The 72089-nt window shown below is 36.1% G+C and overlaps 2 protein-coding genes across 3 annotated transcripts; one reads left to right on the forward strand and one right to left on the reverse strand.

Moving 5' to 3' along the window:
• The first annotated feature begins 1401 nt into the window (after positions 1-1401).
• Positions 1402-37334, forward strand: LOC129254446 (leucine-zipper-like transcriptional regulator 1). The gene is made up of 19 exons (XM_064115082.1): positions 1402-1714; positions 4438-4500; positions 5658-5717; positions 7603-7682; positions 14225-14333; positions 15207-15290; positions 15791-15845; positions 23770-23909; positions 25237-25383; positions 25669-25723; positions 26665-26868; positions 28614-28730; positions 29501-29728; positions 30556-30841; positions 31761-31945; positions 32852-32949; positions 34216-34402; positions 34751-36535; positions 37223-37334. The coding sequence occupies exons 1-18, from the start codon at positions 1593-1595 to the stop codon at positions 34928-34930; spliced, it is 2400 nt and encodes a 799-aa protein (XP_063971152.1). The 5' UTR covers positions 1402-1592; the 3' UTR covers positions 34931-36535; positions 37223-37334.
• Positions 37335-40318: 2984 nt separating this feature from the next.
• LOC129254447 (density-regulated protein-like) lies at positions 40319-58901 on the reverse strand. 2 transcript variants are annotated; one of them, XM_064115093.1, is made up of 7 exons: positions 58365-58507; positions 56859-57129; positions 47142-47244; positions 45827-45985; positions 44205-44321; positions 42214-42350; positions 40319-41856 (listed from the first exon to the last, which is right to left on the reverse strand). In XM_064115093.1, the coding sequence occupies exons 3-7, from the start codon at positions 47209-47211 to the stop codon at positions 41821-41823; spliced, it is 519 nt and encodes a 172-aa protein (XP_063971163.1). In that variant the 5' UTR covers positions 47212-47244; positions 56859-57129; positions 58365-58507; the 3' UTR covers positions 40319-41820. The 2 variants fall into 2 exon arrangements, with proteins under 2 accessions (XP_063971163.1, XP_054748888.1); XM_054892913.2 differs by lacking the exon at positions 56859-57129 and having other exon boundaries at positions 58396-58901.
• Between the last annotated feature and the right edge of the window lie 13188 nt (positions 58902-72089).

Here is a 72089-nt window from a genome sequence, read left to right on the forward strand (position 1 = left end):
ATATTTTTCCTTGCAATTCGAGTTATTATTGTGTTATGTAGTGACATATTCTTCTTTTTCATGACTACTGAAAGTGATTGCCCTATTTTAAGGTCTTAATATAAAACATTTCCTGTCCGTGCTAACGTTCGCATTAGTGGATTGGTGAGATTTCTGCTCTTCATGAACTCCTGAAATCAGTCCTTTAAATGAAATTTTTCTGATCTGAATATATAAAATTTTCAGCTCGCGCTTCACGCTCGCATCATTTAGTTAGTGAAATGCAGTTGCAGTATTTGATTAGTAAGATGCGTATTTTAATCATGATTACAATGACTACAAAAGGTGCTTCATGATCTGTGTTTAGATGTAATTCTAATAAAATCAGCAAAGGATGGCATGAGCATTAGATGACTATGGTGAGATATTTATACTCTTAATGGATTCTAAAATATAGTCTTTAAAATTTCCCTGTTTAGGGTCAATGTATATGAAAATTTTAGCTCGCGCTTCGCGCTCGCATTGTTTGTTTAGCGAGACAGTTATGTATCATGATTACAAAAAAAAAATTGCTTATAATGTCCCTTTTTAGCTCTGAATATCAAAAATTTTCAGCTCGCACTATTTAATCAGTGAGATACATATCCGTTTAATGGCACTGCATGTCCTTAAATATCTCTATTAGGTCAGTATACCTGACAACTGAGCGCGCTTCGCGCGCTCCCTAAGTGACTCGAAATTTTTGCTGGTGCCCCCCCCCAATGCCGTGACCCACGGTACGCCACTGGATGTAGCTAAAAAGGACTGAAAACATGACGCTCGCTCTTGCTCACTGCTTGCAGTGTGGATGAAAACAATTCGATGCATTCACACACTGGCACCAAGAGTGAGCAAACATTATGGCAAAAATGGATAAAAAGGAAAGGAAACGGCAATTAGGTATTTTCTGAATATTATGTCAAAATCTATCACAAGTTTAGATTATATTTTTCATGTTATGTCTTCTCAAAGTTCATTGCTCGTTAACGTGTGACAAGTAGATCCCGTAATTTATTGAAATTAAGATAAAGGTCATGAATTAACTTTTTGTTTTTATCCCTATTCAGGAAATTTAACGCGTTAATAATTTTTTTTAAAGAGCTTGTTTAATTATGATCACCAGGGATGATTCAAGTTGTTGTACCATTGTTCGAAATAAATTTACAATATTTTTTTAAAGATTCCAGCCATGGCAAGACATTTATCGAGATGTATGCTTATAATACATTAATACTAATTTATGATAGACATATCTAGATCTTATTCTAGTATGATACGGTAAGTACCGTAGGCCTATTGTTTTTGTTTTTTTTATCTGAGGCATGCAAGGAGGAGGCCGCGGGAGGCCGAGGGTCGGTCAAAAACTGTTCTCATCGTGGACGCCAGAGGGCTGAAAATAAAATGGCGACACCCATTGACCAAAAATTGAGCAGTGCTATATTCATGATATTGCAGGACTGGAATTAATTGATGCATTCAAAGCACATAATTTTACTCTCTGCGATCAAATTTACGTGATTGGTATCCTACAGCAATTGTTGACCAGGTTTTCATCAGGATTTATGTCATAAACTATGGCAGATGGTCGTAAATACGAGCCTCACTGCTGGCAAGACGTGACAATTGACTCTGGCCCATATGAAACCGTGCATCGCTGGAGACAGATGCCCGAGTGTGATGAGTTTGTTGGCGCAAGGTGAGACAGAAATTAGGGGAGGGGGCGGGGCGGGGTGGGGTGAACTGAAGCAAGACATAGTCCAGCTGGATGGGGCGAAACAGACGAAACAAAGTTATGATGGGGTGACCATAATTTGTGCATATTTTGAAAATTATAAAGTTGATTTTCAATCAAGAATTTCACATAAAATTCATTAAAATCATAAATATCAGGCAGAAGGGCAAGATCATAAACTAAAGTCAAATTTGCTTGACAGAATTATAAAGTGCCGGTAGGTCAAGGGTTTTGCTGGTATCGTGATCTCAAAATTCCATGACAATCGACTAGTGCACGCTAAAACTAAAAAAAATGTAACCTTAATTTGCGCACAATTGTTTTGCAAAGATTTAACGTTAGAAAAGAAATCAAGCAGACCAAGGTAAGGTTATTGTATCAGATGGAAGTTAAAATGCCATAAATTTGGTTGGTATCACATTTACTTCTTTGGAGACCTCTCCTTGCAAACTAGCGATTTCTTGGTGCATGTGAAGATGACTCGAGAAGTTCAGATTTTCTCGGAGTGGACGCACAAGGTAACAAAATTTGCCAATATTTTCACAAAATGAGACCCTACCTTCAAAATAATTACCATGCTAGGTAATTTTGGGTCGCTTTCTCTGTTGGTAATATTCAGTTATTCAAGATTTTGATTAGATATTGAGATATTCGACCCTGCACAAAATTAGGTAATGCACGAATTAAGGTCACACCAACATAATGATTTGACTGAGATTTTGAGCAGTAGAGGTGCTGTCCAGCACGGTAGCCGGACTAGCCAGGAGGCTCCTTTACTACATTGTACGTAGGGGCCTAGCCAATCTCCACAGAACCAGGGACGCAGACGGCATGCCATTGCAGTACACGCACCATCATTTTTCCCACGATTCAAGCTCCTCAAAATAACAACTTTAGGGTTTTGAGCCCAAACTTGTGTAAATGGGCTACAATATATCCTTTTAAACCCTTTTGGCCAATATTTTTATAAATTTAAAGTGTAATTTTGTGTTGAACTATAAAAATGTTTGCCAAAAGGGTTTAAAGGATATTGTAGCCCAATTGCAAAAGTTTGGGATCAAAACCCTAAAAGAAAAGTTGTGATTTTGAGGATCTTTATTCGTTGGAAAAATGACTTTGATTTAGCAGAACACATAATGACAAAGACACTTTAAATACTTAATATGGACATCAACCTCAAATTTTGCATACCATATGAAAGTTTATTAGTACTCACTTAAACATTTTTGTAATAAGGTGTGTGACAGTGTGAATCAAATTTGCAAAATTTATTATTTCATTGCAGAATGTAGACAGGAATAACCGTCGTTTCTGGGGATTTATTCAACAATTTCTGACATTTTACTGTAATCCCCATTTACCGACGGTAGGGTGTACGTGTGGGCTCGCATGTGTTCTCATTCCCTCCCTTTTGTCAATTCACAGTCCAAAGTTTGATGTAATTTTACACATCGAATTTACAATCTAAGGATGTATAAACAACAAACTTTTAATTGATGATATTCCAACATTTAAATACTTTAAACGATATAGATGAAAAAGGCATGAAAAATATACTTTACCGATGTTTAATTGGGTTGAACACGATAAAAATTTTCAAAATGGCAGCCAAACTATAAAATATTTACAAACGAACGTCAACAATCACGAATGTGATATCGATATTGCTTTCGATATTATACGATCTGCTCCATATGCGAACGAAACCGAAGATAAACGATACTAGTTATACTAGTACGAGTACTAGTTATAATCGCGATATATCGATTCGAGACATTAAGTTAATAACGACAATGACGTCATTCAAGATGGCAACTTGCAAGAAAAACCGTCAGGTCAGGTGAAAATGTCTTAGATGACAGATTTCTCAATCATCCAGAGGATTTTTTTCAATAACTCCGGCCCAAGGTATGCAATTACTTAAGTTATATATATTTCCCTGATAATGGAAACCATGAAACTTTCAATTTTGCTTAAAAAACAGTTTTAAATCGCGATCTATAAAACGCTAGTTCACTATACGTTGGCTGTAGGTACGGGGCCCCATCCCCTTCAGTCTATGTATGGTGAGTGGAGCCAACGTAGTTCAGCGGAACAACCAAAATACAGAGACTGAAGCTTTTGGTCTATGCAGAATGTAATCTGCAATGTTAAAGATAAATACATGAACCAGCAGTGGTAACGATCTCAAAATGAGTTCAAACAGTATCTAATAAAATTACCACCCAAGTGTTTGAATATGTATAAATAAAAAAATATGTACCAAATAGCTCAGAAAAAATATCTGGAATTGCTGAAAAATGAGCAAAATAAGCAAGGAATTCCATAATATGTATGGTATTTTTATGAAAAATATACACTTTCCCACATACATGTATGTACTTTTGTGTAAGTGATCATCAGAATTACCGGTTTTCAGCTAAGATTCAATGATTTCTTAGAGATAAGTTTATATCAATGTACCAGAACTAGATCTTTGATAATATCGTGGCATTTAACCTTGATTTTAAAGACTTTATCATATAGTAATTGTTTACTGCAACTTCTTTCTTTCCCCTTTAAGTTTATACCTTCATTGCTTATTGAATGTTATTGACCACTGTCTAGATGTGTATTATAGGTTTAAAAAGAAATCATGTTGGTGATTTATTACGTGTGAATATAATTCTCTTTCTTCACTGTTACAGGAGGAGCAAGCATACCGTTGTGGCATACAATGATGCTGTCTATGTGTTTGGTGGTGACAATGGGTGAGTATTCAAATATCTTGCTCTGGCTCTGGGCAGAATTTCATGAAAGGACTTTTTGGACGTTTTATTTGACAAAGTTGTTCTATCCAACAGATACCTTAGTATCAGACACCTGTGCTTCAAAATCAAGGAAAGCCGTCAGATCTTACAAATTTTACACCCGAATAGATAATTTGGAAACCCTTTAAAGATAAACAAAACAAACTGTGTCTTAACTTTTCTCATCCCTATTTTGATAGATTTCAATACTGGCTACCCCCTCTCATCATGTAACTCTGTAGAGTAAATTCCTACCAACTAATATGGTGTCAAATAGACAGAAAACAGCCCCAAAAACCCTTTTAAGTCTATTCAATTCCTGACTATTGAATTCCTAAATGTTTCTGCAAGCAGAAGCTTTTACCCTCATATATTTTTAAGAAATTAATTTCTATATTATTAAACTTGTTTTATAGCTTCTTCATTATTATGATAGCATTTTTTTTTCTCAAAATAATATGTTCTATTATTATTTTCTCTCTTCTTTCCTTCCTTGTTATAACTTACTGAATATTATCATTCTTCCCTTCCCTTTCATTCTTTGATTACTTAAATACATTTTCAATTGCTGTCATGAGTTACATATATTTGTTAGTTACATGTATATACTTTATATTGAAGCTCTGTTTTCATGTGTAGTACATGTATAGCAGAGCGCTGTCCTGCAGAATTCCTACGGAAGTTACCATAAACAGAAACAAACAGAAACAGAAATGTTAGTAGAAGTAGTGGTTTTCAATGAATAAAACTTCGTGGTCATTTTTAAAGAACAGCACTTTTGTCTTTTTATTGGGGGTAATTCACCCAAAAGAAGCATAGACATTAACATGGTACTAAGAGTAATGGGCCACCTATACATTTTGTATACACATTTACACTAGTAGACTGAAGTTTTAGAGAGTTTCTACATTCATTGAATATGAACCACCTTTATTTACATTTAGTGGTACACTGGTACTATAGTTATTATCTTTTGTAGTGGCATTTTAGTAGAACTTTCATAAAATAATTGATTAATGTGATCAACCTACATTTACATTTACATAGTGACCAGTTCAACAATGTATGTCTGGTCAAACATGTTTATGCTAGTGTTCATCTTTTGTTTCAATTTATAGGAGGAAAAACATGCTGAATGATGTACTGAGGTTTGATGTGAATGATAGTTCATGGGGAAGGTGAGTTTATATTCAGAATTTAAAAAAACAACACCTGCCTTCACTAAACAGTAGGCATGTTCACTCCATCTTCTGATGTAATAGACCTGACTGTTCAAATTTGACTTTCTGAATTTGGCTTAATTAAGCCAGGGTAACGATATCAATGTCATACATGTACATAGAGAGGTTATATATAGAGGTGCTGTACATGTACAAGAACTGTATTTTTTTAAAGGACAAGTCCACCCCCCAAAAAAGTTGATTTGAATAAAAAGAGAAAAATCTGACAAGCACAACACTGAAAATTTCATCAAAATTGGTTGTAAATAAGAAAGTTATGACATTTCAAAATTTCACTTGATTTCACTCAACAGTTATATGCACATCCTGGTCGGTATTTGAATGGTGAGACTGATGACATCGTCCACTCACTATTTCTTTTGTATTCTATTATATGAAATATTCTGATTTTCTCCCCCTTGTCATGTGAAATCAAGTTTTATTCTTGCATGAACATGTGAAATTAACATCGTTTAACATTATGTGGTTTAGTCAAGTTTAACATTATTGTCAATTCTGTAAAAATTGAAATATTGTATAATTCAAGCAATAAAAAAAGAAATAGTGAGAGATGGACATCATCGACTCTCTCATTTGCATATCACTGAGTTGTGCATATAATTGTTTTGAGAAAAATAAGCAAAACTTTAAAATGTCATAACTTTCTTATTTTACATCCGATTTTGATGAAATTTTCAGCGTTATGCTCGTTAGATTTTTATGCCCCCGCAGACAAAGTCCGGAGAGGGCATTAAGCGTTGCCCTGTCCGTCCCCCCACTTGGTTTCCGCGCAATAACTCAAAAAATATTTAATGGATTTTAAAATTTTTTGGTGTGTAGGTAGATGACAGCAAAATACAGGCTTAGTTCGAATTCGGAGTCCGCAGGTCAAAGGTCATAGCTCAAAGGTCACGGCTCATTAAATATGCAAGTTGGTTTCCGCATGATAACTTATGAAATATTCAGCAGATTAAAAAAAATTTGGGTATGTAGGTAGATTACACCAAAATACAGGCTAAGTTCGAATTCGGAGTCCGCAGGTCAAAGGTCACAGCTCATTATATATGCGAGTTGGTTTCCGCATGATAACTTATGAAATATTCAGCAGATTAAAAAAAATTTAGGTGTGTAGGTAGATGACACCAAAATACAGGCTAAGTTCGAATTCGGAGTCCGCAGGTCAAAAGTCACAGCTCATTATATATGCGAGTTGGTTCAAAGGTCTAAATTTGTTCATTATATACATGTATGCATATTGGTTTCTGCACGATATTAAGTTCAATAATATTGAATGAATTTCTGATCGCGTTAAGCGGGGGCATCTGTGTCCTTTGGACACGTCAAATTTCTAGTTCTTTATTGATTCAAGTCAACATTTTTCTGGGGTGGACTTGACCTATAAATATTATTCATTGTTATGCAATTAAGGCCATTGTATAAATTTCATTTAAGAGACACCAAGAGCTTTGCATTAAAAGAAATCAATCATTTGAAAAAAAAAATATTTTAAATGATTGGCTAGTTGTATATGTTTATCTTGTGTTTACAACTTTTCACCACTTCCAGCAATCTAGAAATCATGTCAAGCCTCTGTATATGATGTGTCAAATTTGTGTAAACTTTGAAAAAATGTAAACATCATGCCTACATGTCACAGTAATGTAAACTGGTGCCAATAGATTTCAAACAAATATTTGACAGAACTTGAGGCATGTATTGATTTGATTGATTTGGAGCTACTCTTCCAGATCCTGGTTACATTGTGATAGGAATGTTTAGAAAAAAGAGCCATGATATGATATTTCTTCCAGCAACAAACCAACAAATTTCTACCTTTTTGCAGGGCATTTACCACTGGAAGTCCGCCAGCGCCGAGGTATCACCATTCGGCAGTTGTTCACAATGGCAGTATGTTTATTTTTGGTCAGTACACTTTCGTATAATCTATTTTAAACTTTCGGTGAAAAAAAATGTGAATAGAATTTCTCTCAAATTCAAATGTGAACTAGATTCATTGCATGTAAATGGTAATTTTCATGTATTATTGCTAGAATTGTAGGAAAATCTCATACACATTTCCTCCGAAGAATGTCACCTTTTGTCCCGCCTGCATAGCAGAGCGAGATTATAGGCGCAGCGGTGGCGTCAACATTGAAATCTTAACCTAGAAGGTTAAGTTTTTGAAATATCATCATAACTGAAGTATATGGACCTAGTTCATGAAACTTGGACAAAAGGGTAATCAAATATTACTGAACATCCTGGTTGAGTTTCAGGTCACATGACCAAGGTTAAAGGCCATTTAGGGTCAATGAACATACATGTAGATTATGTTGAGGGAAGGTTATTTTTTTTTATGTCAAAACTTAAAATATATGGATCTAGTTCATAAAACTGGGACATAAGAGCAATCAAGTATTTCTAAAACTCCTCTCTGAGTTTCAGGTCACATGAACAAGGTCAAAGGTCATTTAGGGTCAATGAACTTTGGCCATGTTGGGGGTATTTGTTGCATTGCCATCATAACATTGAAAGTTTATTGATCAAGTTCATGAAATTTGGACATAAGGGTAATCAAGTATCACTGAACATCCCATGCATTTGTTTCCATGATCATACATTCACATTTTTCCAGTGAGGTCAGAAATTACCAGGTATTTTCCAGTGTGAAAGTAAATAAATTTTGCTACATCCCCAAAAGAGAATGTACTAGTATGCAGAAGTTAGTCTGTCTATAATGCTTTTCAATATTACAATAAATTTTGCAGGAATTTATCCAAGGGGCACAGGGACTATTTTCAGTGTGAAAACAAAGTATGAGACTGTTTGATATAAGGCAAGAAGAAAGTGTATCCCTTGTATAGGAATGCTAGAGTTTTGTTGCTGGCTCATGACTACAGGAACTTTGTTTTAATATATTTTCAGGTATGTGTGAATTATCAGGTAGTGTGAGGTCTGAATATGAAAATTATATCATCTACATGCATGTGTTTTTCTGATCGAGTGGGTATTAAACCACCTCATAAGACAGCCTCGTTACATCGCTAATGACAGGTAGCTCAGGAATTTAATTTTGATTTCCTAATTGGCCAAAATATAGTCCCTCCTTAAGGGATTACCCAAATTAAAATCAAATTTCCTCAATCAGAGAATGAATAAGGAAGAGCTGGAAATATCAGATGCGAGTGTTTCTCTAGGTCATCTTCCTTGAGAGAGAGAGAGAAAGAAAAGGTGTGACAACGAACAGAAGTTCTACTTTGCTTATGTACTTAGATTTAGATTTTTAGAAAGGAAATATATTAGCTTCAAGCTTGCAATGTAAATTTTTTTAGTAATTGATTGAACTACGGCAAAGGCAACATGTTTAAATCCCATGCATGTTTATATAATCCATGTAAATCTAAATATAGATTTGTGCCCTGGGGATTTCACCGCCTTATTTCCAATAAGAGCTCAGCTAGGAATACTAAAAAAAAAAACCAACAATTTTTTGGTGCACTTTGAATTGTAATATGACAGATTAGAAAATTGAGGGCAGTTGAACTAATATGCAAATTCAATGGATTTTGGACTACACACAATCAAACTTTTGTCACATTCAGAAATATATTGCGCACTTTAAATCTAAACTTTTCTGAAATATATTCCTTATCTGTTCATATTGTCACTCCCACATTCGTTTTTTACCAAAGTTTAAGTCTTTGTTATCTGTTAAACTGAAATTTTGTTATCCATTTTTGTGACCATTGACATATTGTGAGATTTACTGTGTAAATTATCACAAGATCACCTCTATTCCTATACAAAAATGGGTCAAGTTTGAAGTTGATCTGTCAAATAGTTCTTCATTTGTCAAAAGAAAGAGACTATCTCCCGGACATTTGATCTTTTGACCCCAAGTTTTCCCATATGTTTCTTGCATGTTTTTAAACTTTGCATGTAACAGTTTGTTTATAGTTATCACTTGAAGAAATACATGTATATACATGTAGGGCCTAATGAGTTGATGACCTCTGGGCCTTTGACCTTCATGACTTCAAAATCTTGTCAGATAATTGTCTCTCTTATCCATGGATGCATTCACAGTTGGAAGTTGATTAGTTCAATTCAATTCAATTCAGGTTTGTTGCAAGAAAATATGATTGGCAGTCACAGACTGAATTGTAGTTTTGTACATGATTTCAAAAGGGATAAAACGATAAATAGCACAGTTGTCACAAAAAATCAGGGAATTTTTCTTCGTTATAGTGAGATGAATAATAGGGATGGACAGACGGACAGAATGACCTATGAAAGGACAGTTTACCCTAAAAACATAATACCTGCGTCAGCCACCTACATGTATGGCGGGCAGCGACATACAGAATGACAATTGAAAAGTCATCTTTAAAATTTCCCTTCATGTGGATTAGTTTATTGATAGAAAACTCAAAGGGCAATTAGAAATACCTGCGAAGGCTGCTTTGAGATAGGAAGGGTTCAGTGCTGGTCATGCATGGCATGATAAAGCAGAAATACTGGAGGATTAGGAGGGGTGGCAAGTTAGTACAGCTTGGAGTAATTACTGGTAAGGAATGGTTTTTGTATCTTTTTAAGAAGGCAAATTGCCACTTGGGCTACACCCGATGGCCCGTATTCTGAAGTCGGGTTTAACTTAGACAGTGGTCTAACTCTGTGCTAAAATTATGGGAAGCCAAAAGTGTCAAAATTTTTATTAAGTTGTATGTTTCTTATGTTTACTGTGCTCTTTCATGATTTCTTCGATGGTGATAGACAATCATTTATTTATACTTCCTAGACAATTATTAATGATTTGAGAGCAAAATGAGCTGAAATATGATATCTCTACGTGATTTATGTAACAATTGGCTATCCATATAAACCACAACTTTAAACCTGAGTTTAAGTTAAACCTGACTTCAGAATACGGGCCACTTTGTCTACAGTCATGTACTTTCCACATGGTCTACTCTAATCCTGCTTAGACTACAACCAGTTGGTCTTCTAATCATTTGGTCTAATCACAATAGCCCTTTACTATTTTTATCCAATTCACATGTTGCTTAATTTTCACTTTGTCTGACACCAATTGTAATCTAATTATGAATCATTTATGTTTTTAAATGTTAAATTGACATAAAGTGCAAAAAAGTAAGTGGACGAAGTGGTAATGAGACCATTTGGGCATTGCATATTATATAGACTATCAAAGCAGGGAGTTGGGAGGAGAAGTGACAGGTAGCCCAAGTGATGGTTAGACCTAATGGCAATTGGACCAAACTGATAGTACGTACGCCAAGTGGGTTTAGCCATGATGGCGTTCAAGGATTTGAGAATTAGACCATCCGTTAGTAGACCAAGTGGATGCAAATTGTCAGGAAGCCAGCGAGGAAGAGCAGGTGCAACATGTGTAATAGGAGACCAGACTTTGACAGAATTTCAAGGGCACATCAGAGAAAAATTATCTTTTGTAAATTCATACTGGCTTGATTGACCTTATTTACACATTCTCCTTATTAGTATAAAATGAACTGCTAGTGAAGCTGGGGTAAAAGTTCTCTGAACGATATTTCAATCAACACACCAGTTGTATGAATGTACACGTACATTTCTGAAACAATATCTGGTTTTAATTTTTCAATAAACTGAAATATATTTTAAAGCTAAGAAAAATTGCACTGTTTTTAAATTGAGCTATGAGAACTTTGAAAGGGTGAAAAGTTTCAAGAGGGATGTTCAACATTATGAATACTTGATTACACACACTTTGGGGGGTCAAATTCTGTATATGATTCTTCTCCCAAATATATATGTGACTTATTTACCTGTAATACATCCTTAAGCATGCATGACTTAACTGATCAATAACATTTGTACACACAAGTTTGTGAGTGTGGGAACACTCCTTTTCAATTATTTTTTTTCTTAAAGTTCTTCATTTTTTCTTTGGCGTATATTGTTGTTTTCTTTTTAATAACTTATCAATGTTGAAAATCTGCCCAACTAGATTAGTGAAATGGGTAAAAGTTGGCAATCAACATCCAAATACTCTCACTTGGAAAGCAGTACAAGTGTGGCTTAAAGACTATTTCCTCTCATTCCTCCATTCCTTCCCTTTCAAAATAGAATTTGTATCATTTCACATCGTCAAAAGTGATTAAATAAGGTTAGTGACTTGAAATGGGATGCATTATTGATGAATTTGGTTTAGATTCAAAGAATGCCGTAGTCAAAGTGGAAACAGGATGTGAGAAGTATATATCCTACAGGAACCTAGCTACATATGCCCTGAATCTAGAGAGAGGATTCTTAGCCCTGGAAGGATGTTAAAAATCCTTAAGTCTATTTTGTCAGTTGATAGACAAAATTGTATTTTATACATTTTGATCAAACTTAGTCGAACAAATTTATGTCCTCTCTTTAACTGTGCAGAATTAGTAACACTGCCATCAGTAATTTCCTTGAAAATTAATCAATGTGGTCAGAATTATTGAAATCATATTTTTCTACCTTGCTCGGTATACTTGTAAAATGTAAATTGTGATAGTGCACAATATGGTAGAAGGTAATTAGGCCTAAAGGTAATTATGCTTTTCAGAGGGAAGCCATTATTTCATTTAATTTTATTTCTTGATATAAACAAATATATCTCTATTTATTAAGAAATCAAATTCTTGTGACCAAGAATTACATTAATTTCTTGAACTAGGATCAAATGGTCTATGGCTTCCCAGTTGCCATATGCACATTGGCATACATGTACACTGGCTGAAATGTCCTGGTGGGTGTTTCATAAAGCTGTTTGTAAGTTAAGAACGACTGGTGAATCTTTCTTATGGGCGGAGGGACCATTAGGTCACAGTGATTAAGTTTGCTCTCCTCTTCCCTGGCCACCAACTGATGCACTGGGCAAACTGCTATCAAATATTGCACGTACCTGTATAATTTTTATGTCATTTTATGTAATGTTTGATATTGCTTTGTAAATCTTAAATATGTTTGAAGTGCCGAATAAATTATAAAATAAATAAATAATCATCATTGAACATTTACTGGTGAATATCATTTACCACAAGAAAGGATTACCAGTTGTTCTTAAAGTCACTCTTAACTTCGGAACAGCTTTATGAAATGGCCCCAGGTGTGACAACCTCATGATTGCAATAGGCCTATCTAGAAGGAATAGACAAGGCTCAGATTTCTTTACATTTATTAGGTCAATATCAAGTCAACTTCAGCATGTAGCAGGGTCATCTACTAGTTCCGATGAAAGAGATGATTTGGGATTATATGTGGACCAGTCAGTGTAATCAAATAGCTTTCAATCAAGATTAAGAGAGTAATTGATAGTCTGGGTACTGCCAATCTCTAATTTCATTTTCTCTTTACGTTTTCTTGAAGTCACTGCCATGAATGGTATTTAGACGAGAAGGTCACGGGATAGGAGGACAGGAAAACAAATGTTGCTTTAAATGGTCATTCAATCAAAGATATTAGTCTCTGTGTAAACTAGTCTCCAGTATTTGATTGAAATATGATGTGAATGACATATTACATGACATATGTTTTAATTTAATCTGGAAATCAGAAATGTAATTCTGAGATTATGAAAACAGACATTATGCTACCATAATTAGATTTGTGCATGAAAAAAAAATTGTGAAATACATTGTCTTGTCTATGTAAAAGGTGAAGGTACTGTAATGTACCTATCTTTATGGATAAAAAATGAAAATGCTGAGTCATCCTTTTCCTAACGCACTTTTGATTACAGGAGAAGTTACTATTTGAGGAGTTTTTAAATTGCACTTTGACTTGTGGACTGCTGCATATTCTGCTTGTTGTTCACTGCATACAAAGTAATTGCAGTGAAGCAACTTAAGACACTGAGCATGTCCAAACTCGCTCTACAATATAAGTTGCCTGACATATCAACTGTTCATGACAATTACATGGATTTCTTCTAAATCTTGTCTTTTGCCAGGATAGTGGACAGGTAGTATACTGGAAATACATACATACCATACATAAATGTGCTTTTGCATACTGCTTGTATTGCGATGCTCCACCCCCACCAGCTTTGTATACAGTTAACACAAAGCAAAGTATAACGATGTACAAAGCATTCCACTGGTCAACTTGCAATTTGGGAAGTCCTTATAAATATTCTAAGGACATCTTGAATTCAAATTAAAACTGATTAAAGTATGTGTCAGATGAATGAAATTATTGTCACTTTTCTTTTTATTAATCATGCCTTGTGTACACACAATATACTAAACCTCAAAGAAACGATATGATCTTAATTTATTTGCTCTGAAATTTCCTTTGTTCAGAAACTCTTGTTGCTGTACATTTCTTAGGGTTTTTATTCATGGTTTTAATTTGGCTGATTTTTATCCATACCCATTTGATTCAATATTCCATAATTCTCTTCTGTTCTTTATGTCCATGATGTATTATAGGTGGCTATACTGGTGATATATATTCCAACTCTAATCTACGCAATAAGAACGACCTGTTTGAATATAAGCTCTCCAACGGACAATGGATCGAGAGAAAATTTGAGGGCAGGTAAAGTATTGGGTAGATTGCCACTTGTTCACACCCTCTTGTCTACTTTCCATTTGGTTTCATCCCATATGGTCCAATGCTAGGACCGTCTACAACCAGCTGGTCTACCAACCATTTTGTTTAATTGCCATTTAGCGCATTTTTCTGTTTTGTCTCATTTCCAGTTCAGATATATCACCTAAAATACAATTGGTCTTTCACCATTTGAAATAAGTGCAAAATGATAAGCAGAGAAAGTGGAAATTAGACCCTCTTGGCAGTAGACTAACAACAAATTAAACTAAGTGGGTATTGGACCAAGTAAACTTTGGCCCAAACTAATACCAAATTGATAATAGACATGAGTTTAGCCCACATGGTTCATTTAAATTATTTATACTGCTCACAGGAACTTTAGGCAGTTTACTGTTTCTACAAGAATGTTACAAGGCCATTGTCTATAATATTCTACATTGTATTTTAATACATGATCAGTGTGGTTTTAAAGGGGAGTTCACCAAGACAGTAAAATTATATTAATAGCTGAAAAGAAAAGAAAAAAAAAGTAACTTATTGGTAAAGATTTTGCAAAAATCTGTTCAGAAGAGTTATTGACTTTAAAATAAAAAGTTTTTTAATTATTTTTTTATGAAGTCACATGCAAACAGCTCCCTCATGTGTCATGCGATATAAATTCCATAGAATGCAATTTTCTCAGCAATAAGAAAAAATTGTGTATTCATTGTATCATCAGACTCATCATTTCATACCTGCCTCTATCATAAAGATATTTTCATTCATGATTAACCATTGGATATGGGAATATCTCTAATAAATGATTGATTATCCTTTTTTGAGGTGTTTATAAATTAGTTGTTGTTATTTGTGTCAAAGGTTACCACCTGCTAGATCAGCACATGGAGCAGCGGTCTGGCAGGATAAACTCTGGATATTCGCTGGATACGATGGGAATGCAAGGTGAGATAATGGAGGTTGGCCCTCTTGTTTTTGTTTTCATTTCATTAATGGTCAGTTCCACCCAAGCAAAACATTGATTTGAATAATTAGAGAAATCAGAGAAAACAAGCATAATGCTACAAATTTTTATCATGATACTATTTTGAATAAGAATGTTATGACATTTTAATGTTTTGCTTCACCAGACATTTATGTGCACATCACAGGTGATCTGAATTAGAGAGCTAATGATATAACACACTCCCAATTTCTTTTGTATATGAACCAAATTTTACTACATCTTTACAGGTTTGATGAAGGAAGCTCTTCATTGAATGATGATAGGTCGCTTTTAAATAGCAACCTATTCCACTGGTTCAGAGAAGAATCAAACCTTGTTTCACATTACAATGAGGAAGAAATTGAAATATTTCACATTTCATATAGTAAAATACATAATATATGCTATCTTTGTCATTACCAATACGGTTCTTGTTATTTTTATTTGATTATAATGACAGGTTAAATGACATGTGGTGTGTATCTCTTAATGGAGACAGCAAGTCATGGGAGGAGGTAAGTGTTATATATGAAGAGTTTAGTTGCAAAAGGGGTTAGGTCCATTTTGGACCACTCCAAGAAAATCATTTTTTTAATTCTTCCATATTACAATATTCTTATGCGAAACTAAATTTTCATGATACCCTACCATGAGAACATAAAATTGGGTATAAAAGAAATCTACCTGTCTTCATATTTTTTAAAATATTCTTTTCCAAAAAAATTCTGTGTGGACCTAACCCCTTTTGCAACCAAACTGAAATGGACCTAACCCCTTCTGAAAAAAAAAGTGATTTTTCTTTGCCATTTTAGATCACTTTTTAATGGGAATTTCAACTTTTCTTTGGTATCATCTTATAGAGCTACTAAAAATCTATACATTGAGACAAAAAAAATCAAATTTGATGAAAAATGGAACTAACCCCTTTTGCAAGTGACCTCTTCATATTTAGAAGTCTACTTGGGTATGGATGGTGCTTCACACCATTTCTTTGATTGATTGCTCATATATGAATATATCTCATTATTGGCGATAACATAACAACCATTATTGTGATTGAATTGTCACTTGGCTCATAAATGTGTGTACTGTATATGGGGATGAGTTGATTTGATTAGATTTTAGGGTCACTGGGTCTTAGGTCACAGAAGTCATTATTCGAATTTCAGAAGTTGAGTGTGTAATATTCTCGATCTGGCAATGATGGAGGAATAGATATCACCTGTGGCCCGTAACATAAAGCTTAGCAATCATCATAGAACATTTTTCTAGGATTGATTGCATTGACTACAATGTACAATCAATCGTGAAAATCAGACATGCGATTGATTGCTAACCTTTGTGTTACGGGGCCCTGGATGCAGTCAGTGCCTTTAGTTTTATCTCCATTATGATTGATTTTAGTTTCTGATGAATCACCCCTGGGGTGACTTATGGCCTTTCTGAACAGTGAAGGTTACACGAGAGAGACTGTGTGATGTATTGTTGTGTCTGGTGAGAACACCTTAGGCTTGTATACTGTGCTGGGAATATGCAGGAAAATTGCTGTCTGAGATGGAGAACATGATATAGTCTTATTACCATCCCAAGTCAATCATGTCTTATGATTCTACCCTTAAATCAGTCATGACCTACTTATCTGCTATTTCTCCTTCCTATTGGACGTCTTTGAAGAAGGGCTATTGCAAACTTCAGTGGCGTACGCAGGATTTTTATTTTTTGATAGGGGGGTTTCCAAGCCCCAAAAAAGGTCTTCATCGCAAATTTTAGGTCATTTCGTACCCAAAAAAAATTGACAAGCAAAGAAAAAAAAATGTCTTCACGATAAATTTTGTACCCAACACAAATTTGACAAGCAAAAAACAAAAACAAAAAAACTTCAACATTTTTTTAGGGGGGGGGGGGTTGGGTATCATCAAAATTTAAGGGGAGTTTGAACACCTGTAACTCCCCCGCATACGCCTATGGCAAACTTCTAAGGGCGGTATGTGAATTGAATTCAATTTTAAAGCCCAAATACAACAAATGCAATCCACACAAAAATGATAACTTTCTTATCGAACATGATTACTATTCATCTCCATCTGAGCCAAAATACAGCAAAAGTAAAGTGAAAATTACTGGTTGTCCTATCAGTTTTGTTAATTTGCTATTGATAATTCAAACTACCCCCCCCTCCCCGGTACTGTATGTGTGAAGGACTGATGTGCATCATACATGGATTTGAGCTTTGCATATTTTCATTGGAGTTTTGTTTTCCTGCCATGAATTTCTGTGAATTTTGACAGCTGCTAGTCAATTTCTTACTGAGTCAATGAAAGTGAGTTTGCGACATGTAATTGTGCTTAGGACTTTAAACTTAGTTTGATATATTTAACTCGTATTTTGGACATTTCAATGTGTTTGAACTTTAAATGCTATAACTTTCAAATTATACTTTAGATTTTGATGGAAGTGGCAATATTAATTATGCATCTGTGGTTTCTTTTTATGTATACTTGATGGTGGGATTGACTTGGTCGCAAGGTGATATACCTCCATCAATATGGTGTAAAAACCATCCGCAAGTCGATTATCCATCAGCCCAAATTTAAGCAATCACGCCCAGTCTACAACAGCCAATGTGGGAGATTTCATCCCATGTGAGCTTTGAATGTGTATGCAAACTTTGTTTCTTGAGATTTTAGCCCGATCGGCCCTCTTCGCGATTAATCTTGAGATTCAAGAAACCCCGTCTCCACCATCGCAAAAAGAGCGATTCCTGCTCGAGCGAGGCATAGATGCATTATGGTCTGAAGCTGTGAATAAAATAATCCCGAGTGCGTCTGCACCTGAGAATTAGCAGGATAATTCGTAAAATAGCGTGCTATTTTGCAAATAATCCCAAGTTGACTTGGGATTGCAATCTTGAGATTAATCCTGTGAACAAGCGCGATAAATGCGTCTCCATTACAAATAATCTTAAGAATGTTCAGATCGGGATAATTTGCCGGATCAGAAATAGCGCACTAATATGAAAACTCGGGCTGGTGCAGACGGACCTTAAGTGTGCAATGGTATGACACCATGAAAAGATTACAGTGTTGCCCAAGCTGAGTCATTTTCACCTGTGAATTTGCTGGATGATTATAAATAAAATAGCTTATTACTTTGCAAATAGTCCTATTAAAGTTTGCATAGAATCGCAGTCTCCAGATCAAGCCAAGAAATATCTCACTTAATTGTGCCTCCATTTCGGAGATTTATCTTGATAATTTGCTTGATCAGACTAGGGGGATAATTTGAAAATACTGGCTGGTGCAGATGAGCCTAACTTTATTAAAACTCTGTGGAAAACTTCGTGCCATCACTCAACAAATCACATATCTCTGATTCACCAACTACCATCACAAGCCCTGTTCAGACTGTCATAATAACAGTATAACTACTACCTGTATTATTCTTATTCAACAACAACCATCACAAGCCCTGTTCAGACTGTCATAATAACAGTATAAATTAATTATTCTGGATGTCATATAGGCCTATATATTAATAGAAGAAGGATGAAAGAATTTCAAGGCTGCAAAGTCGTCTGAATGTAGTATTGTAAATATCATGCAACTGGAACTGGGCAGGGCTTGCTGTAAAGGGGCCCTCGTGAGAAGTCAGCTTTCATATTAAATTACCTCTGTTTTAATTGATTGTAATGAAACTTTACTTTTTATGACCCTCTTTACATTTATTTCTTTACTCTGTGCTCCTTCATATACATGTAGACCAAAATATAGCCCATCCCCCAAACAATATTTTTAAACCAAACACATCTTTTTTTTCTTCGTTCTAATGATATTTCTCTTTTTAATGTTTTAATACAACTTTTGTAGAAGAAATGCTCTGGTCTAAACCATCTTATACTCCCCATAACAAACCCTGATTCACTTTAGTATTATCTAACCTACATCTCTCTTCTCATCTCAACCTGATCATTGTTTGTTATTTAGTTTTGTTGTTCTTGTTGCCCTCGTTGTTTACATTTCCGGTGACATGATGAAAGCCTGATGGTTGATATCCATCTACAGGCTGGTAGTTGGTGGTAGCTGTAGTTGCATGGTTGGGCAGATCACCCTTAAAGGGGAAGTTCATCCTTTCATTAAGTTTGTTTTAGTAAAAGCAGAGAAACAAAGGAAAATCTGTCACATACTTTTGAATAAGAGTTATGGATTTTGACAGTTTGAATTTTAAAAAAATTCAATTTCAAAGAAAATTGAAATTAAGTTTAGGCCCTACTTGTGCAATATAACATCAGACACATTTCATACTCAATTGTATGAGAAAAAATATTTCCTGTCATGATCAACTGAAATTTTGAATAGTATTTGTTTAACAATAAAAAAAATTAACCATTGAGTCCTCTGTGATATGAGTCCTCTGTGATAATGGAATTGCCAATACTTTTACCTATTGCAAATTATTCAAGAACTTCCTTATTGTCATATCTAAAAAAAATTATAAAAATTTAGATTAAATAGTGAGTGAGCAATATTATCAGCTTTCTTGTTTGCACATTGACCCGGGTGTGCATGTTCTGTTTTGTGAAAAAAAAGGTGAAAAGTCATAACTTTCCTATTTTACATCTGATTTCGATTAAATTTTCAGCATTAAATCCTGTGGGTTGGAAAAGACCTTTAAAGCAATGATATCCATGTAATTTTTATCAACAATGTTCTTAATTTTCTTAATGTTCATTAATCACAATAATGAAAGTGATACTACACGACCAAGACAATCATATTTTTATGTTTTCTGATAAAAAAACGCACCTAGCTTCATAGATATCTCGGTCTTAATCAGATCTAACCACTTCAATGTGGAATAGAAAATATTCCTTCCTTTTTTATACGTCCGTCCTACGGGACGTATTATGGTATCGCGCTTGATGTCTGTCTTTCCGTCTGTCTGTCCGTCCGTCCGTCAACTTTTCCTTGTAAACGCAATAACTTCAGTTTAACTTAACCTAAGCTCATATAATTTGGTGTGTATGATACTAGCATGGATCCCAGGAGGTCAGAGGGTCAAAGGTGAAGTCACCACTTTCCACTTTTCTTGCTTGGCCAATAACTCAATTTCCCGCGATACAGCCGGGTGTATTATGTGTTCGCCTTTATAGCGACACTCTTGTTGTCTTATATCCTCCCAGTCTCATTTGTTAGCTCTTCGAAAGTTTTCTTTCCATCAGTTCTAGATGGCGAAGTTCAAAATATGTCAACAGGTGAGTGTCTCAGGTGTACCAATATCCAAAGGTGAGCGCAAGAAGAACCAGTCTGTTGGGACAATGTCTGTCAAGCAAGACAAGGTTCAGACAGGACATGATGAACAATGAGAGTCATAGAAAGATGATGAAGGGACAGGGAGGTAGGATTAGAGACTTTGGGTGGTAAAGGTTTAGATAGATAGATAGATAGATAAATGGGTAGGTAGGTAGATTGATAGATAGATAGATAGATAGATAGATAAATGGGTAGGTAGGTAGATTGATAGATAGATATAGACATATTGAGAAGAGATACTGTCGATAGATGGAGGAGAGAAGGAAAACTAGATATATAACAGCAGACAACAATATTTTTGGAAAAACATAGAGCGAAAGTGAGAGAGAGCGAGCAAGAGGTTTTTTTTGGGGGGGGGGGGGGGTGGGGGAGATAAAGAAAAAGAGAGAGATAGTCTAAGAGCAGGGGATATGGAGATAAGGTTGTTTAAATGGGCTTCAAATGGCTTCCTTCCTTCCTGTTTCAAAGTTAGTCACTAATAAATCAAGTGCAGACAATCTCATCATATTTGATCTTGCACCTACATATGTGTGATTATTATCTATACAAGCCATCTGAGGAGAATAGTTATTAAATCATAGAGCCTTGCATTACACATGTGTTGGGGTTTCGGAGGCGGCCCCACACCCTTGATGAAAAAGCCGCCTTGAAATTGTTTTAAACCTGACTGTTACACATTTCTTGGGTCTACAAATTTGCTGGCCTCCTGTTACCTAATGATGTGCTTGTGCTTATGATTATTTTTTTGGGTGGAAGTAAATTTATATTTCTCTACTTTTCTCTTTTTTTTACCTTCTCTTCTATTGCCTATGCATTCTTTGTTTTTACTCTTTCTTTCATCTTCCCCTCCATTACTTTTGTATTTCTGTGTTTTTCTCTTTATTTCTTATCATACACTCCATCCATAACAGTTTTAGGACATGTACACATGTACTCAGTCATATGTAAAATAATATAACAAAGTACTGGAACAGTGTAAGACATTACATACATTTTAAGTGGGAGACTTAAGTTGAAGTTTCCATTTCATGTTCTTACCTCACTTAACTTCCCGTTGTCTCCAATCCTATGAGACACAAATTAAATAAGCAACAATGTTGTTTTCTGACCCAAATATGATCTTGGCAAGACGCAGGCATGAAATTTTACCTGTCTGTGTCTGGGATGACACAACTCCAGCCCAGTTTTCAATAAAGTACTCCTTGTCTTTGAAAGACAAGTCCACCCCAACAAAAAGTTGATTTGAATAAAAAGAGAAAAATCCAACAAGCATGACACTGAAAATTTCATCAAAACTGGGTATAAAATAAGAAAGTTATGACATTTTAAAGTCTGGCTTAATAAAAAAAAAACAGTTATATGTACATCCTGGTCAGTATGCGAATGAGGGAACTGGTGACTCACTCACTCTTTCTTTTGTATTTTATTACAGGAAATATGAAATACATGTATTCTAATTGTCATATGAAACAAAGTTTAATTCCTCCCTGAACATGTGGTATTGCCATCGTTTTTGGTTCAGTTAATTTGATCCATATTGTCAAATCTGTAAAAAATGAAATATTGTACATTTCAAACAAAAGAAATAGTGAGTGAAGGTTCTCATAGATTCTCTCATTTGAGTATCACTCAGTTGTGCACATCGAATGTCTTGTGGAAAACAAGTGAAAATTCAAAATATCATAACTTACTTGATTTACATCAGATTTTGATGAAATTTTTCACTGTTATGCTTCTTTGATGATTCTCTATTGATCCAAATCAACATTTTTTGGGGGTGGACTTGACCATTGAAACAGATCTTGTCTGTGCATACATGTACATCCCATTTAAGATGAATCATAAAGTAATAGGTGCATACTATTTGACGATGATAGCTAAGCTTTGTGTTACAGACCCCTGATATGGTTGGATTGATAAACCAAGAAAAAAAGAAAAAGAAAGATGAGATGTCTTGTCACATCATATCAGCCTATGGCATTCTTCCTTGACAGGTCCTTGTCTAGAGCTCTAGGATGTAGGAATCTTTACTGCAGTAGCCCAGGAAATTGATTGGAAATCCCTTGTAAATGTATTCAACTTTGTGTATTTATTTGACATGCATGCATGCATTTAACTCCTTGGAGAAAAGTATTGAACATGCTCAAAAACTTCATTGCAGAACGATGTGACACCACAGGGCCTTAATATATGCATTTCAGGCAATCTTGTAAACCTTAAACTTTTGCCAAATCATTCATCATCCCGCTCACAAGAGGAAGAGAGTTCTTCAATTCCATTTTCCTTTTTAGACACATATCTTACCAAAAGAAAAAGAGATTGTTTTATGGAATTCATAAACAATTATTGTCTCAGCAATTTCCTGTATTTCTAGGGTCTTCCTTACTTGAGGAAGGTAGGTTTACCGAAATGTCTGAGTGGCAAATAAGAGAATTTCCTTAGTCATTGCTATGATTTATGATTGGTCAGATGTACGTGTAGATGATGAAAGGGATTCATGTTGCTTTTTAAAGGCTTAAATGGAATCACGGTGGTCTCGAGAAGAGTTATCACTGACTTTGGCAATTCATATTTTAAATGTTTAAGAATACATGTATATTGAAATTGTAAAGATGATTGAAGTTTGAAAAATAGATGCTGTACATGTACTTCAAAAAGATTGTCAATAAATTGAGCAAGATGACTCATACAAACTTTAGAACAACATTTTGTTCAGTGAAGACCCCCCCCCAGAATCAAATTAGCATAACTTTTGTTGACCAAAAGCTACTTATATTGAGCAAGAAGTTTGCCAATTTAGTCTCATAAGCTAGAATCACGAACAGAAATAAAAAATGGTTTGTACTCTGTATTGTAAAGACATGCTACCATGCATCATTATGCAATTTGACCATGGTGTATTTGGATGCATGCGATACCTGTCTGATCTTGAAGTATATAATAGGGTTTTTGCTGGGAAAGGAGTCCATATTCTGTGTGTGTGTGTTCACATTTTTGGATTATGTCATGATGATAGAGTAAGTCATGATGATAGAGTAAATGAATTGCCCTCATTTCCACACTTTTATAAATTCTTGTAAATTAATCTTGATATTAACATCATTAATTTCCTATTTTGTTTATTTACCAGGTACAGCAAACTGGCGATCACCCTCCAACATGTTGTAACTTCCCTGTGGCTGTTTCAAGAGATAGTATGTTCGTCTTCTCAGGGCAGAGTGGAGCCAAGATCACCAATGACCTCTATCAGTTTCATTTCAAGGAAAGAAGGTATCTATAACAATGATAATAATAATAATATGCAGTGTGTCCCATAGAAAAGGAAACCGGGATTCCAACATCATTTTTTCTTCAAAAGCAAATTGATTATGATATATCATTTACATCATCATACATTTCAATTATTCCTCTACATTTTGATGTTTTAATATGTGACGAACACTTCAAGCATTAATAAGCAAGACAAGTTTGAAATTTTGATTTGAAGATCAGGTTGCGCGGAAAAATTGGACAAGATTGGTTCGCGATACGACAACCGAGCTTATTCGACGATTGGCTCATTAGCATTTCTTTTGTATTCTTTGTTAAGTCTCTCTCACTGATCCCTAAAATGAGAGTGGATTCAGATTAACGAGTGAGTTTCTGTTCAAATTGTTTCTGACAGGCCTCAATATTTATTGTTTGCAATCTGCCATGTGTGAATTATTTGCTAAGCTGTTTGTCTCAAATTAAAGATGAGATTCCACTCTTACCATAAATATCAAATTCATAGCAAAAACATGTTCAATAAATGTGAAATCTATCTCTGAAAACAGGGTTCTATTTTGTGGGACTCACTGTATAGCTTTGTTTCATCTGTCTACCAGTGTGGAATTCAAATATTTCTTTGGTATAAATGTTCTGTCTAGCAAAGTAGTTGATTCCTTTAAAGAATCTGAAAGTACAGTCAGACTAATAAAATTTGCTTCAATAACAATTGTACGATGTCACCTTATGACCACAATATGCAACTGTTTCTCTCCTAAGTTCTTGTTTAAAATGGCGGAATATACTATCAAGCCACCGTAGCGCAAATGTTAGCGCTTAATCGCTAATATGAGATGGCTTATGAAGACCATTGTTGCATGCGCATTTTGCTCATTAGACTGACTTGGAACCAATAAGAATTGTTCTTTCATATTAGAGTTTAATCGCTAACCTTGGTGTTACGGGACCCATATTACATCTTGAAGGGACCAATTTTATGAATTCACCTTATGGCCCGTATTCTGAAATCAGTTTTAACTTAGACCACGGTCTAACTCTGGACTAAAATTATGGGGAGCTAAAAATTCAAAAATTCTGTTTATGCTGTATATTTCTTATTTACTATTTTGTTTCCTTATACTTCAAAATACTTTAGATATCATTCACAGACAATTATGGACAATATGAGGGTCAAATGAGTTAATAAATTGGATGTGTACTGTTAGGGATTTGTGCCCCAATTGGCTCTCCATAGTTAAACCACAAAAACAAGGTTTAATATAAACCCGAGTTCAAAATACAGGCCGATGACTACAATGTGCAATTTTTCCTCTCCTCATTTTTATTTAAGATGGAGGAAGATACCATCAGATCACATATTGAAGGGAACTCCGCCCCCTCCTCAGCGTCGCTATGGTCACATCATGGTGTCACATGACAGACATCTCTACGTTTTTGGTGGAGCAGCAGACAACACGCTACCAAACGAGTTGCACTGGTACGTGTGCAAAATGTCATCTGGCTATAACAGTAATGTAGAAATGAAATAGAATTTGTGATATAGTTTGTTGAGGTCTAAATTCATCATCTGTAATCTGCAAATTGGCAACGATTATATATTTTACCACTCTTTCATAGTTTGAGTTAATATAACGTTGAGGAAACAAAAAATGCATTAAAACTGCTCTGTGAATGCAGAATTAGCCATTAGATGATATTTGCTGCATTGCCAATGTCAAGACTTTATCTCAATCATCACTTTTCTCTTTTCTTGATTATACAGCTATGATATAGATGATGGGACATGGAGTGTTATTAAACCATCTTCTGATAGTCAGGTGAGTTCCTTTCAGCTTGCATCAGTTACATTTACCGACTTACTATGAGGACTATTTGTCTATGCATTGACCACCTCTCGAAACTTAAATAGTTCCAAAAGAAACTGATCAAACAAGGGCACTGCATTAATTTCACTCCGTCAAAATGAACAATATTTTTTATACAGGCTACCTTCACTAATCTTTACTAAGCACATGTCAATAATTAAGAGATTGGTTCAATCACAGAGAGACTACAGCCCCTCACATCAATTGGTTTCTGAATCCAAAGTCCCAAATAACAAAAGAAATGAGGTGGAATTAAAAAAAAACTTCCTAGTTTATTACTCATGTCCTTCACATGCATGTTTAAGTATTGGCTCAGTCACAAAGAAGCTATAGGAAATTTAACCTCAAAATTTTGAATTACTGGACAATCACAGTCACACACAGATCCACGGGGGATGTCCTGCTAAGCAGACCATTTGTCCATGTATTGACCACCGTTTTATAAGGAGCCTTTATCCACGTTTCTGTAAGGACCATTTGTCGATATATTGTCCATCTTCTTTTTTTACCACCTTCTTTCAGGACCATTTGTCCATTTATTGACCACTTTTCTATTAGGTCCATTTGTCCATGTATTGACTATCTTTCTATAAGGACCATTTGTCCATGTTTTGACCACCTTTCTATGAGGACCGTATTTGGGACATAAAGCTTTAATGTCTTTAATGTCCAAAAATGCGCCTTTGAATGTCTTTGACAGATATATGGCACTATACAAATGCTGGGCATCTTCATCATCATCATCTTAGATTTGTTTGTTCTTCATTGGAGCCACAGGTATTAAAATGAAACTCTGCTTCTTGTATTATCTGAATACAATTCTCTGTTAAAAATTTTTTTGTCTGTGTTTGATAGTTTAACAAAATTGTGCAAATAAACTTGAATTAATCCAGTGCCCGTCAGGCCGACTTTTCCATGCTGCCTGTGTGATAGGGGATGCCATGCTGATCTTTGGAGGGACCGTGGATAACAACATCCGCAGTGCCGAGATGTACCGCTTCCAGTTCTCATCCTACCCACAATGCACCCTGAAAGATGATTTTGGAAAACTCCTCATCAATCGACAGTTTACCGATGTGGAATTCATTGTTGGAGAGGTGAAACCAGCATATCATTTCATTCTCTTGCAGGGAATCTCTGTCTTCCAAAATTGATTATTTGGGTAATATTTGTATACTCTTGATAATGGTGAAGATAATGAGAAAACTTACTCTTTATTCTATTTCTAGAATAAAAACACAAAGTAAGTATGGTGTGAGATTTGTCAGTGCAAGGGGGGGGGGGTGTGAAATTGCCACTAAGGTAAAATTTTGTGTATTTCCAAGAAAATGTTTCATTAACATCACCTGTCTTTGCTATATAAGGGGGATGTTTCACAAAGATTTTAAGTGCATCTTAGAGTCGCACTTAAATCCCCAGTAAAAGGCATCACCACATTTATCAAACTCATGCTACGAGGAATCGCACTATGTTGTATTAATCATGCACGTTACATATCATGTGTGCATCAGCATTTAAGAATGATTCTAAGGGTGCGTTTATGCGCCACTTTTTTACCCTAGAATCATGATCTGAATCATGATTCTGCAGAATCACAATTGCGTTTAGTCAAAAGTGAAAATAAACGTCTTTCAAATCACAAACATGAAACACGGAAAAAGGGGCGTTTGGAAAGACGTTTCTGTAGAATCACGAACGAAAAATGTCGTATAAACGCAATCGTGATTTGAATCATGATTCTATGACATCACTGTGTCGGGCTACTTTAGGTTTGACTCTTGCCAAGCTCAAAACGCGCTATGCTCAGTGTATTTATACAATATGATATGCATGCATTTATTGTCACATGCATTTAACTGTGTTGGGCATCGCATCGTCCACTTCTTTTCATCTTTTTTTTGGTCATGTCTTCAACTTCGATTGTTGTTGAGTTAACAAGTGTCAATATGAATTTGGATCTACGCTAAAATTTACATCCGAACACAATTTTCGATAAACCGACAAGAAGAATAATAAGTAAACAAATTGTGGTATAATAGACTGAATTCGGAAGGTACAGGATTGATTATTCGAGAGCCAAAACACGTGCGAAAAAAGTTGACCTAACTTCCTCTGTCAAACTGCGCACTGTGATGCGCACTGGATCGGTCCGAATCCGAGGAAAAACAGCTTTAAAGTGAAGGTCGTCTGAACGCTGATTCTGTGGTATTGTGATTCATGTTTGTGTTTTGAATCATGATTCAAATCATGATTCTGGCTTGAGGTCGCATAAACGCAGCCCAATTCATACTTAACTCTTTGTGAAACGCCCTCCAAGATAGCTTTCTATATCGGAGGGACGATGATCAGGGGGGCGTTTCATGAAAGGACTTGTCGGACGTTTTATCCGACAAGTCCCGTTTTAGCCGATAGTTACCATAGGAACAGTGCCTCTCAGCCAATTAAAATCATGGAAAGATGTCAGATCTGACAACTTGTCGGATGAAAATATTGATGAAACGCTCCCCTGATTAGATATTAGGGTCATGAGGTTAAAGGTCATATAGATATCGTGTTCTCACAAAAACTGAAGAATGATTCAAGTGGAACAACTTTAAACATTGCTCATGCATGCATATGTTAATGATGATGATCTGATTAGATATGGGGGTCACAAGGGTCAGAGATTAATAGGTCACAGAGGTCATTATTTGAAAATTTAGACTATATTCTTGATCCGGATATGGCGGCGGCATGAATTTTTACAGTGTGCAGTCGAAAATCCATCTGGTTAAACATTTTTTTTTTGTTTACACTGCAATGCATTGAAATGTGCAACTGTGTATTTTTTGTCTGTTGTCAGAGTGCTGTAGTGATCCCTGCTCATGCAGCAATTATAGCCGCTAGATGTCAGCATCTGAGGGTGAAAATAGAACAAGCCAAAGAGAGGCAGCTTAATGTCGACCAAAGTAATGAACAGGTAAGCGCCCTTTACAAAACTTTTCTAGTGGTTAGAGCATTGGGCTCGTACCCGTAAGGTTATGAGTTCAAATCCCTGCTCTGCCATTGTTTCCACTTGGATGGATAGACCCAAAAGTAATATCTGTCCTCTACATTATGTAAAGTCAGCGACTATGCCTGATTAACATAGACCTAAAATGTTTTCTATGTAAGTGGATATATACCAGCTTGTCCTGCCGAGTTCCTACAGGAGTTGCCATAAACAGAAACAGAAACTTCTCTATTTACCCTTACATCTATTCCCATCCTATCTCCTCTCTTTTCTTCTTATAGCTGATTCTTTGTACCTGAATGTTTTCAAAATATATTATCCTACATCTTTCATGCTATCAGGGAGGGGACATAATTTACATTTTAGGTATGAATATTTCTTCAAAGAATATAAAAGACCATTTTATATGTCCAGTTAAGATTTGATAAGGTTGGATACCATTGGATCAGTTCTAGACTATCAGTGACCCCTGCCTGCTCCCTCCCTCTCTTTCCTCTTGGATGACATTTTTATATTCTTGTTTAATACCCTTTCCTTCTCTTTTTCTCTGTGTTTCTTCCTTACTCGTCCCTCCTTTCCCTCTCTCCCCTTTCTCTTTCTCTCTTTCCCTCCACCCCTCTTTCTTACCTGTCTTTCTTCTTCCTCTCTTTCCCTGGCCTACTCTCTTTCTCTCTCTCCCTCTCTCTCCTCTGTCTCTCCCCCTCTCTCCGTTTCTACCTCCCTTTCTCCCCATCTAGAACCCACCGGACCAAGAGGGTGATGAATCCACCAATGGTGCTACAAGTTCTAAAAAGAATATCCCCTGTATAGCCCAGGTACATGTGATAGATGCCAGACCAGAGGCATTTGAGGTCTTGTTGTGGTTTCTCTACACAGACAAGGTTGACAGCAAACTTCAAGGTTTCGATGATCGGAACACAGATTTTCTTTTGCTGCTTATGGATGTCTATCGCCTATCTAAGCAGGTAGGTGACGATGCGTTAATCTGTAATTTTAATGAGTTTAACAGAGGTCTCTTTCTTCTTCTTTTGTGCAGCTCTAGGCAAATAAAGCCTTATGGAGATATGGTATATCAAAGCTCAACATTCAATTTCTGAATCTCAGGTTAAATGCCATTTGATATTGAATACTTTTTGATGAAAATTGATATTTTGTCAAAATTCAAGAGTAAATGGTCAGATCATTTCATTTCTTTCTTCCTTGAAACTTGTGTATAAAATATATCAATCAATTATATATTGGCAAGTTTATGTACAGTGTACACGTTTCACAGGAATAATAAGATCCAATTTACAGCTTCAAATTAGACTATTTAGGATAAAGGGCATTTTGAGAAAGGGCACATTTCTTAATTACAGCACAAAAATTGGAAATTGAAAATGGCACCAACCCTCCAAGGCAAATGAGAGGGGCATTGTGGCACGTAAACATAGCATCCATAACCATGACCTTTTGTGGCCTTGTATTATCAGAATATATATATGAACTGTAAACAAAAAATAAAAAATGTCCTATATTTCAATGTCAGATTAAATACTACTGCTTTATTGTATAAGAGAGAAAAGGTTAATTGAGAGATACATACTTATGTGAAATCTGTAGACCGCCCCAGGGTGACCCCAAAAGTGGTCTTAAGCAGGTGATCTTATGAAGATGTATAATACATTGAGTAAAAATTATTAAAGGGGAAACCAAACCTATAGTCCTACACTACAGATGGTCACTAAAGCCAGATTGACTGTTGTGTGTACTATCCATGGAATGACACCATGCCCTGTTTTGTTTCTCACAGTTTTCTCTTCGCAAGTTGGAGTACATGTGTGTCCATTACCTCTGGGTTTCAATCGGTCACTGCAACGTTCTTCAGGTGCTGCAGTACTCGGACAGGTTACAGCTTGATTTCATCAAAGAGTTCTGCCTTAACTTTGTTGTGAAGGAGAGCAACTACAATGGCATCGTGATGAGCAAGGAGTTTGAGCAGTTAGCTCAACCCCTCATGGTGGAAGTCGTGAGAAGGAGACAGCTTGCGGCAGGAAGACCGTACCAACACGATAAGATGCCACAATTTGACAAAGATTGTAAGTACTCCTCTTATTATTTTTTAAGATTGTGTCAATGTCCTTCTATCTGATGTCACCCAGGGTTAACAGGTTTTCAGTTTCAAACTATCAGTATCCAAATTGTGGTTTGGAGCATTAGAACATTGAATTTCCCTTTAAGATGGTCCTTATAAACTTGAGTTGTAGTGCTGTTTTGTTCATGACATAGATGTATGACCAGATTTTGATTAGAGTCTCTCACTGTTTTGATGATTATGGCAAGCCCTTTGTCCATTATTGAATGTAATCGTGGCTGGTACTTCTGAGTCACATGGCCGCTGGAGAATTCCTCCCGTAGACTTTGTACACATGACTCTGGCTGAGGCTGAGGCCAAGTCTGGCAAACTGTGGCCTTAAGGCCTTCCCCAACCACATTCCTGCCAGCATCTGCTGCAAATTGGTGGCAAAGGTCATAAGAGGGTTAAATTGTTTTATTTAAGTGTTGTTTTCAGGCATAAGACTTATTTTGCACCCTAACTGATAATATATTGGATGAATTTCAAACACTTTTCGGTGTGGGTAGATGACACTAAAATACAAATTAAGTTCAAATTATGAGATCCAATGTCAGATTTGTTTCCACACAACGTCAGTGGGTCATACCAAGCCAATTTGTACCCGACTTTCTCAGAATTTGTTCATCAGTGATACTTAAGAAATTTTGCATGTGTCCCCGAATGTGCAACCCTGAAATTCTATATGTGCTGCCATCAAACTTCCATTTCATCAATGTCAGGATGCTAATTGTTGCCCATTTTTCGGTCTCAGCAAATCTGAACCTACCACAGCCATCCTTTTTTGCTAATAAAAATAATCAGATCATTGTCCCTTCAATATGGTAGTTTTAGATGTAGAACCTTTGGTTTATAATATGTAAATCTCTTTTGGTTGCTTCCAGCTATGACCACCTTACAACATGACATGGAGTCGTTTCTAAAGAGCAAGACGGGCACAGACTATTCTTGTATCACCCTGATGCTTGATGGCACACCCATTCCTGCTCATAAACCCATTCTGGCTGCAAGGAGCTCTTATTTTGAAGCAATGTTTAGATCTTTCATGCCAGAGAACAACATTGTGAATGTACGTATTCACTAATTATACATGTATGTGTGCATGTGTGAATTTATGTATTCTTTATTATGTGAGTGCATTCATGTACAGTGGTGCTAAAAAGTTAGTGAACCCCACCAGAAAATGAATATATTTAAAAGTATTCAAGTTCTGTCATCTTTTAGATATTTAATTGTGAAGTCAGGTGATAAAATATTACATTCATTAAAGTTTGTTTCTCTGTGCTCGCTGGACATTGTAGTGTTGTTGTCTACATTCAACACTTAAAATGGAGAAGTGCATTTTCAGGTGGGGGTTCACTTACTTTTAAGCAACACTGTGAATACCTCATTACCGGGTATGGAAGTTTGACGCTCTTATCACGCCAGGGATGTTCCCCCCCCTCAAAAAAAAAAAAAAAAAAAGAGTCCCTGATTTTCCAGCCTCACAAATGGCTGCAAATTAAACATAGGTGGTGCTTGAGTACTTTATAATTTTGAGTATGAAATCCATGATCAGGTAGCTTTTGAAATTTCATGGATATTATTGTTTAATGTGAACATTCATCACATACTTTCGTAACTTCAAAAATGATTATATTCTTTATTAGGAGGGATAAAGGGGATGGTCAAGACAAGGACACTGTGCTTATCTTCAGCTCCTTCAAGTAGTACTGGCTCTGGAAGAACAATACTCTTCCCTTATTTCTCTCCCCCCCCCCCCATCATTAAAGTGATATTTTGTGTGAACAATGTGCATTTATGCCCTCATCCCCACTTTTAGTACAACTATTTGAATATTTTATTTATAGATATTTGCTTTTATAATCATGTTTGTTAAACTGTCATCAATCTGTATCTATACAGCATGAGTGTGAGTGACATAATTCTAATTTGTTCTCTTTTTTTGGTATTTTGTTGCCATGGAAACTAACAGGTAACGATAGGAGATACCATACCTTCCAGACAATCCTTTGACTCTCTTCTGAGGTATATCTACTACGGTGCCATAGGAATGCCTGCCGAAGATTCACTGTATCCTTTACAACCATAGATTTTTATTCCAATTAAGAACTTGAATAAATCAGTCCCAGGTGGGTGTTTTATAAAGGTGTTCATATTAAAGATAAGAGCGACTTTAAAGGACAAGTCCACCCCAAGATATGTTTATATTCAAGTTAAGAGCAACTTTGTAGGACAAGTCCACCCCAAGAAAAAGTTTAATTGAATAAAAAGAGAAAAATAGCATATAGTGCTGAAAATTTCATCAAAATCGGATGTACAATAAGTTATGACATTTTAAAGTTTCGCTTAATTTCACAAAACAGTTATATGCATATCCTGGTCGGTATGCAACTGATGACATTACTCACTCACTATTTCTTTTGTATTTCTTTATATGAACATGTGGAAGTACCATTGTTTTAACATTTTTTGTTCAGTCAAGTTGGTCATTATTGTCAAATCTGTAAAAATTGAAATATCGCATAATTCAAACAATAAAACACAAAAGTAATGGTGAGGGACATCATTGACTATCATTTGCATATCACTGAGTTTTGCATATACATGTAACTGTTTTGTGAAAAATAAGCCAAATTTTCAGCATTATGTTTGTTTGATTTTTCTCTGTTGATTCAAATCAACATTTTTATGGGGTGGACTTGGTCTTTAATAACAACTGGTGATCCTTTCTTGTGGTAAATTGATATACTACCAAAATGTTCATTGGTGATGGTTTAGTGCGTAAGAAAGGTTCACCAGTCCTTAAAATCACTCTTTACTTTAAAAACGGCTTTTAAAACGGCTTTATGAAACGGCCCCCAGGGCATTTAAGGCTATGGCTGTGGATGCCCTACTGACTTGCCTCAATGCCAAACTCATTGGCCTCAGAGAATTGTAGTGCCCTTTCCCTTTTCTCCTTTGTGTTGTAATTTTGATTATGTGCCCAATAGAAAAGTGTCCATGCCCTGAAAATATCAAAATTGAAGGCCTGCAGTTTAGTTGAAAGGTAATAAACAGTCAAATCTGCTTTAAGGCCCTGTCACATCATTCTGTGCAAGCCTTGTGTGTAAGCACCCGTAACTCACCCGCAACAAAGTTTATGAGCCTGTTCAAAACTTGTCTGCGGACAAATCAGACTTGTGTGCGCTCCTGTGGGCAACAAGATACTGTCGATGCGGGCAACCTGCGATTTGTTAAAGTAGTCACCCGCGAGTCACACACAAGGTTTGCACGGAACGATGATGACATGGAAGAGATGAATATATTTGTTTGCTTGACCCTTGACTCTACTACCAGCTACTTGTTCTGTGCACCTGACTTCTTTGGTTTCGCCAATAATCGGATCCAAGCCTTCTGCAAGGAGAACCTGGAGGTGAACATCTCCATCCAGAACGTGGTCCAGATACTTGATGCTGCTGACCGGGTCGGAGCCAAGGACATGAAAGACCATGCCCTCAAGATCATCGTCAGAAGCTTCCCGAAGGTATTGGTTTTATGGCTGCATTGATTGGTCTTCGTAAAACCGCCCTCCCCCTCTTGTTGGAGGAAGGAGATGTTGATAGCATGTGACACTGACAGGAAATATTGTGCTGCATACTTATAGCAATGCACATTTCTAGTTTAGATGTTCCTTTAGTTCTCTACATCTGATAACTGAATGCAACAAGTGTATGTGCCAGATGTACCTATGTACAAAAACTTCACTTCATCCACATTTGATCGTGTGATTTCTTCTGTCTATCTGAATCACAAATGACAAATGATTAAAGTGAAAAAAAAACACCAATTGAATAATTTATTTGTATTCCGCTCTGATTTCCTCATTATCCAGGTTGCTCACAACCCCAAGATGCGCCTCCTCAGCAAAGAGCTCCTTCACGAGATCATCACGTCCCTTGCTAGGCGCATGTCCGAGCTCAAAGTTCACTTGGGGCAGGACCTCTCACCCCAGGATCAGGGAACATGGAGTGGATCACGCCCGGAGAGATACGCCATGGAAGGCTGGGGCTAGTACCGATGTGGAGACAACTCTTGAGGGGGATGAACTTGGACTCTTGGTATAGTTCGTCTTCATGATGTGGATGCTATTTCCTCAAGCTGGAATTGCCCATTCTTTTTATCATTGTGTACGTCATTCGTAGCATTTACAGTAGAACCTGCTTATGAAATGTTCACCTTCCATAAGCTGAATAGTGGTTGAAACTTTTTTTTAAACTGGAATATGAAAAACATGTTAATTACATCTTCTGAGTCAAGTTATGTTTTAAGTTGAACAGGTTTCTGTTTCCCCCCGAGAGTCGACGTAGGCAGATTTGCCTGTATTTTGTATATATAATTTATTATATTTAATGGGAAGTTCACACTAATGTCTAATTGGTTTTAATAAAAGGAGATAACCTTCCTCTATCCCTAATTTCATCAAATTTTCAAAAAATTGTGGAGGTTTAACAAAAATCTGTTTAAAAAAGATGAATTCTTGACTGCATACAAATTAAATTCACGTCTTGGCAATTTCCTTCATGGAAACATTTTACACAACCACGCATGCATACATTAGCTAAGTTTGAAGTTTATCCCACATTTTTTAATTAATTTTTTTTCATTACTTTTTTCTGTTTTTATAAAAACCAACTTGACATCAGAGTGGACTTTTCCTTTATGAATTATAGTTGTTATTTTATGCTAGCATTCTTGCCAGCATTACGAGAATCCTGTGTTTAAAAAATACCCCACCAGCTTATAACACAGGAACTCCATTGCCTTGCGTGTTGTGTCAATGGGAGCTCAGGTGGGGTATTTGAAACCCCAATTTCAGATTTTGGGAGAGCTTCATTTCTCTCGTTTAAACTGGGGTGGGGTTCATCTGACTGCTGATAATGTCTTGCGTGTTAGTCAATGGGATCTCAAGTGGGGTATTGACACCCCACTTTCAGTTATTGGGAAAGTTTCATTTCTCTCGTTTAAACTGGGGTGGGGTCGATTTAGTGACTGCAGCTGCTGATAAGAGCTGATAAAACACTGTGCATGCCACCACATCAGGCTGATGAACGACATGGAGTGGGATTGCAGCTGTCCTTGTTACGTAATAGTATAAACAAACTCTTCAGAGCTTCCTGGCTGACAGTAATCTTGAAAGAATATATTTGTATTCTATTTGTTTTAGGACATTAGCATGTCTAAAAAAGATTCAAAATTTAGATGGAGATCGAACTGAAATTTTCAACGATGCAAAATGACCCACAATTGCCGAAATAACAATAAGTTTTTAAAAAAATCACCCCCAGTTAACTCCCTCTCTCACCCTCTCTTGCTCTCTCTCTCCCTCTCTGCCAGGCCTTATGAAGGTCACTTCTCCTTGGGGGAAGGTGGATTAGCTGGGAGAGTGCGTGGTTGTTTACTTAGGGATAACCATTCCTAGTTGATATTGGGATGGGGGGGGGGGGCGAGTGAAAGTAGCTTGGAATTTGAAATTGGGGTGTCAGAGGAGATCCATTTTTAAACACAAAGTTTCGTAATGAGAGGTATCTACATGTATAATAGTCAGGCAGCATATGTCATGATTTACCGGCTACTTCGACAAATTGGCTAAGTCTGATTTTTCACTTTTATGTGATTGGTGACATCACAAGGAACAACTTTCAACTTGGTGACAAATTTCTAACGGTCATCTTGACCATGTTAGGGGTCAAAATAAGGTCAATAGGGGTCAATTTTTTAAATTGCCCCAATTCTGTCGAGAGACACATCAAATTGTTTGATAAGCACATTTTACCCCTTAATAAATGTCTTAAAGGATATAGACTTTTCAAAATAAAGAACCCACGAAAAATAAGACTTCTAAACTTCTAACCGCTTCTAGACGTGTATTTTGGCTTCCAATGAGAGTTTAACCTTTTGACCTTTCCCTGACCTTGTCTTGACCTTTTATATCTTCTGGATAAGGACTTCTGATGATGGACTTATCAAAATCGAAAATAAATATGTACACACATGCATAAAAACACGGAAAAATGAGCTTTCTTCACACCTTCAGTGTAATTTGCAATTTAACGAAAGTTCGTTGACCTTTTGACATTTCCGGTCATTACCTTTTAACGGGAGGTCAAGAGTATATGGTTGTGTACATTTTTTTGTTCAGTATAACAAGACAAACAATTTGATGTGTCACTCGACAGAATCGGGGCAATTCAAAAACTTGACCCCTTTTGACCCTATTTTGACCACTAACATGGTCAAGATGACCATTAGAATTTTGTCACCAAGTTGAAAGTTGTTCCTTGTGATGTCACTAATCACATAAAAGTGAAAAATCAGACTTAGCCAATTTGTCGAAGTAAATTACATATGCTGCCTGACTATGAGATGAGGATTTCAAATTGTCACTTCAAAAGAAAACAACTCAGAGGACCCCCCCCCCCCCCCGCAAAAAAAAAAAAATAAAATAAACTTTGATAGGAGTCAAACACATGTTTGAACAAAATCATCATTATTGTCACAAAGATTATTGTGATTTATGAAATTATAGTTTAATGCTCTTAAAATGTCTACATTGATCAATGATGTTAATTCATGTATAAATTATAACACTGATTAAATTCACTGAATAAAGGACCAAATACTACTAATTATTTGTCTACTCTTTGCAGGATAAAAGTTTTAGTGTACAATTTTTGTTTTGTTTTTTCAAATTTCTTATGGGAAACCCATTATGATCATGAGCAGCATAAAATCAAATGATTTTAATAATTGAAAGTAAAAATAATCATATATTTATGAATTTTGTTTGGAAATGCAATTTTTTTTAAAGATTTGTACATGCAATTACATTTTGATCAGTTTTTTGTCTGATGTGCAAGTACAAAATAAGTTCAAACTATGGAACTGCAAACTCGGATATAAAAAATTTGTTCTTAAAACGTAGATTACAGCAAGGCTTAAATTGTATTCATTGAATTATAAAGAAGCATGGACCAACTTGTCTCCGTTGCATAAAACTTGTCATTGTCAGCAATGGTAACTAACTTCAAGTAATTGATTTTGATTGGCTAATTCCGACTGATGACGTTATGTAACAGGGTCCAAAGGTCAGGTGAGACTGAAATCATTCTGCTTTGAGGCTGTCATTGAGCTATGAGAAGTTTAAGAGTTTGTATCATCAAAGCTGTATTTTCAGTATTGTGAAAGAGTTCTGTGATATGGTAATATGAAGTGAAGTTAGTATCAAATCAACATAAGGTTGAATACTTTAATACCAGTTTAAATATTTCCCATGCCTTAAATCTTACATTCCACCAATCCAGCAATGAAGGGTTTCATTTATTATATAACTTTCCATCAAGCGATAAAGCTGGGAGATGGGTGTCATTTTTTACTTTTTGGGGGTAATGGGTGTTTGATGTTGAGAAACCTTCAGCGGCTTTAGTCATGAGAAAACGTGTCTAGTACCTTCGTATGTATTGTGTCTGCTGCACCAGGGAGTGCTGTGTGCAAGTATATTTCAATGCATACAAATTCTGGATCAGACACACATTATGGTGTGGGCACTGATCTATTTTCATAATTGATGATTGAATTGAAAATGTTTTCTCTGTTCACAGGAAATTTGGACAGTTGACCATTATCAAAATAATGTTGCATTGCAAATGGCCATGTTTTTTTTCTGCATACTAAGATTCTTTCTTGTAAAGGATTATTAATATTGTCTTCTTCATTTACAGATAAATAATTACAGATGTGGAATACAAAGTAATCACCATTGGTGATGGTGATAGGCAAACTATCACTTTCCAGTCTATCCTCAGCATTGTTTTAGAAGATATCGACATCCAGCTTGCCTTGGAAGTAATAGTTTGCCCATCACCTTCTCCAACAGTGATTACATGTATATTTGCTTACTAATTTACATGGTCATGTACCAACTTCAACGTTTCCAATATTTGTAGGATAACCACCTTGTACTTGGTACATCAAATATAAAAATAGAGAGCAAGAGAGAGACCAAGAGAGGAGGAAGAGAGCTGTTTCCTATCCATTCTTTATGAACCTGATGTTAATAGTTGACACGGATTCTTACGATAAAACAAACCAAAGGGTTCATTGTACATTGATTGTGTAATTAATGCCACATCATTTTTCAGAGCTTTCTCTTTTTTTTTAAAATAAGAATATGTCAAAATTTCACTTCAGTTCAATATTTCAAGGCAGTAATAGTGCAATTACAAGATTTGTGCCATATTTGGCTATTACATATAAATGTATTTCAGAAAAAAACATTGATCATGGACATACTGAAGCTTTTCAACATTCACTCATCACAAGTAAAATCACATTGATGAACACCAAAACAAAGTACAATTGATCAGGAGAAAACAGTAGAGGCTGAATAAGAAGCTGTGATTGGTTGTCAAGGTAAATAAGCTAGGCTCAGTACTGCCCATTCGATCAAGGAATGCTGGGATAATGCAAGTGTTCTTACCAACTCCTTTTTAGAATGAGGTCAGTGAGCTGAATATATGACTTGAGCTTGCACAGGTACATGAAACTTCTCGCTCGCTCGGCAAAGAACCTTGAACCAAGATAACAGTATAAGCCAGTTCGTAGTTCCTTTCTGCGCATGATCAAAAGATTCTGCACATGATCAGAGGAAGATCATTTGTACTAAAATGACATGGTGGTTTAAAATCTAATGAGATAAGCACCAACTTTGATGTCTTGATTATTCATATATTCTTTTGAATTGTGTTTTTCATTTACATCCAAAAACAACAATGCGTCCATGAACGACTGGTATTTCACAGTTTGCCAAGTCCATTGTGCAACATGCTATGATATGCATTCAAAGTAGGAATGCAACAAATACCTTCATAAAGTGTTCATTGGTGTGCTATTCTAGTCACCTGGTCCATTCAATTTCTTCATCCTGCTATGTAAGGCATGCTTACGTAATATCTTGCTTTGAAATCTGCCTATCATAATGAAAGAAATGAAAGGTCATTTGACCAAAATTGTCCATGAGTAACTACGAACTGGTCTATTGCCTTGTGCACTCTTGGTTGTCCATCAAGTGATTAGAAATACATGTACTGTAGCTGATAATTATATGGAAAAGCGTCAGTATGTCTGTTTTCAGTGCTTTTTTTTTATTTAGGAGTACCAAACACTTCTTCATCTGTTCATGGAAGATGGTAATTTACGCTGGAAGGTTAAAGATCTATACTGCAACCATTTTATATTTCTTATAATGATTCAAGAAATGCATGCTAATTCCATGTTCCAAGAATTGGCTTTTTGTACTAATTTGATATAAAACAAATGATATTTTTTACATGTATTGTATGAATTAGAGTATTGTTATTTATTTTATGTTGATGCAAAAATAAGAAACATGTACACCACAATATCCATGACTTCTGGTTTATTTTATTTGCTCTCCTTTACAAGGAAAATAAATAAATGTAGAATTTGAAATCCAAACTCATGGTACAATTTCATAACATGACATAATGGATAGGTAATTCATATGGCCAAGTTGAAGGAAAAGTTAATCTAGAGTCAATCAAGCACAAAGAGTGATCTCACAGATTGACATTAAAAAAAACCCTTACAACTATTGGAAGGGTCACGGGACAGTGTGTATGTGTTTGTAATGTGTGGCAACATGGATGGTTCTTACATAATTTCAGTCAAGTCTGCATGAGTCATATTCTGAGTAGAAGCAGTTTTCTGGACCAGATCAGCAAGATATTTTGTTGACCTCTTTGAAGTCAAATATCACCTTTAGTTGGAAACAAATTTGTGGCCAAGAGATACAAATGAGGCAGACTTGCCTGAATTTTCTTTTCGTTAAAGCGTTCCCCTTCCCGATCAGAAAGCTAATAATAAAGACGACTAGATCTATAGTACACAAAGAAATGATGCAGTAAAAGAGGGGACGCAACAAATTACTTTCTAAATATTTGTATAATACTCATTGCTAAACATCTACTGATCAACATTTAACACTGATTCCAAGAAAGACATACAACTTAGTACTCAAATCATTCAATACATAAAGCATATCCATGGTAAATATGACCCAAAACCCCTGAATTTAGGTGTAATTGACTTGATATGTAATGATTTACTCAAATATGAAATAAAACTAAACCATTTCAATTTAAGGGGGTCGTAAAATTCAAGAAAAAATCAGAATATTCTTATTAAATAGTGACAGTTGGCATATGAAGTACAATTATGTTGCACATTTCAAATTTTGCTTATGCAATTAACAGCAATTTACAAACCCACTTTGGTTTATCAATTATTTCTGTATTTTATATAGAAATATGGAGAGATTCAAAATATGTTATATATATCTCCCCAAAACTACATTGCATTATATCAAAACAAGTTTGTTTTTACATACATGTACCAGCGAATGTATCATTGACAATGCTGGTATGAATGCCTGTTCAGACACAGCACACAAAACACCTCTGAAACATTTTGCAAACAAAGTAATGAAATAGGCAGCAAAAGGAAGAACTGTTGAAGGGTAACATGATGGAGACATCCTGCCTGGCTCTAAGAATGGCAGCTGTGGAACATTGACATTAAAGCTTGTCTTTAGCTTTCATTGGTAAAAGGACAGAAATTTGAACTATACTCAAGCATCATCGAACAATACAACATAACCCTACGGAGGGGGGGTCATTTGGGAGTGTTACATTGTCATCCCTGGCAGAGAAATCATATTATATTTAAGTCACACATATGAGATTATCTGTGCATTTTTTTTTCCTTCCTTGGTGTTTTATCATCCATATGAACAATATTTTATATTGTACAAAGTCCATGAAAGATCAGCATTTTCTTTTAGTCGACTACCTCCTTTCCTCTCCATTAGATGTGGTGTCAAAGCTATCATCTCTTCTGATATTCAATGTCATCTTCATCAATCTGAAATGAAAAAAAAAATGAGAGAGGGGGAAATAGGACAATTCAAGATGTTGTTGATGTCAGCAATAACATTATCTCCAGAATAATTTTATAACACTGGACAATTGACGGACTGAAAGCATTCCTACTCCTTGTTAAATCAGAAAATATGTGACCGATCACCCCAAAACCAACAATAAATCGCCCCAAATCAATTTTGAGATATTTAACTAGCAATAAAATGCACATCCTATGCTTTAAAGTGATATATTACTTGTCAAAATTGATCAACAATTACCCAACCAAAAACTTGATTGAATGCAATGGAAACTCAGCAAAGAGAATGAAAAGACAGATATGAAAGGTCATTGTATATACCTCTGGATATTTTTCGGCTATAAGGTCAATGACGGCATCCACGAAGTCGCCCTGTATAACTATTTCCTCTCCAGACACGGATGACCCGCAGGAGAAATGCCTCCCAAAGAGTTTAGCAGCATCTTTTAATGAGACACCTATTACAAAAAAATAAATAATAGAATAGACGTTCAGGATCCTGTTATACAAAGGTTAGCGATTAATTGTACACTTGATTTTCACGAGTGACTGTTCATTGTAGTTTAATGCAATCAATCATAGAAAGAGGTTCTAAGATCATTGCTAAGCTTTGTGTTACAGGCCCCAGATCTCACTAAAAGACAAAGAATAAGGTACAGAGTAACAGTGATATACAGGAAGAAAATAATATAGTGTACTTCTCTAGAACTAGACAAGAATTTTGGTATAAAATCAAGGTTTCGTATGAGAGAATTCACTTCAATTTCACAAAATTCACTGTACGTTATAGAGTGTGCTTTTATTTGCATTGTGACATAAAATGTGTAACAAATCACAAGTGATGATAGCATTTGAATGACAATGTTCCTGATCACCTGGTGCAATCTGTCACAAGTGGTGAGAGTTTACAGATCACTGCTGGAGATAATTAGCATTATATTCCACATACTAAGAATCTTGCTATAGGATTGGTCAGAAGTCTGTCACGTGATCAAGGGTAGTTTCCCCCATCAATCATCACTCGCAGAGAGGGACCTCTTTTGTTTTGATGATCCTTTTCAGCCCATAGTGTCATAATGCGTTACGCATTGGGTTGAGTACGAGCAAAATGAAGAGGTCATTGCCACTCGATTTTTTGGTCCATTTTTCTATATCACCTATAGTGACGATCGCGCAAGATCTAGAAAGGCGCACGCAGTATGCATACCAGCTAGCAGTAAGATTTTGCTAAAAAGAAAGTTGTTGTGACAGTAAAATTCCATTGTGAGGTCACAATAAACCTTAAAACGGATACATTCAAGCATTTTGTAACAATTTTGCCACCCAAATTGAAATTTCAACACTTAGTAAGCACAACCTTTACCCTTTTTGTGTCAGCTGGATCTGAGGACATAACTGAATCTGAACAAAAGTTTATATCAGACATCTCCAGCATTTTTTTACTAAGTTTTTATCATTTAAAGTGGGTTTACATTTCATTTTTCATTTAATACTTGTTTCTCCACACCTTTTCCAAGCTTGACAATGATTAACAGAATGAAAATCCAGCCTAAGCCATTTTATTTAATTCACAGCTCAGTGTAAAGCAAATATCGTCACAATGACCTTGGTGTGTGGGGGAGTGGGGTGAGGCGCAATGCACTCTTCGAAGTGTTTTGGACGAGGAAACAAGTTAAAAAAGGTAAAAGATATCTTCAAATAAATTTTACTAGCTAAATTCAACGTGTTATTCATGAATAAGGTCTACTTTTATTCGCATAACTATTTCAAAGTTCTGCGCAAATAATTTTTCACTAACTTTTCAAAAGTAAGTGGTGCTCACTCAAGCGGAAATATTTTTCGACAGTTATATCGTCATTTGCTTAAATGGATCTGTACCAATGTTAAAATTTGGAAAAATCTTCAGGATATTACAAATGTATAATTTTACAGGACTTTTTCTAAGTGTAAACTTTTTTTTGATACGCACTGTAGAGATGTATGTCCGGTTTCTTCTTTTATAGTGGTTCTCAATGCGGAATATAAAGCAAAAAATCACCTCTTGCAAGCTGGATGTACTCGCTATCTTTCCGAAGCTTCGGAAAGACAGCAAGAACATCCAGCTTGCCTTGTAAGTGATAGTTTGCCCATCACCTGCACCAACGGTGATTATTTGCTATCTATAGTGAGTAATGATAGCATCTTAATGATAATGTCACCTGGTGAAATCTATCACAAGGTGGTGATGGTTTACAGATCACCACAGGAGATAATTAGCACTATCTATATTGAGTGGTGAAAACGTCTGAAACCGCTCCACGACTATTACATACCATGCGTCTCTAAGCCTCTGACAACGGTGACAAATTTCTTCTTATTTCTTGATACTCTGCCAACTGTGATTTTAGATTTTTCAACCTGCTTCTTTGCTTTGATCACACCTCGTCCACCTGAAATGCCAGAAAGGAAAAAAAAAAGAGGAAAACGCTTATTATGAAGTGGAAAATTCAGAAGACATCAAATAGTGAACTGTATTCTTTTGAAATAGCAGATTTCTGTAAAATTTGATGTATTGTATTGTTAAATTTCATTGAAAATGTGGCTTTTAAAGGAGATAATGGGATATACAGGCATGAGACAAAAAAAAAAGAACAAAGCACATAGTCTGGTGTAGGACGGAAGCAATTTATTGCACATAATAAACAATACAATCAATAGTAAAATTCAGCTACATGATAAATTGGTAACATTTGTGCTACATGAGCCAGGACTTGCTAAATTCTCTATCCACCCCAGCCCCTCCCACTATTGTTTTCTCCTCCCCTTTTCTCTTCCTCCAAATCCTCTCCAAATATGAATGCAAACATAAACTGACCAACTCAACACAGATAGCTGCCAACATAAAAAATCCAAGCAGTTTAGCCATTGCTTTTGCAATACATGCAACTAGTCTGGGTCTTAATAACCAACACACACTCATACCGTGAATAATGTCAACGTCATCCTCGTCACACCTTCAAACTTTGACATACAACATACTGGGTGTGCTTCATCTTCTGATCGCATAGTGGAGAATAGAGATGTGCACAAAACATCAGCACCCCACAATTAAAGACTCCTTGCTCTCTTGGTCATGATTCACATACATAATAAGGATGTGATGGTGATAAACATGGCACACTTCCTTTAAAGGACTGTCAATGGTCAGTGTGGTTCACTATGGATGTACAAATTCAAGTTCATTAAAGGGATACTCCAGGCTGAAAATAATCTGATTTGAACAGATAAAAATCAGACATCAAAACACTGAAAATTTCATCAAAATCGGACAAGGGATAACAAAGCCATGGCATTTTAACGATTTGCATTATTCCGGTGAAACAGTTCCAGGCATGTCTTCATGAATATTCAATGAGCAAACTGATGATGTCATATCCCCACTTGTTCTTTTATGTTTCATTACATGAAATTAGGATTATTCAATTTTTTTTCTAACAAGAACTAAAAAATTGATTGACATCTAAATAAGTGCATTCACTGCGGCAACTTATGTCAATTATCATGGAAACATATCATTCCCACATGAATGAACAAATGAAACAATTATGATTTCATGTAATAACACAAGAAAAGGGAAATGGGGATATGACATCATCAGCCCACCTAATGAATACTTATGACTAAGTGCATAGAACTGTTTACACAAAATATTGCTAAACTTTAAATAAATTAACTTTGTTATCAGATTTTGATAAAATTTTCAGCATTTTGCTCTGTGAATTTCACTCTATTTATTCAGATATAAATATTTTCTGCTCGGAGCATCCCTTTAACTTCCTTGCTTGAAGTGGCATGTAAACCAATAAGGGAAGAGTAAAGGCATTGAAAAAGTTGATGTACCAATCTGACAGGCTCCCTAAGTAGCCAAAAGTTTCACAATGCAAGGTAGACATACCCCTTTTTTGACGTTTCTTGGCTTCATCGGTTTCCGTTGCATCGCCATCGGTAACCTTCATTACTTGCTCGAAGATGTCGGGGAAATTATCCTCCCACCATTTCTTGCATTTCTCGTAGTCTGACATGTACTCGCAGTATTCAAAAGGCAATGAACACACTGAAAAACAAAAGCAAATGGATTGGTTAAGTTTGTGTTGTGAGCATGAAGCATGAAATCAGAGAGAACACCACATGGCCTGTATGGCAAGTAAAACCTGCATTTAGGACATTGTTGACTGGTGCTTACCTGGCTCCAAGTCAGAGCCTGTATTCTTAAGTCATGTTTAACTTAGACCACGGTCTAACTCTGTGCTAAAATTATGGGGAGCCAAAAATTCCAAAATTCTGTTTATGTTGTATATTTTTTGTTTACTACTTTATTTCACTTTGCTTTCATAATGAGGGAAAATACTTAAGTTATCATTCCAAGACAAGTATGAACAGTTTGGGTGTCATATGTCTTAAAAAATTGGATGTGTACTGTTAGGGATTTGTGTCCCAATTGGCTCTCCATAGTTAAACCACAACTTTAAACCAGAGTTCAGAATACGGGCCAGAGTGTTCATACGATGGATGCTTGGGCACTTTCTGCCAGCCATATAGGACCCAGGGCACTATGTTTGCTTTTACCTGACAATTAGGCTGTAGAATGCTCTTACAGTGCCTATGGGCATCATACATTTGGCTTCTGGGGCCCGTTGCATAAAACTTTTTACCTGAGAAAACTCGGGTTGTTTTTACCAGAGTTTTTGCCCTGTGTTAAAGTCAATGGCAGAAATCAGACTAACCTTAGTTTTCAGTTTTTACCAGAGTTTTCTCAGGTAAATTTTTTATGCAACGGGCCCCTGGATAGTTTCTAGACAAGAAGCCCCTTCCAGTTTTTTTTTTCTCCTATACATTTTTATGAAATATCTTATGGTCCTTAAATTAAGATTGCTGTATGGATATTATGCAAGACACCATTCGTCAGCTGTCTAGTTTCAATGAGTATGTTGTTCTTACCAGAATCAACTCCAACTACTCGATTTCACTTCACCTCTCATATTAAAAAAAAAATGTTTTAGCATTTTCACACCTTACCTTGAATTCACATTATTTTGGTATTTACACAAATTTGTAACATGACAGCAGAAGTTTTATTCTCGTTTTCACTTTTCCCCTTTCTAAATTCAATTGAGTCATTTTGTGATACATGTACATACTGTACATATGAATCTAATAAACATGAAAAGTACAAGAACAAAAACATGATACAAAATATGTAGCATTCTTACATCCACAATAACTAACTTCCAGGGGATAGTTAGCTCTGTCCCGCGTGCCTGCTTCTGCTGCTCCTGCCATTTCTACTGGTTTTGTACTGGAATCTGAGTAGGTCTATATGAAAGTAAGAAATAATAGTCAAATATTATCCAAAGGGCTAATTCATAAAGCTGCTCTCAGTAATACTCGGATAAGATTGTATAGGATCGGATAAGATCGTAGATCTCAACGTGAGAGTTCAAGTCCCGCTCAAGGCGCTCATGTAGAAACACATCTGACAAAAATCTGATGCTGTAGCGTTTTGTGTAAGCGTGCATCACCACTGCATTCAGTGTACAATGTAGGTGTGAATGCAGTTGGAAAACATTTGTGTCCATCAGAAAGGATGTAAATGTTAGTACCGTGTGTAGGAGAGTCAGAACCTAAGCAAGATAAAACCAATACACTATTCGTCAAAGAGTAGGGTGTTCACCCGGTGTATTGCACCTGCCAGTCCTGGCAAACTCTTTCTTCCCAGTTGTGGAATACACATATCATTCTGAACATTTTGTTTAGATTTTGTTTTTTATGTACCAGCAAAAAGTTTTGTACTGCCATTAACACTTAAAGTGGATTTATTGAAATGGGCTGCACTGAAGAGACAGGGGGTTTGATTTTTTTTTCATTACTTTTGTAAAACCAAACAGAGCCAAATTATGTATCCAAAGTAAAGATTTACCATAGCCCATGGAATTTGTCATGGATTATATCAAACAGTTATTCACAGATTTCCTTTTACATTGTTCATCTTTCCATATTCCTTTCCTGAGTAATTAAAGAGAACATGAGTTTCACTGGCAGACAGGAGGCAAGAAAAAAACAAGTGGAATGCCTCTGGCGGTCTCACCTGCATCACGCGATTCAATATAGCAGCAGTGCTGACTTTGAAGACTACTATAAAATAATTATTCACAAAAAACACCATTCATATAATGATACAATACTACGTTCATTGACATTTGACCTTGATCATGTGACCTAAAACTTGTCAGTGATACTTGATTACCCCTAAATCCACATTTTATACACTATATCTGTAAACTTCGAAAGTTATGACAGCAATCTAATAATTACCTCTAAAAGGACCAAAGTTCAATGACCTTAAATGACCTTTGACTTTGGTCATGTGACCTGAAATTCGCATGAGATGTTCAGTGATACTTGGTGACTCTTATGTCCAAGTTTTATGAACTAGACCAATTTACTAACAGAGTTATGATGGTAATTCAACAAATACCCTCCAACATGGCCAAAGTCCATTGACCTTTGACCTTAGTCATGTGACCTGAAACTCGCACAAGATGTTCAGTGATACTTGGTTACTCTGATGTCCACATTTTATGAACTAGACCAATACACTTACAGAGATATGATGGTAATTCAACAAATATCCCCAACATGGCCAAAGTTCATTGACCTTAAATGACCTTTGACCTTGGTCATGTGACCTGAAACTCGGACGAAGTTATGATGGTAATTCAACAGATACCCCCACATGGCCAAAGTTCATTGACCTTTGACCTTGGTCATGTGACCTAAAATTTGCACAGGATGTTCAGTGATATTTGATTACTCTTATGTTCAAGTTTTAGGAACTAGACCAATAAACTTTCAAAGTTACTGTATGATGATAATTCAACAAATACCCCCAACTTGGCCAAAGTTCATTGACCTTACATGACCTTTGACCTTGATCATGTGACCTGAAACTCCCACAGGATGTTCAGTGATACTTGATCACTCTTATGTACAAGTTTCATGAATCAGATCCATAAAATTTCAAAGTTATGATGGTAATTCAACAGATACCCCAACATGGCCAAATTTCATTGACATTTGACTTGGTCTTGTGACCTGAAATTCGCACAGGATGTTCAGTGATACTTGATTACTTTTATGTCCAAGTTTTATGAACTAGACCAATAAAATTTCAAAGTTATGGTGGTAATTCAACAAACACCCTCCAACATGGCCAAAGTCCATTGCCCTTTGACCTTGGTCATGTGACCTGAAACTCGCACAAGATGTTCAGTGATACTTGGTTACTCTGATGTCCACATTTTATGAACTAGACCAATACACTTACAGAGATATGATGGTAATTCAACAAATACCCCCAACTTAGCCAAAGTTCATTGACCTTAAATGACCTTTGACCTTAATCATGTGACCTGAAACTCAAGCAGGATGTTCAGTAATACTTGATTAACCTTATGTCCAAGTTTCATGAACTAGGTCCATTTATTTTTTAAGTTATGATGACATTTCAAAAACTTAACCTTAGGTTAAGATTTTGATGTTGATTCCCCCAACATGGTCTAAGTTCATTGACCCTAAATGACCTTTGACCTTGTTCATGTGACCTGAAACTCAGGAAGGATGTCCAGTAATACTTGATTAACCTTATGGCCATGTTACATGAACTAGGTCTATATACTTTTTCAGTTATGCTGTCATTTCAAAAACTGAACCTTCGGTTAAGAATTGGTGTTGACGCCGCAGTCGCTGTCGGAAAAGCAGCGCCCTTAGTCTCACTCTGCTATGCAGGTGAGACAAAAAGGAGAAAAGGAATACTATTTTCTGAATATGATGTCAAAATCCATCCAAAAATGAGATTGCAGTATTTACAGTACATAGAGTTATCGAGTTGAGTTATTACTTCATCTTTCCATATTCCTTTCCAGAGTATAAACAGCTAATACTGTATATCATTGACCTACGGCCCCATGATCTGGTAGACTTTTCAGAATATTTGGTACTGGTATAGGCCTATCAATTGCATCTGTTCTCTTTTGCATTTTACCCAATGTATTGTTTTCAAACATGCAAATAAATAAAATGCATTAAAAATTCTTGAGCTATTTTAAATGAAACATATATGCACGGAATGATCAAATTGACACTAAATTTCTGTAATTAAAAAAATATGGATATAATAATATTGTATGAAATACAAAGAAGACTGTAAAAGTGATAATAAATAATGTGATAGTTTCACTGGCAAATGGGAGGCAAGAAAAGAGAAGAGAAAAGGAAATACTATAAAATACTGTTTTCTAATTAAGATAAAATCTATTAAAAAATGAGATTTCTGTATAAACAGTTCCAAATTTGTGCTTGCTTGCTTCGCTCGCAAGCATCTTTTTAGATCTCTTGTTCCATCCGCTATATCTGACCACCTCCAATTTTTAAGTCCTATACGCCATCATATTGTTAACTTATTTTTAGGCAATTTAGTCTTTTGAATCACTTGAATATAGAGCGCGCAGCCCAGCCAAGGAGCTCAAATTCTAAATGATATAATGCACATATATATGTTCCCGTATGAGCTGTCAAAGTGATTATTTCATCAAGTATCAAGTAGGCCTATTACCGTAAGTAGATTTGAATTCAAAGTGTCCCAACTTTTGACTTCACTGGTCACCCTAACGAACAGTGATTCCCAATTTCATGATAATGCCAGGTTTACTCTGCCTTGTGCATCAGATGATATAAAATATTTAAAAAGGAATTCTGATAGTATGTACATATGGTATGGTGACCTAAGTCTGCACATGTATGCATACAGTATCTGTGGGATTCGAATTAAAAGAAGATATGTGACGACCAATAACTTTACACCTGCAATACATCTATAGGCAGATATTCACTAAAAACTCAGAGTCAAAATGGTGAACTAGATCCATAACATTGGATTTCAATCTCGGTCATTTCATGTAAAACAGTAAAAGCGTCAAACTACAGCTTTTCTCGTCAAAATGATCCCTGAATCATGTAGGGTCTATGATTGAAGTGAATAGGTATGCAGACATATATGTACATTGGTTTTCAATGTGCAACTGACTAAAAGTGACAGAGTGGTCTTGAAGAGGAGGGAAAGAGGGGTTGATGGAATAAAAGTTTAATTACTGTTAATTTAGTGAAAAAAGTGGTGACAAATTTCACGACCAATAAATAGATTCTAAGAATATTGATTCATTTATATTGAATAGTTAACTGTCTAAAAGTGGCAGAGTGGTCTTGAAGAGGAGGGAAAAGAGGGGTTGATGGAATAAAAGGTTAATTACTGTTAATTTAGTGAAAAAAGTGGTGACAAATTTCACGACCAATAAATAGATAAGAATATTGATTCATTTATATTGAATAGCTATCTGTCTAAAAGTGGCAGAGTGGTCTTGAAGAGAAGGGAAAAGAGGGGTTGATGGAATAAAAGGTTAATTACTAAAGATTTGTTAAAACTAGTGACAATACCACGAACAGTGTAGAAAAACAAAATTAATAAATATGTTTTACATTCATGACGCTTATATTCGTTATTGATTTCGTATGTCCTACTCACTCAAAAGGTCAGGGGAGAAAAACAAACCACTAAATAAAATCAATATATCATAATTCGTGACTGTTTTCAAATATTACTGCCTAAAGGGGGGGACAAGTAAGCAATTCAGTGAATCAATGTCAGGTCATAGCTCACTCGATCGATATTTCGCTTGAATTTACATTGCCTGGGAGGATTGCTATGTCGACCAGCTGTTTCGGTTAAGTTTACGCATGTGAGCGTTTACTTCATTCATGGACTTCTGACTGGACTGTATCTATTGAAGTACGCTATGTAGGGACAGTGATTTTCCGTTTAAAAAAATTGCCTTTTCCGTTTCAGAAAATCTCAAATTCCGTTTCAGCATGTCAGAAAACGGAAATTCCGTTTCCCCATAGACTTTGTACACACGGAAAAATGACAATTCCGTTTACACATTTAATAGCAAAATCACAACACGCACACTCGCACTGGTCAAAATTTGTATCTGCTACTGTACCAACAACACAATAAAATCCGTTCTAATCGGATCTATGCGGGTGCATAAAATATTTCTACACACCCATTTTGCATGCATACATCCTCACCTTTCATATTATTAGCATTATTTCACGGTGAAATGATATTTCATCGATAATTTTGGGGGTTTTTGGACATCGTTATCATCAGTCAACGGCTATTGCCAATCCGCCATCTTGGATTTTAAGACCACGATATCGTGCTGTTACATCTTCAAACGTAGAGGGCAGCAACACACGACCGTGTAAGGAGTTGAACGATATGTGTGCATGTGAAGCCCAACCCGGCCGGCCGGGTACGGGTACGGTGCGGGGTACAATCGAGTGTGCTGATGTCAAGTGCAGTCACGATGTGTGAATTGTCATGATAGTAGCGAAGTGAGATCGTGTTTTCTGGGTTTTTTGGGCAATTTAATATTCTCATTTTGTTGTGATTTTGGAGTAATTTCTGTTGCTATTTCTGTGTATTTTGAGGGAAAATACGTTTTCCGTGATTTTCCGTTTGAAATGCCACTTTCCGTTTCAAAAGGCCCTTTCCGTGAATTCCGTCCGTTTTCCGCGATCGCGGAAAATCACTATCCCTAGCTATGTGATTGGTCTAAAGTTGCGCGTGCTCAATAGCCAGCGCGTTATAGGCTAATATTTTGTGTACTCTGCACATGTTGGTAAGTTGTGATTTGTCAACATTGCACACGTTCACTTTCTAGTGGCGTGACGTTCGCCAATCGCGTGACAAAATAAAAACATTGATTATTCATGAACCATTGCTTTTGATTCATTTATAAATTTTGCTCGAATTTTTGATACACCTGAACGATGGCATCAAGAAATCAAGAAATATTTGTTCTTTGGTCAGACATTCAAGATATTATTTGTGATGCTTCTAAGTGGCCGCGTAGGATAAGACGATATTTCTGGACAAAGAATTTGAAGCACTGGGAAAGGTGTTTAGTAGCAGCCTTTGTTTATATTAATGGATTGAATCCTGTCGTATTCATGGAATGGGTCAACTTGTATGGATATGTCGCGATCGTTCAGGTGTCTCTAATTTTGAAGCCCTTTTTTTACTATATGAAGGGGGCAGATCTTATAGGATTTATGCCTGGAATATGACAACTCGACGGTATGAATATCTGAATGGTGAACCCAAGTATTATTAAAAGGTAAGATTTTTTCTTTTATGATTATATATTAAACTAATATTAGAAGGTCATGAATATTCATTATGTAACTGATTGCACTGAGGTAGGCGTGTTTTAAAATGTGAACAGATCGCGGGGCCATGCGTTAATCAATTCTATCCATTAATCATCCAACTGATTTCACTCATCACTGAAACGGCGAGCAAGCAAGTTGGTTTACGATGGCGTGGTCTAAGCGGGAGAGAGATCCATCACTCTTGGATATCCAGCATTTTCGGAACCCTTTTTCTTTTCATTTGTTGCTTTCTCAGACCGACACATTTTTGTAGAAGTGGCTCCAAGAGAAAAGATTAATTGCAAATCAAATATACTGCGATGTTTGTACGAGGCCTTGCAAACTTGTGAACTGTGCAAAGAGGAAGGGCGGAAAGATTTGGCGGTGCAGGGGAAGTGTGACATGGCCACACGAGCGAAACTTTTCTGTACACAAGTATTCGTTCTTTGAAGGGGTGCATTTTGATGTAAGGGAGATTCTCATCTTTCTCAGGGAATGGATACTCGGGTCCCCACTTCACAGGTGTGCAGTAGAGTCCGGAATGGACTACAAGAAATCGTCTGTTGATTGGGCCAACTTTCTCCGTGATCACTGCAGGAAATTTGTAAATGACCTGTATTACGAGAAGAACGAAAAGCTCTGAGGAGAGGTGGAGATAGATGAAAGTCTCTTTGGACGGAGAACGAAGTATCATCGCGGCGATCCCAGAGGATTGAAGATCTGGATCTTTGGGATGGTAGAGAGGAAAACCAACCGAATTATCCTCTATCCCGTTGAGAAGAGGGATGAAGAAACCCTGCTTCCCCTCATCGAATGCCACATCGAGAAGGGATCTACAATATATTCTGATGGTTGGCGTGCATACTTCAATCTCAACCAACATGGATATCGCCACTTTACCGTTGAGCATTCGGAGAACTTCGTCCAGTGATATCGTGACACAACAACGGGAGAGATAAAGATCGTCCACACTAAGATACCATTGAGGGATCGTGGAAAATTGCCAAAGATCATTTCCAAAAGATGAACGGAACGAAGATCACAACATTTGAGGGGCACCTTTGTGAAGTAATCTGGAGGAATAGAGTTGTGACGAACCATCATTCGATGATCCAGAGTTTCCTCAATCTACTTCGTGAGCACTATACTCTGCGGCGAAAACCAAACCTGGAAATCAAGGTGCCATTGTTTGACACATGGCATGCAGGCCCATCAGACAGACTCGTGCGGGAGGAGCCGTAATCCCAGCACCATCACCAACCAACATCGACAACGCTGGACCATCGACGGTACGTCAACGATCACCGTCACCGTCGCCCATTTCCGCCAACACCAAGCGCCTCCCATCGCCATCATCATCATCCCACTCATCCCCATCCCACTGCGGTCCAAATAAGATGGTTAGGAAGAAAGCCAAGACGACTACAACTTTACGCCACCCTGAAGGTTTTGTTCCTGTGGGGAAGAATGGCAAAGAAGTGAAGAAGAACATGAAATCTGAAAATCCATACAAGATGTCAAACTTTGTTCATCTTGAATGGTCGGACTCGGACAGTGATTTCCAATAATTTTGTTTTTATTCTCTCTCTTTGGATATTGGACTTGCAAATTCTGCACATTCAAACTATGCTTTATTCTGATTTTTAACAGGAATGAAAAGGAACGTTAAAACTGAACTTTGCATGGGATAAGACTGATCCAGACTACTTTTTAATTCATTTCACTACGGCAAGGATTGTCATCTTCTTATTTAGGTAAGTAAATTTCTCAATATTTAATGTCATATTACTTTGTTTAGTCATAGAAGTTGAAAATTAAATTTATGATGATAAATCATACATTTTGATTTGTTTGCACATCAGTCTTGAATAAAATTATGCAATTAACTTAATTCTTTTTCTAAAAAAGGTATTTTATTAAATTTTGATTTGCATGGATGCCCTCCCATTATTACAGAATAAATATTGCTTTCAGTTTGCTGAATAATGTAGAGAAAGTTAATCAGTACATGTTTACCACACTTAGCCCTAATTTATATAAATGCATTTTTAAATTTTTTATCAGGATTTCGACAAGAGAAGGAAATTTTGGCTTTTTTTTTTATTTATTCACCGTATAGACGGGATAAGATTGACTTATTTTTCACCAAGGCCCCAGGCGAGGCAACTTTGGTAAGTGAATTTCAATTTTTTTGAATAATTATATAGGAAACAAACATCACAATGTGTATAGCAACTTGTAAAATATTGACGACTCAATATACAAACAAATTAATACGATAATTCGATTTATTCAGTCTTAATTGATATAAATGCATTTCTTAAAACTTTTATCAGGATTTCGATAAGAAAAGGAGCTTTTGGATCTTTTTGGATTTATTCACCGTATAGACGGGATAAGATTGACTTATTTTTCACCAAGGCCCCAGGCGAGGCAACTTTGGTAAGTGAATTTCAAATTTTTCAATAAAAAAAATCACAATGCGTAGCAACTTGTAAAATAACCGACGACTCAGTATACAAATAGCCAATAATTTGATTTATTTAGTCATCTAAAGAAAGTAATTTGGAAATGTTTGGATGTCTCATAAATATTGCTTATGAAATCTTCGATCCCAGATTCTGATATTGTTTATTGGACTTACGTATTAACGATAGTTTATATTCTATGACTCTTTCTCTTTATCAGGATTTCATATGATAATATTCCCCAGACGGGACAGAACTTTGGAATTTATTTCATCAACATGTTCAAGGCCCCTGACGATGCTTCTTTATTTTGAATTTCGGGTAAGTGAATTTCTGATTTCCTAGATTTACTGAATAAATAACCTGCAACTATTTTGTGAAAATTAAAGGGGAATCCAACCCAAATAAAAACTTGTTTTTATAAGAAAGAGAAAAATCAGACAAGTTGATAGGTGAAAGTTTGAACAATATTGGACAAACAACAAGAAAGTTATAAATTTTTAAAAGTTGTAAATATTGGTAATCACTATACCTATGGAGACTTCAAATTGGCCGCATATGGGATGTCATAGTGATGTAAGGCAAGGACTACTCTTCTATGTACTCCAATACATATTATGGCTAAAATGTCATTTTTCCCAAAAGTTTGATTTCAAATTATATTTTTCTTTCATGAGGACATAAAACAATATACTACCTGGGTTATATTTAGATTACTGCCCCAGGGGAATGGGTACTTAGGAGAAAACCACAAATCCCTGATAATAAAGTACATGGCCTATGGGAAAGTTGTCCTTGCCCCTTGTCATAATTTACTTACCCTGTTGCCAATTTGAAATCTACATACTATTAGTGATCTCAATTTTAAAGCAGCTACAACTTTCTTATTGCTTGTCCGATTTCTTTCAAACTTTCACCATTCTGTTTAATTTATTTTTCTCCTTCCCAACACAACATTTTATGGCCAAGGCTGGATTCCCCTTAAAGTCATGCTTGGCCGAACAAACTACTGAAAAGGATCAATATCTCATCATCAGATTTATTTCATGAAGCGTCACTGACATCAAAGAAATGTCTTCTTTGCTTGAAATTTGCATTCTGGTTACACATGCATTGCGACACGCGTTAGAAAATCAATGTGAGAAGGAGGGGAAAAAGAAACTCAGGGGGCGGGGTTCCTATGTTTACCTGACATGATAGTGAATGTAGTGCAGTGAGAATGCCTTTGGCTTTACGTTGGCTGGGCGGTACCTAATCGTCAATGATTCACGTGCCTGCAGGATAGGTAGGGCGTGGCTTGACTCAACTTGATTCTTTGTGATTGGTTTTAATGTGCGCATGCTCACGTACGCACGCGTGTGTATGTACGTTGCTTGGAGAACCACCTTGTTATCCCGCTTGTGTGATGAAATCAGGAATGTCCCTGACAAGTTTGTGCCGCTTATTTCACTTGTAAGGGCTATAAACGACAAACACATATTCACCTTGTATTGCTTGACACCAACCAGATCGATTTATTTAGTCAGCTGAACCACCTTTATCTTTAAAAAAAAAGTTCTGTATTCAGAAGTTTAAATCTTAATTTTAGACTTGAATAAATAAATAAATGTCTTGAATTTCTTAAATAAATAAATATTTCTAAATGAATCAATATTCTTAGATTCTATTTATTATCCGTGAAAGGTGTCACCAGCTGTACATTTAAGCCTTGAAATCCCATAGCTGGTGACAGATTTTAAGAACAACAAATAGATCTAGCCCACTGTGAAATGGTAGCTCTCACTCTGTTTGTGGTTTTTTAAATAAAATTTTGAGAAGCGACTGGAAACATATTTATGGCTTGTCAAAGCATTTTTTGTCCCACTCGAAAACTATGTCCCGGAGTCACTGTCATGAGTGCGAGATTTGTGCGTAGTTCATTTCGCATCGAGAACAATAAAGTGCGGTCGAAATCCATTGAAACTCGTCGAAGCAAGTAAGCCATTCAATAGTTCGAAGATTTGTGTACGGGATAATTTGTGTTTCCAGTGACTTATAACACGATATGGCCTTATGTTTAGCTTTGTGGGGGTAACGTACACTGTAACTTAGATCTATCTAAATAATAAATAAACATACCGGTATTGCCTATTGGCATGATTGGATGACCAATTTTCGTGGGATGCATGGAAATATTGTTACTCGCTGAAGAACAATATTGGATTCATTCCACCTCATCCAATATTGTTCTTTAGTTTAGCTCGTAGGGTACAAATATATTTCTTCGCATCCCACTCAAGACAAGGCCATCCAATATTCCCTAATCCTAAATAATACACTTCGTCCTAATTTAATTATGGCAAGTTCCCCCAAGTCTGCGCAGTCCACCTTGTCTGCGCACACGCATATCTGCGCGATTCTAGTAAAACTTAAGAAGATACGCAACGAGCATGAGCTTTACACATGCAATACATAGACAGGTATTCATAAAAAATCCGACTCAAAATGGTGGAAAAATAATGAATTTAGGGCATTTCATGTGACGGCCTCAAAATGCAGCCTTTCTGAGTTTCTCATCAAAATCCCCGAATCGTGTGCAAAGTGAATGAGTGCGCAGACATTTAACTTTGTTACCTTTTTTTTTTCAATCTGAAAATGACTGCCGGCTGCCCAAGGCTTTCTTTCATTTTTTAATGAGAAATTTGGTACACTTACCGTACTCTTAATCTAAGTTAGGCCAACTTACAGTATCCGGCTTTCTATTTATCTACTTCAATTTTATGGGGTAGATTCTCTGACTCAGTGAGTCAGTCTCAGTACGGTATGCGTGCCAGGATGAAGATCACAGTCTCAGATCTAGCGAGGGAGAGCGCGCTGAGCGGACCGGCATGCCGGCCGAGCTAGCGCTAACCGGACCGTCCCGTCGACAACGCAGCATGCATGGCACTGTACCCAAGCGCAACTTCAACAGTTAGCCGGCCCGTCAGGTTCACTTTGTACAGTCGCCGACAGTCTCTGCGTGCGGCATGGATGTCTTTCGCCAACTCGGAGCTGGTGCAAAATTCGATTTGAAGAGATTCAGGAGTGATGCAGAAAAATTTCAGGTAAATTTTGCGTATAAATTACCGGTATCTACCAGAAAAATGTAGCCTAGCTCTTTCGAATTGACTAAATGAGAGCCCCCGGCCTATTATTCACTTGGCCTTGCAAAAAAAGAGTTGCGTGCCATTAGGCCCGGTACAAGTCCCACATGTAGACTTTCATGTAAGTAGCCTAGGCCACTCACACTAAGTAATACGATTACGAGGTCGAGGTTCGTATATATAGTCACGTATTGTATTACCGGACACTATTATGATTCCAGACGCGCATATTACTGCGTTCTAAAACAAATTCGTACCGTAAGACTTCCGCAATTCAATTTCACAGAGCAATACATAGAACAAGATTGCAAAAACAAGGCGAAAAATCCAACTTTTACCTAGCCTAGCCCTAGCCTAGGCCTAATTATCTCTAAAAATGACAGAAAATGCTTAAAATATCATATAACATAGTTTTGTTTTAACAATTGATATATTTTCTAACGGAAATATGGGCCTGATTTGCCGAATTTCAATCTCGTCCACTCCTTCGATCGAATGATGAGGTGTGGTGTATTGTGGGTGATCGTCGACGGCTAGTTCTCAAGGTACCCGTGCGCGAGGTTTACCGTGAGTAGAGCCGTCGATCGGGAGCGCATCGATAGAACTTGATGAGCGTCACGTTACGAACGCGAGCATATTATTATTGGAAAGTGCCATGGAACATCAAATGCAGCTAACAAGACAAAATAAAATACTGTAAGTTATCAAACACGAATTTATTACCAACATCTGCTCAGATTCGATATAAAAAAGCAAATAATACTTAGAATTTACTCATGATATGATATAAGAAGAAAAAAATCACAAAAAATTGTTCTTACATCATTATAATCAAGGATATCTTTACCCGTCCGGCGCGCGTCCGGAATCATGATGTAATTTGTCGCGCACGAAAATAATTGTTTTTCGTGGAGGGGTATGCGGCAAGTGCGATGCAAAGAAAATGGTTGGTAAATATAAAATAATTTTATCATATTCATAATTTTCATAATATTTGGAATAGCAAGTGTGAATTTTTCTTGATTGTATTTCCTCTAGTTGTCATTTTTAAAGCACTGAAATAAAGGTGTCCGGCAATAGGATACACTGCCATATATATACGAACCTCGTACACCGGACTGTGTTTGACCGTAGATTTGACCACTCTAGGCGACACCCCAATACTTACCCGTGTTAATAAACTGGGACTCCACTCACGCACATTTGGGCCGCCCTAGCTTGGAACTAAGCATCAATATCAATTTAAAATATATAAGTTATGTATAACCTATTTACTAGGCCTACTTTGATAATGTTTAATCGGTACTCACCAGTTCTTTTGATGTATTTTCTCAAGAATTCCCAAGGATTTGTCCCAAATCTTGCGACAAACCACGTCGCGGTAGACAGCTGTACATTCTTTTTTATTTATAAATAGAGCGCCCCTTACGATAGTTGTTAACAACGCGGCCAAATCGTTAGGTTTTTTGCACTATGTCCAAGGCATTTTTATTTTGTTTTATTTTTTACTTTTTAATAAATATTTTGTTAAATAGCGATTTTTACGTCAAATATTAAATTTATATCACAAAATATTTTTAATTGTAGAGATATATATAATATCATGCAATTATTTATTCTATATATATTTTATAATAAAATTTATAATTGTTGCGGTCTTTAAAAAAGGATAGTCGATAGATCAGGTGATGACTACACGTATCACGTGATCTGAAAATCAGCTTCATACCGCTTTGATCGCACTCGACGGTGACCGCACTGACTGGCAAGAAAAGATCGAAAAAGGACTCAAATGTAAGTTTCCCTTTATTTTATTAAATCTTAAGTAGAAATAATATGATATTTAATGGGCAATCTTTTAATAAATGATAAACAAACGAGAAAAAAAATCGTATTTAGGGAGTAATATCATACTTGGGTGCAGGAAACAGTAACGGTTCTACTTCTAACCTGTTTTTAACGCATTGTCGCCTATGAGGTCCATACATGTAATGTTTGGACCTCATTGGTACTAGGAGTGGATTTGACCGTGTTTGACCGTAGATTAGTAGTCGGCAAACATTGCTTCATTGCTGAAGTAATATTTGCCGAAACTCCTTCTCGCTACGCACCGGGGCTCTTTCCGGTAAGTAGCAATAGTCAATACATAACAAAATTATACATATGATATTTAACTCATTTCATTTAAAAAGAGCAAATTTCGCTTACCTCGGCCTAGCAAGTGACTTCGTTTGTCTCTTCTACAGAAATACATGGAAGCCCGTTGGTGGCGCTAATAAATTTCACAACCTTGATTCAGCTCCTCGGTAATTTTATAACTGTGTCTAAATTCTTTGAATGCGCAATTCTTATGATTAATTTACTAATTATGGGCACCAATAAATAAAATACCTTCAAAAACATAATTCAGGATAGACAGCTGGCAGCCGTCTGTTTCGAGGAGTTTTTTAACATTTTTTTTTTTTTTTATTCTCCTCGTACACAGACGGCTCGCTAGCGTGCAGCCACCATTAGGGGACTTGCAATGCGAAATCCCCCCGTCGGGGCTCTTCAATTTTTGTCTTTAATGAATAAAAATTTTGAAAATTAACGCGACCAAAATGCAAATTAATATTCCCTCTTTGCATTAATTGCCCAAAAACGGAGAAAAATCAAGTTAAAAGGAACAAAAACAGTGACTTATCTCGGCTGTCACGCAAATTCACTTCCCCGTTTTATTCGATCTTAAGTACATAAACATGGCCATTGAGTCCCCTGTACAGATCGCGCTAGAACTTCGGTCTCTGTATTTGGTGAGTGAAGCCAACGGAGTTCAGCTGAACAACCAACATAACAGAGACCGAAGCTTTTGGTCTAAATTCAGGATTACTATTGGCGATGATAACACTTTTGTTGCAATTAATTTAAAACGATGACTAATATAATTTTTTTTTTTAAATACACATGCCTGGAACGAAACCAGCAGTACAAGCAGTATTAACGAACGTCGGTAACGTCACGGTATAACAAAGTCTATACAATGAAAAGATTGGACACTTCACGGACTTCGCGTAATGCCTTGCGTCGATTTGCGTGTAAAATAGTGTAGGTTCCTAATCTTTCCCTTGTCATGTCTTTGATATGAATATAAATCGCGCGCCCTCTTTAGGCGAAAATTGATATCTACGCTGACCAAATTTTATCTCCGTGAAATCTTCACTAAAGATCAAGAAAATATACATATTTTTAAGAAAAAACTTCAAGGAGAAGTCACGGAAGGATCTAAATGATTCGGTAAGTGTCATAGCAGAATGTGAAATACCAGATTATTGGTGATATTTTATGTGGCTTCGCACGCGAGATGATATGAACCCATGGGTGGCCTAGGCCTAGTACTAGTAGATTAAAGTGTTCTAACAAACTTTCAGACTGAGTCCAGAATAAAAAGAAATAGATCTATTTCTTGATCAATTTGACCTCAAAATTGTGACTGAGAGACTTGCTAGGACATTTGTGAACAGTTACCGGTGGTGAGGTATGCTGGTAATCGACCGGTGCGAAACTGCATTTATACATTAGCGCCACTCACACTAATACGAGGTTCGTATATATATACGCATTAGCGCCTAACTTTCAACTATAGTATAACTAAGATCTAACTTGTTAAGTCAAAAGCATGTATGGAAATATGCAAAGTAGATGGGCATTTCATGTGAAATGTGAATAAGGCTGTAACCGATTTTAAATTAAAATCGGCTCCCGATTTTATTCGATTTTACCACAATAGGCGATCACCTTCCGATTTTCGATCATGCCCCTTGAACTTCATTGAAGGAAAAAATTGGCGTAGATTTAATTACAGTGCGCGATCGTTCAGAACATATTTCAAGATTTTTTTGAGGTGCTAGCTATTTAGAGGCAGGGTGCTTCATAACTTTTTTGAAGCACGTAAATTTTCAAATAGTTGGAAAATACTTGCCCGAATGTAGATTTCACTTGCCCGAAAAAAAAATCCTTCAAAACAAAGTTTTATTGCTTCAAAACAAGTTATAGGCTTATGGTTTTACATTCCATACCATTGACGGCTTTTTAATATATTTTTCAACATGAGTATTATTGATGTATACCTTGTAATTGTATTTCTTTTTTAAAAATAACTTTCATCTTCTAAAATCATGATAAAAAATATTGTCAATATGCTCCTAATCTCATATATTTTCCATGTACTTTGTAGGGGACTAAGACACAATAAAAAGGGAAAATCACTGAAAATAACCAGAGAAAGAAAAAAAGAAGAAGAAATTAAGAGGGGGGAGAGAATGAAAGAAAGAAAGAAGGAAAGAACAAAACAAAAAAAGAAAGAAGGAAAGAGAGAGAGAGAATGGCTATTGGAAAGAGAAGGGTAGAAAGAAAGTAAGAAAGAAGGAAAGAAAAAAAGAAGTAAAGAAAAAAGAAAAAAAATAGAGAAAGAAAGACTGAGGGGAAGACAAAGAAAGGAAAAAAGGAAAGAAAGGAAGGACTAAAGAAAGAAAAGGTAAAAGGATAGATGGAAGGAAGGGAAAATATGAAGACAGAAAGGAAGAAGAAATAAAGGATGGAAGAAAGAAAAAGAAAAGAAAGAAAGAACAAAAAAAAAGAAAGAAGGAAAGAGAGAGAGAGAATAGCCATGGGGAAGAGAATGATGGAAAGAAAGAAGGAAGGAAAGAAAGAAGTAAAGAAACAAGAAAAGAAAAAATATATAGAGAGAAAGACTGAGGGAAAGAAAGAGAAAGAAAGGAAAGACTACAGAAAGAAAAAGGTAAAAGGAAAGAAAGGAAGAAAGAAAATAGAAAAAGAAAAGAAAAGGAGAAGGATGGATGGATGGATGGAAAGAAGGATAAAGGAAAGAAAGAAAGAACGAGAGAAAGGAAAGAAGAATTAAGGAAGAAATGAAAGAAGGAAAGAAAGGAAGGACTAAAGAAATAAAAGAAAGGAAGAAGGAAAAGAGAAAAAGAAAAGGTGAAAAAAGGATGGATGAAAGGAAGGAAAAAGGAAAGAAAGAACGAGAGAAAGGAAGAAAGAAAAGGTAAAAGGATAGGTGGAAGGAAGGAAAAAAAGAAAGAAAGGTAGAAAGAACAGAAAGGAAGGAATGAAGGAAAGAGATGAAGGAAGGCAGAAAGAAAAATAAGGAAGAAAAGAAAGGATGGATGGGGAAAAAAGGAAGATCAAAAGAACGAAAGACAGAAATAAAGAAAATCAGAAAGAAAGAAGAAAAAAGAAGGAAGGAGAAAGAAAGAATGAAAGAAAAAAAGAAAGGAAGGAATGAAGGAAAGAAAAAAAAAAGAATTATAAAGAAAGAAAGAAAGAAAGGGATGAAGAAAGGAAGGAAGAAAGGGTAAAGAATGGATGGATGGAAGAAAGACAGTAACAAAGAAAGAATGAGGGGAAGGGGAATAGAAGGAAGGATTAAAGAAAAGGGTAAACAAAGGATTTGATTTGATTTGATTTATTGTTTCACATTCCACAAAAACATACATCTTGAACATAATTATGAGAAGATGACAAAAAATACATAGTTGTACAGTGTTTTACAAAGAGATACAAAATCGTGAAATATGAGGAACCTATTAAAAAGCAAAGCTTGTAGACATATAGGTTCCCAGAAGAAAATAATCAAGGATTAAAAACTCCTAACGCAATGAGGCGAGATAAATCAAATGTAGAAAAATAATACATTATAAAGAGTTCTACATGATAGTCACTCGAGCAAGGCGCTTACCCACTAGCGTACGATTGTAAAAGAAATATTTTCAGCCTACATTTAAAAGAATATAAAGAGGGCGCCTCAATTATATGGGTGTCTAAATTATTCCAAAAGGAAGGCCCTGTAAAAGTAAATGATTTAAGGGCAAGAACAGTGCGCACTGGGGAAATGTGGAAATTGTGTACTTGTCGAGTTGGGTAGGAATGGATTTCTTGATTTTGAACAAGCAAATCAGAGAATACACTCGGTAATTCCTGTCTATTTAGTTGATACATAAATATACCAACAAAATAATAACATAAATCTGTTACTTTCAATAACTTGTTTGAATAAAATAGCGGATTAGTATGAGCCAGAAAGTCAGAAGAAGAAATTATCCTCACGGCTCTTTTTTAAATTTTAAGTATGGATTCAAGTTTTGTCTTAGAGGCATTTCCCCAGGCTAAAATTCCATTATTCAGATATGGTAGCAATAGAGTAGAATACAATAATTTCAAAATGTGATGAGGAAATGAGGTTTAAGTTTATTAATTACTCCAAGATTTCTTGAGAGCAATTTACAAAGGTGATCAATGTGAACTTTCCATGATAATTTACAATCAATAAAGATACCAAGAAATTTTGTTGATTCAATTTGTTCTAAAACATTACCATTCATATAAACAAGACCTGGCAATGTGTGTAATGAGTTGCTAAAAACCATATAATGTGTCTTTTTTAAATTTAGGGATAATTTATTAGCTTGTATCCAATCACACACAGAGCATAATTCAACATTTAGTCTTTCAAGAAGGATTTGAGGATTGCTGTGTGTAAAAAATAAGCTCGTGTCATCTGCGAAAAGAAGAATTGATAATAAAGAGGATGAGTTTTGGAAATCATTGATGTATAAAATAAATAGCAATGGACCCAAAAGGGAACCCTGAGGCATGCCACATGCAATGTGCTGTACTTGGAGTTATTAATGACTACAAATTGAGTTCTGTTTATAAGGTAACTTCTGAACCACTCCAAGGCCTTTCCACAAATTCCATAATGGGAAAGTTTGTATAAAAGTATTTCATGGTTGATCGTGTCAAAGGCCTTGGAGAAGTCCAGAAAAATACCAGCAACATGAGATTTTGTATCAATTGCCTTGGTAACTTTATCGATTAATAACATTATTGCATGAACTGTTGAATGCTTTTTACGAAAGCCAAATTGTGAGTTAATAAAAACATTACAATTCGTAAGAAATTTTATTGTACGAGAATATACTGTTTTTTCTAAAATTTTGGAGAAAGTAGTCAGCAGGGAAATAGGGCGATAGTTACCCAATTCATCCTCTGAACCTTTTTTATGGATAGGTATAACTTTAACAACCTTCATTTTATTAGGGACAATACCACTCTGTAGAGGATGGATGGAAGGAAGAAAGAAAAGAATGACAAAAAGAAAGACAGCTCGTAACAGAAAAATGAACAAAAGGATTGAAAGGAAGGAAATTTAAAGAAATAAAGTGAGATTGAAAAGAAGGAAAGATTGAAAAGAAAAGAGGGAAAGATAAGCAGAAAGAAAGAAAACAGAGAGGAAGAAAGCTCAAACTATCCAGTCAGAAATAGAGAAAAAAAATTATCAATTTCTTTTTGGCTAAAAAAATAGTCACGAGAGAAACCAATTCAAGTTTATCAACATACACACAATGGGACTTCATTTTGAAGCAATACAGAAGCAATGATTTCTTCTTTTACTGCTAAGAAATGACAGAGTTACCCCAATTTTTAGGAAATATGGACATTACAAGAGTTTTCATTGGTAAGAAATTTGAATTTTGACAGTTCTGTAGGAGATTTCTTCCAGTGCAAACTTCGTTCGTCGATAGAAACTCAACTACATGCATACGGGCTGCGTGGATGTGGCCAGGCGCTAGCTAGGTACTAGTATGCTAGACTTACATGCCATTGATTCTGTGTGTGAGGGTGTGTGTGTATGTGTCTGAGCTGTGTGTCTCTTGCACAAAATCGCGCAAATTTTGCAATTCGAATCATGACTTATAAACTTTTTTGAAAGAAGAAAATGATATGGCTTTTTTGTCTCTATTTCTTTTGTATACCGGTAGTCTTCATGGTGAAATATGGGGAATGTTTCTGAAATATTTTTATATGAGAATTTTGCTTGCCCGAATCGAGCAATTACTTTTTGTCTTTGTTTCAAAACATTTGCCCGACTCTAACTTTACTTGCCCCGGGCAAGCGCTTATGTCGCACCCTGTTAGAGGTCGCATTAATCAGTGAGAAAGACTTATTATCTCTTAAGATGTTTACAAGGATATCTTCTCTTCAACCTCGTGGTGATAGCGGACAACGCCGTGAAATTTTTAAAGGTCGTATTACTGACGGAGATCACTGCACTACTCTCTTACATCGTTTATGATGATAGACATCTTCTCTTCAACCTCGTGGTGATAGCGGACGCCGCCGTGAACTTTTAAAGTTCGTATTACTGAAGAAAATCATTGCGTTACTCTGTTACCTCCTTTATGATGACAAACATCTTCTCTTCAGCCTCAATTTATTTGTCCTTGCAACTTCGTCGTGAGATGCTTCTTTTATATTTCTTCTAGGATATCAAAAGATAGTAATAAATTGATTTGAAAACGCTAGCTCCTCAAAACATTTTAATAACATGTTCCGAATCATCGCGCGACTTCTACGTTTTAATTGCATTTGCGACTTTAAGATGATGCGTCGTACGAGATCAAGAGATTATTCCATTAATTCTAAATCGCTAGCACCTAAATATACTTATAAATGATGTCCCGCCGATCGTTCATTGACCTGTGATCTATGAGAATTATTTTCATTTTATTTTCCTTTGCGACTTTGCTCGGAAGATGCGTCATTCGTTTATCTTTCTAATAAAAATCACTCGGTTTATTTTAAAGCAGTAACACCTCAAAACCCTTTTAAAACATGTTCCAAACGATTGCGCATGTTGGTGACTTCCATTCCAATGCAATCGTCTTTGTGACTTTGTCAGGAAGATGCGCGCGACCGCAGACAAAATTTTGATGTATTTCTTTTTAAACATCGCCAATTCGATTTTAGAAGCTTAACTGCCGATCTGAGTTTTGATCCGATTTACAACATAAAATGTGAACTGAAATTTCACAAAAATTTAACTAGGACTAGGTCTAGTAACTCGAATAGATGATAGATCTAGAGTAGACTAACTATTAGAAAGTGCCCAAATATCGGACACTTAGATCTAAGCATAATTGGAGTGGACTAAAACCAAAATACAATCATTGAATCAAATAAAAATCATGTGTATATCTAATTCCGTAGTACAAATGTTGAATATATTATTATTAATGTCATAACAGAAACAGAATTGAAAAAAATATGGTAAAGTGCCCAAATATCGGACACTTAACTTTAATTGGACCAAAACAAAAATACAATCATTGAATAAAATAAAAATCATGTGTATTTCCGTAGTGCGAATGTTGATTAATGTCACAAAAAATAGAATTGAAAAAAATATGGTAAACAGAAATTATTTACTATCAGAAGCTCGTTTTTTGCCAAATATCGGACTCAGTTTCCAATTATCAATTTTGGCGATTTAAATCGCGCTCTAAACCCCAAAATAATTGCTTGATTGTTGAGAAAATAACTTATACTACTACTAACTACTATCAATAATTTATATAGAAATCAGTAAATAAAAATTATTTACTTACCAAACGGACCTCTTTCGGCTCTTAACTTCAGACCTCTTCGCTCAGCTGCGCGCGATTTTGTTCTGAAAATGAGCGTGCGTGCGTCAACACACATTTCCAGTTCAATCAGCTGATATGTCCGATGTTTGGGAGAGTGCCATATTTGGAAGGGTGTCAAATTTCCTGCCATGGGGAACTCCCACGGTGGCTATTGCAGACTTTCTTGCGATAGATCGAACATGTGCGATCTTGGCGGCGATATTTCCGGCGAAAATCACTTCCCTTTTACCTCCATACGGTAATTAGTGAGGGTCATAAGATCTTTGGAAGTCAAAATCATAGAATTTACCCCTGGAACTCTCAAGGGTTCTTTACATGCCGCCACGCACAGAAAAATTAAGCCATAGAAGTCGTGTGTTGTGGATGCCAGAAGTGGCGTCGCAGCACGCGCGGCCCACTAGTTAGAAATCCACTGCCGAACGTAGTTCTTGCTGCGAGATTAGTTTACTAATAGTACCTCGCAGTAGTGTGAGTGCCCCTGGAATATTTTTTTGAGCAGCAACCTGGATCTACTGTAGCCTTGAGGACATTGTGATGATATTTATTAATATTTTGACAAATACTTCTTCATCACGAAGCCTTGAAACCCTTGCCATCTAGGCATATAAGCGAGACTTGTCAACAAAGATGGAGTTCCCTAGGAAATCCATCTTTGAAGATAGAAATCACGTAAATTTGTTTGATTTCATTTATCTATACACCTTCATACGCCTAATGCATATGAAGGTGCAAAACAATAGTTACCGTAGTAAAAATGTGAAAGATCCCTCGATCCATTCCGTAAACACCGCACATACAATAGGCTTGACCCTTGAACCGCTTCGTTATGACGTAGCTTCGATGAGCGATGTTACAAAATGCCGTTTTGAAGAACAGTATATAGATGAAAATTATTATTTAACAAATAATAAAATTTGAAACTTGATTATAAATATTATAAATAATTATTATTACAAATTATTTATAATCAAGTTTTAAATTTTATTATTTGTTAAATATGGAAAGTTGTTTCGCATGTCTCTTCTACAGAAATAAAGGAAGCTCAATGTGGCGTTAATAAATTTTGCAACCTAAATTCAGCTCGTTGATAGCTTTATAACTGTGTCTAAATCATTGTGTGCACAATTCCTATAATTATTTGATAAAATATGGGGACCAATAAATGCAATACCTTCGAAAGCGAATTATTATTGTTGATGATAAAACTTTTTTGGAAATCATTTAAATAGGGACAGTGATTTTCCGCGATCGCGGAAAACGGACGGAATTCACGGAAAGGCCTTTTGAAACAGAAAGTGGCATTTTAAATGGAAAATCACAGAAAACATATTTTTCCTCAAAATACACAGAACAGCAACAGAAATTACTCAAAAATCTCAACAAAATATGAATACTAAACGGCCACAAAACCCCAGAAAACATGATCTTACTTCGCTACAATCATAAGAATTCACACATCGTGACTGTACTCTACTTCATCACACTCGATCGTACCTCCCTCGCGCCCGTACCGTACCCTGCCTTGGCCGGGCGCGGGCCGGGATGTGTTGAGCTTGTCAAAAACATTCACGCACACATCGTCTGATTTCAACAACACAGTTGTGTGTTGCTGCCCTCTACGTTCGAAAATGTAACAGCACGATATCGAGGTCTTGAAATTCAAAATGGCAGATAGGCGAAAATCGTTGACTACTGAAAACGGTGTCCAAAAAACCCCAAATTGACGATAAAATTTCATTTTACCGTAAAATAATGCTAATAATGTGAAATGTGAGGATGTATTCATGTTAAATAAAAAATTTTGTAAAAATATTTTGTGTACCCGCATAGATCCGATTAGAACGGATTCTACTGCGCTGTTGGTACAGTGGCAGATACAAATTTTGACCAGCGCGGGTGTTGTGATATTGCTATTCAATGGGTAAACGGAATTGTCAATTTTTTTGTACACAAACTCTATGGGGAAACGGAATTTAAGATTTTCTGAAACGGAAAAGGCAATTTGTTGAAACGGAAAATCACTGTCCCTATTTAAAGCGAGGGTAAATTTTAAAAAAGTTGAAATATTCTACGTGACTTGAACGAAAACAACAGTACGAGCGAGCCATTGTTCATTTCTCAACAAACGATCCACCAAAGTCTATACAATGAAAAGACTGGACAATTTGCCGACTTTGCATAACGCTTTGCATCGATTTGCGTGTAAAATAATTTTAGTGCAGGTCTTTCCCTTGTAGTGTCTTTGATATTAATTGGGCGCCCTCTTTAGATGAAAAGAAACAACGCAAAAAAGAACATAATTTTTTCCACCCAAAGTTTTTTTTAGCTGAGGGAATGAGCTGATGTTAGAAGCCCATTTGTTTTGTGTGTGGATGACGACAAAAATCCTTATAAAAAAAAAATGTAGAGGGTGAATTTTTAAAGTAGACGGTGAAAAGGGTGAATTTTTAATGAGGAATCTGCTTATTACACTTCCTATCTATTTTTCCGCCAAAGAGCAACTGTAAAGAAAGGAAATTTGTTTCCCAAACTAGAGACTGTCTCCTAATTTTTTTTACAAAAGTCTCTGATATTGGAGATAATCTCCCACATGGGAAACAGTCTCCCTTATTGGCCGTGCGCCTCTACTAACGGAAATTGAGAGTGCTAAAAATAGATTCACCCTACCCTCTATTTTTGTACCGTCTTCATATAGTCTTATTAGGAAACCTGATATGTTTACAACGACAAGCACACTCGATTGGTGTCAGCACTTACAGGTGAATTGGATTTCTTGTGTGGAGAAATTATAAATGAAGACAGGGATGATCGTCAATTGTAGGCCCCGTCTTACAAAAAGTTTCCATTGATCCAATCAGTCGCAACTATGGAAAGCCAGCAATTTCAACATCTAAAATTACATACTTGTTCAAAAATATTTTCTAGAAATGATGTATATTCATACATTCACTGTTTTCTTGACAATTCCTTATGCCTCTCTTTGTTTTCAAAGGACATTGAGCAAATTTCCTAAAGAAAAATTATGGCATTGATGGATTTCCATATTTATTTCCAGATTGATTGGATCAATCGTAACTATTTGTAAGACGGGGCCCAGGAACTCTTTGATCTACTGGAAAAGGCAGTGCATACAGATGCAGCCACATGTGTGTGGTTGTATCCAATACACATTAGAGTTGATACTGCCACATGCTGCTGTTGGTCACTTATCCTATACTACTTATTGATATAAACTCGTCCCCCAACAATCAGTGCCCATATCAACATTAAATCCCTTAGAATTTGCCCCATTCCCCCTATATTTCACATTTTCATTTTTTCAAAATTCCTAACTTCATAGATCTAGACTATTATGAAATGCCTACGTGTAATGTGCCCTAAAAGGCTGAAAAATAGGGGATAAAAACTCACCGATTTCTCCTTGCGTTCTCCACACTCCAGCTCGTCTAATGTATGGTGACAAGAATGACAAATATGCAACAGGAAACAATGCACTTGAGTCTCTATCTAGGAAACTCAATATTTTTATTTTTACACATTACATTTTTTCAACATAAAACAAAATAATCATAAAGAGTAGTTCATCATTGCATTATTAAAAGCCATCATGATTCGATATTAAATTAAATTTTATCAAGATGCTAGCGCTACCAATGTTATTCTATGCAATAAAGGAAAGAAATAAAATTGGTTAACTAGGAAAAGACTAGCATGATTTTAGGTCCCTGAGTTAGGAGCCCTGAGACTCGGCTATTAAGCCAAAGGTGACACATAGAGATGTATACTAATTACGCTAGAGTGCGGAGTCGCCA

This window comes from Lytechinus pictus, chromosome 2, assembly GCF_037042905.1.
Source record: "Lytechinus pictus isolate F3 Inbred chromosome 2, Lp3.0, whole genome shotgun sequence".
Taxonomy (NCBI): domain Eukaryota; kingdom Metazoa; phylum Echinodermata; class Echinoidea; order Temnopleuroida; family Toxopneustidae; genus Lytechinus; species Lytechinus pictus.

Coding starts and splice junctions, on each gene's coding strand:
- LOC129254446 (XM_064115082.1), top strand. CDS start 1,593: ATGGCAGATGGTCGTAAATACGAGCCTCACTGCTGGCAAGACGTGACA. Junction 31,946..32,851: donor CAGAGAACAACATTGTGAAT/GTACGTATTCAC, acceptor GGAAACTAACAG/GTAACGATAGGAGATACCAT. Junction 34,403..34,750: donor TCGTCAGAAGCTTCCCGAAG/GTATTGGTTTTA, acceptor CTCATTATCCAG/GTTGCTCACAACCCCAAGAT.
- LOC129254447 (XM_054892913.2), bottom strand. CDS start 47,211: ATGGCAGGAGCAGCAGAAGCAGGCACGCGGGACAGAGCTAACTATCCC. Junction 45,986..47,141: donor GGAAGTTAGTTATTGTGGAT/GTAAGAATGCTA, acceptor TTTGTTTTTCAG/TGTGTTCATTGCCTTTTGAA. Junction 44,322..45,826: donor CAAGAAACGTCAAAAAAGGG/GTATGTCTACCT, acceptor CTGGCATTTCAG/GTGGACGAGGTGTGATCAAA.